General features: G+C 31.9%; 2 protein-coding genes across 13 annotated transcripts; one reads left to right on the forward strand and one right to left on the reverse strand.

Annotated features, from left to right (window-relative positions):
- Window positions 1–18,762: 18,762 nt before the first annotated feature.
- LOC124364420 (vesicular glutamate transporter 2-like) lies at window positions 18,763–59,900 on the forward strand. Of its 2 annotated transcripts, none has more exons than XM_046819908.1 (10): window positions 18,763–18,908; window positions 45,047–45,212; window positions 45,617–45,850; window positions 48,793–48,967; window positions 54,374–54,519; window positions 55,154–55,274; window positions 56,405–56,538; window positions 58,254–58,396; window positions 58,482–58,602; window positions 59,690–59,900. In XM_046819908.1, exons 1-10 carry the CDS (start codon window positions 18,889–18,891, stop codon window positions 59,885–59,887), a joined length of 1,458 nt encoding a protein of 485 aa, XP_046675864.1. In that variant the 5' UTR covers window positions 18,763–18,888; the 3' UTR covers window positions 59,888–59,900. The 2 variants fall into 2 exon arrangements, with proteins under 2 accessions (XP_046675864.1, XP_046675865.1); XM_046819909.1 differs by lacking the exon at window positions 18,763–18,908 and adding an exon at window positions 39,993–40,140.
- LOC124364421 lies at window positions 22,516–39,890 on the reverse strand. 11 transcript variants are annotated; one of them, XR_006922606.1, is made up of 10 exons: window positions 39,696–39,890; window positions 39,448–39,550; window positions 33,304–33,430; window positions 30,051–30,188; window positions 24,825–24,916; window positions 24,703–24,747; window positions 24,326–24,498; window positions 24,032–24,249; window positions 23,731–23,949; window positions 22,516–22,642 (listed from the first exon to the last, which is right to left on the reverse strand). XR_006922606.1 is itself a non-coding variant. In XM_046819910.1 (4 exons), coding segments are annotated over exons 1-3 (324 nt in total). In that variant the 5' UTR covers window positions 24,431–24,696; the 3' UTR covers window positions 22,516–22,642; window positions 23,731–23,948. The 11 variants fall into 11 exon arrangements, 1 of the variants encoding a protein (XP_046675866.1); XR_006922605.1 differs by having other exon boundaries at window positions 39,667–39,890; XR_006922604.1 differs by lacking the exon at window positions 39,696–39,890 and having other exon boundaries at window positions 39,448–39,660.
- Window positions 59,901–72,089: the final 12,189 nt, after the last annotated feature.

A 72,089-nucleotide genomic window follows, 5' to 3' on the forward strand; every position in this document is an offset into this window, starting at 1 on the left:
TGTTTTGTAAAACGACCATTTTTAAATTTAAAAAAGTCTTCAGTGTGTATTATATTCGTTCTATAGTGGGAGTTTTCATACTTTTGTAGAGCAATATCGGTATTAAAAACGGAAATGTACCAAATAAAGTGGGGAACATTTCTTACTCCACTAATGACAAGATAATAATAATAATCATATACGAATAATAAATTAATTTTGTAAAGAACAGAACTTCTTAATATATTATACATTAAATGTTTTCTAAAAATGTAAAGTTCCAATTAAAAATTAATCATCCTCTGCTTTTTTTCTCAAAGTAAACGATGTTTTTCTTACATGGTAGTTTATTAAGACCACAAATTAATTCCACGAAATCTTCTTATAGAGTAATATTTTTCATTAGGAGTGAATATTGATATTCCTAATGAAATCTGTAATCCAATCTGTTCCCCAGAGTGGGCCGGACTGACGGGCTTGACAAGAAAATTCCAGTTAACATTACCCCCTCTCAGGCATCAACCGCTTGTTTTGTTGGCTCAGCCAACATGCTAATGACGACATTGATAACCTCAACATAATGGAATACTTCAAAACGAAATAAGTATATTTTTGGGAATTTAAATCTCGGAAATTTTACTCTACAGTTACGATAGGTTTTCATTCTCACAAGAAGGAATACTATAGTTTGAAATTCACCACTTATGTATTTAATAATTACGTAGTTGACAAATAGAGACACCTAAAAAAGAAAGGGAGATGGGGAAGTTTTAATTTTAAGATAGACTAGTAATATTTTTGTAAATCGTCAAATAAACTTTATATAAAGGTTCGGGTAACTGGATAATAAGAAGGTTTATTCAGGAATATGAAGCAGATAAACAAACACTTACTGGAAAACAGGAGTACTGTCCATTACAAAGGTAAATCAGAAGACAATCCCAGCTGCGCCGTCCTGTTTTATTTTACATTCTACTCGTATAACTGATGATTATTGCATGTCTGATGTACTCGTATACCTAAAAGTGATAATTGCGTATTGATATGTTGTATTATGAAATATTCACTATACATACGTTTGAAAAATGATTATGAACCGGAAAGAGAAGAGTCCAAGAATAATAATGTTTTACAAAGATATGAAATGTTCATGGTAAAGATACGGGTGTTATGCAAATAATCTACGATCGTATGAGATAGTTAAAACTGCAGCAATAAACAATATTCAAAATATTTGCACTATAAAAATATTTTCTGAGATAAATTCGAAAGTAAGGCAAGCGCATATTTTACATTTTAATCAATAATAAACAGTTAATGAAAGTTCCTTTTTATCATAATTATTTCCTGGAGTATGTTGTGTATGAGAGAACGCCTTTTTTAAATATGTCTTCGTGTATTAAATTAAAAAAGAAACACATCTGTATTTTAACATATATACAGTGCTTTATTTCTATAAAATCATGCATGTATCAAATATTTAAATAAACAATCAAGGTAAATTTCATGTTCCATACGATACTAAAGTAGTATCCCGTATTATAATTTTATAAGAGCAATAAATAACTATATGTGACTAAATATGAATAAAATTATACGTTTTCCATAATATGCCTAATATTAAATTAATATTTTATTATAATTAAATCGTATTGAAATACTCATAATTCAAAAAACTAACTACACACTACAATCCTCATTAGCGCAATATTTAATGTTTATATTCACTAATAAACTTACATGAGATTTAAAAGGTATTTGAAAATGCAATCTCATTTCAAAACGTCTATTAATTCACTTACAGAAACTATACTGTAAAGACATACATGACCCTTCACCATTTCAAAAAATATAAATCTTATTAATATGTTTATAGCCAAACGATTCATACTCCAAAACAATCATCATCAAAAAGGAATATATTTCTACATTTAGTATTCGCGAGTCAGCTATTATTTCATTTAAATATTTAATCTTGATATTTTTTCTAGAAAATCACGAAGGATATTTCACTTTTATATGTTTAGTCCTCCCAAATAATATAATTTGCTTGTAATCTCTTGGCAATCCTTTCTGTAATTTAAATTACATTATCTATAAACAAAAGAACCAATAATGTGCTTGCGTTAACACATAAAATTCGAGAAAGGTTTCGTTCGTGTTCATATAATATGTACTAAAATTTCACTTTATTAGCTAAAATACAACTAATTTATATTTCATTTTGATGTTTCAAAATAATTAATAAAACTTTACTTGCATAATGTTGAGTGTAGCCGTTGTTACAAAGCCAATATTATAATAATCATTACTGATCATTAAAACCAATCAATATAAAGTATTTTTGTAAACGGACAGTCGCTTGGCTTTATGATCAGAAGGATGTAAGGTGTTTCACTAACGTGCTAGAGTAGTGGTTTTTAAGCATGTTTAAAATGAATATCTCTGCCCACAGACGCTACAGCGGGCATACAACTTGTAATAAACATAATGCTAGACTCTAATTAGTTTATTTTGGATAGTTTAGTTTAGATTGGTTAACTAATCAGTTAATTAATCATAGACTGGTTGCTAATTAAGGAATTGTAATTTATATATGTTTGTAATTGGCCAAACTACTTGTAAAATTGGCCAGTTTTTTTTCTGTCAATGGTTCAAATGATTGTTTTGTGGAATTTATATATGGGAAATAAATTCATCTATTCATGATTGGGTACGTAAATTCGAGTATTATGGCAACAAAAAGCATACATAAGGATTGCATTACAAAAATATGTTGTGAAATTGCATTTATTATTATTAAATTCAGTATTTTGTCGTACAACAAATACACAGTATAAAAATATTTGTAATCATATACTATTGGATGGTCCATATCTAAGTATGCTGGAAGAAAGCGTCATCCTGTCTCTATATTATTATTTCTGATGCCAGCTCAGAGATGGTTGAGACATCTCAATATCCGAGTAAATGAGTCAATGAAGTCTCTGTTGGAGACAAGTAATTTCTAGGTTTGATACTGCCCTGTGGTGAACGGAATAGGATTTCATCCAACAACCAATATAACCACTCTTAAAAATGGTATGAATTCACAGTTAATATCTAACAGATTTCGTAATTGATAACGGCGGAAATTTTGACGGTGGACCATTTTTATGCTGTCTATCTGTTCACAGGATATTTTACTGTCAGCTATATTGTAATCGAATGCTGCGTGAACCTTTTAAAAGATGGATGTTGATAGTGGTGGATGTCTCTCATTTGGTCAAGTTGGTGTAAATAACACAGTGATAACCTGATAAATGTTAGGCTGCAACAGTTTTTTAGACTACGGGATTAATCGTATCCAACCGAAATTCCGCCTGGAAAACCATCAATGCCTTGAACGCAGCGAAACTTGTTACGTTACGACTGGAGTGTTAACATTATATTAATATATCATTATCATTATATCAACAACAATTTACTTGATTGTAATGCATCAAGTTTTTGTATAACGCCGAAATCTAATACAAAAAGTGCTTTAAACCACGTGTCGCCCCACTTCACTGAGGTTGCTTGAACAATTTCAAGTCTATGGATAATTAAATTTGAGATATGTCCTTCAGAGAGGATTATACGGATGATAAATATTTACTTCCTCAGAAACGAAATAGAAATTGCGCCAGAGTACTAAGTGATAGGCTTCAATAACGCTAAACCATGATTGGACATGAACCTTCATAGAACAATTTCATCTCAGCCAATACATGAAAATATATGTATTCACAGAACATTCTAAATAAACCTTCCAGACCATCACAATACTATCCCCTTCCCCATGTAAATCATTATTTTAAATTACTATTTGACGCAGTGCAGCAATTATTGCAAGATAATCGAATCAAGCAATGTCAGGCGTAGCTGCTGCTTGGATGGATGACCGCTGAGTGACTTTTCCTTGCAAGCAGCTCGCCTGCCCAGCGGTTGCGATGGTTCATGAATCGCCATTAAGGCGTTGGTCCCCGGTTAAGTGTTACATAGGGCTTCTTAGCCTGACTTCGCCTGATAAAATAATACATCCTTTAATTACTTTTTTTGATTTGAGGAAGTATTAAACAAGTATTAAAGTATTAAACAAACTAATTACTTAGAATTGTATTGGATAATTTCTAAGTTGATTTATTAGAGACTACATCAAGAACCATATATTTTTACTGATAAATATAAAGTACTTATAAAGCAGAATAAGTATTCACTATACAAGTCTTTGGGATACAAAAGCGAGATAGTGCTATTCCCATTACAGAATATATGAAAACCAAAGCACACAGTTACACCATATTATACGGAGCATTGCTTTTCAAAGATGTAAACTCGGCTCTTTAGAGATCCGTTAATGGAGTTGAATACGGGTCATTACTGCCTCGCTGCCTATGAATACTTCAATAGTAAGGTTTTAAAAAGAACTTCACTTAATAATATTTAATTTATTCAATTCATAGATATATTATAAATTAATGTATGAGTTTTCAAATGTTTATTTAAAATATTGCTGTTTAAATTGTATTACTTTCATCTCATTCATTCGATTAAATTGAACGGAATTAAATGGAAGCTGTAGTAAGGGTTGTAAATTTTACACTTTGTGAATAATTATATTATGATAAGGAATAAAGAGGTTCAAGTTTTATTTCTGTAACACGTATTTAAAAACAGCCACTCCCCATTTCTGTAAGTCAATTTAAGTGACATAGGGTTACATGTAAACGTAACACTTTTAAGATTCAACATTGTTCTTATGGAATATAAGTTAAATAGTTCTCGGTTCTCGAGGAGCTGTATTCGGGAAACTTTTATTTTATTTCTATGTTAATAGGCAATATCTATCCACTTTTAAGCGTCTTTGCTGGTTAAACTTTTGCTATTTACAAGTGCACAGACATTTTTACGAGTTTAAGTAGGTACAGTTTTGGAGGAAAAAGAATTCTTACCGGACATGTGAGATAAAAACTCAAAATCGGTACGTTTTGAGACCTGCAATCTGTTTCTCAAGTAAATAACTAACCAAACAAATGTCTGCCATCTAGGTTAAAACAAACTAATCATCACAGAGCGTTGTAACATGAAACATTCAAGGACGTAGAAACGTATGTTACTGATTTTCTAACACTGAACTATGGAAAAATTTCCGGTAAATCCTGTTTTCTTCACAATCCTTTCATCTTTAAAAACGAACTTTAAACGAAGTACATACGTCATTCTATTTAGTAAGTCATGAATCGTACTACCTTTTTTGGTGTTTCTGACTGTAAACAAACATACTTGTACATTTTATATGAATTCATGTACAAGTGCTATAAACTTAGGCTGAAATTAGTTTCCAAACTGAACACTGTTGTATACCGATTACATCAAAGTGAATCGATTTCATGTGATGAGTAAAAGCTGTTTACACCAAAACGGAGTATTGATCCTTTGTCTTAAAGTAACATAGCTTAATGGAACAATCTCTTCAAGAGAATACAGCCGTTAATGATTGCAAAACTGAATTATTACTTTCTTAGATTTTGATTTTGGTTTAACGTAAACCATTAAGTTCTTTAGAGTTTTTAATGCAATACGATTTATTTTGTATATATAGTTTATTCTGACAGATAATTTCGCTAAAATGTTTGATATTAATAAGTAAAATACGTACAATAATTATATTAAAGAAGCATATTATATCTCTGGTCATTTTGGGCCCAAGAGAAAAAATAAAATATTACGAGCATTTTCTATTTACAATTTAAATATTAATATGAATTGATGCTATTAAAATGGCAGGTACTTCGGATTTAATGTTTAAGTACTAACATAATTATTGATTTAAACTATTTCAAAAATACTCTTATGAGATTTGTCAGCTTGTAAGCGTTATTGGAATTAGACGAATAAACTCTCTAATTATGAAAATTCTAATTAAGAAAAAAACTCCTTTATCACTTTATATTTCAGCTTAACTATTTAGTTCATCTCTAAATTATAATTGTACGAACATTTTCAGAGTATTAGATGTTTGGTCAGTGCGTCAAATAATTAGTTATTAGATTGTTATGGAGGGGGAGGGATATTGTAGTAAATGATAGACCAAAATTGCATGGTTTTTGTCTTAGTTTATGTTTGCTGATTTCTTTGCATTTTAGGAGAAAATGTATATTTGTCTTAATAAATTATGCGTAATATAAAGTTTCGATTTTTGACTCACATCACTTTCTTATTTATTCCTTATTACTGTTAAGTTATGTTATATCTTTAGCTCTTTTCGTAATATCTCTATTCCATTGTATATTATTTGTAAACTTGTATTATTATTTGAAAATAATTCCTTTTGAGACATAGAACAATTATAATTAAATGATATAGAGATCCTTAAAATATTTAAAAACATAAATTCTATTCTGTGTTTCTGACTACATAATATCTCGAGAAAAACCTGACCCACAGAGTTACAAGTTTGCTTGATGCTTAATATCTATATAAGCAACATCGAGTTCAATGATTGCGCATGTAACTCAATAGCATTTGGCTAAGCAGTATCGAAAGTGTTTGCATTGAACTTATGGACAATTATGATAACAGCGAGAGCACAGAAAAAATAATTTTCAAACAAACTGGGTAAAAGCATGGGACATGTTAATATTTGACATTCTAACATGTGTAGCTAAAGACTTGAAATTCTTTATTGCTCAGCAAAGCCTGCTACGAGAGACGTGATTTAGCGTACTCTTACTTTTTCCAATTAGATCATATTTGAATTTTAATGATTTTACAGGATTATACATCCAATTTTAAAAGATGTAAATCCTCAGGAAACATTCCTATGCAATGTTAGTAATTGCGATCATTGTTGAGTTTAGATAAAAAACCTTCATTCATTGTCAATTGTTTCAGTTTTCCAACTCTTTCAGTTTTACAGCCACAGAGTCAACCAAAGATCGCAGTATACTAAGTTCTATTAATACGCCTGATATATATTATTCAAATAAAATATTACATTTATATTAAAGAAATCGACTGTTATTAGAGGAATTTTTTGTATAAAAGCTGCGTGTACTTAAGATTTTAATAATTATGACTAGTATGTACGGAAGTTTTTATGCTACAACATATCACAAACAAACCTTGACGTAAAGTTAAAATTTACAATTCAGTACTATGACAGTGACTGCGTCTAGACAGTATTACAGCTCTCTCAAGTTGTAAGCTGTCTCACTTGAAGTCGTAAATTTGGATGGTAGAGGATTACTTTTTTGGTTTATTACTGATTACATGCATTGTAACTGTAGACTGAGATTAGTAAATACTAACTATATAATTGTTGTAGGTAAGTCAGTGGAAGATATACAGGCCACAAAGATAACAAAGGATATACCACATGCGGTATAAAAGACTGCAGCCACCAATTCTGTCTCTTAATAACAAACACAAATTTTCAAAAATGTGTTATAATATTTTTTAGGCAACATTTGTTATAAATATTTTAGAAGCTCACAGACTTTAATTTCCGCTCCACATTATGTTTGTACTCTTATACGTTTATGACGAGACTGAACAGTCTTTGTCTTTGAATAGCTGAGCATTACTTCAATTTTTAGAACACGTAAGATGATACACGAATTAGCTTAAAACGTTAAATATCGTAAAAAAGTCATTTTCGTTATTACTCTAATAATGGCTACACAATCATTTCATAGTTTTCAGTTATCTAAATCTAACGTTTTATGTTCTCGGGTTATTATAATGTTTAGGATTTAATGTTTTATTAAGAATGTTGTTTCCTCATGTAGTACTCTGACTAGTGTAATCTGTACTCCTAATGAACCTGAGGAAGAAATGAGATTGCTAATCTTGAAACTTCGTGTTGATTATCTTGAAATTTCGTGTTGCTGATCTCAGAAATACATGTTGCTGATTTCTTGTGCCACTGATTTCAACCTGATTGCCTGAGCGTTAGCAAATCCTATCACTTTAATTGCTGAAAAAATGCATTTCTGTTCATCTATCTGCCTGTCCATACGAGTCTCGAGAGGAAATTACACATGGTGTCAAAATTGTGTATCATGGTATAACGTTATTTACATTGTAAGGGTGGAATGCCTTAGTGATTGTTTTGTTATTCATAGATCCTCATAGTTTAGCTTTATAGTCAATAAAGATGGGTCTGGATGTGTTTTTATATAACAAAAACCACAATATAGTACCATAAATATACAATACATTAATAAATATACAATAAGTGATAGGCAAAGGAGAGAGAGTTTGGGTTGAGTTCAGGTTCAATGGTAGAACTTTTTATCTATCAATTTTTCTTTATATTGTATTAAATTAAGGGAAAACTACATAAAGATGTCCGTATACGCGTGTATATTGGTGTTTGGTCATATGTAATCTAAACTCCATTGAGAAATAGGTTAAAACTATTTTTATGGGTTTCAATGTGTTTAGCAATGAAATCTAATACAATTTTGAAAACACAACTTTTATAACGTTATAAATATAGACTATTTAATCAAATTTATCCATTGGTAATAGCTAACTGTTGAATTCGTTAGCAATTCTATAGAAAATTTACATATCACTTAAAACATTAATATATTTTGTACTGTATTTTCGTTCCATTTGAATACACATTCTGTATCTGGAAATTGTACCCAATTTGGGAAAATATCTCAATAAACTGTTCTCTTGGGAACGATGCGGCTTTACGAAGAGGACGATCGGAATTGAGATCTAAATCAATATAAAAGAAAACGGAACTGCCTAATATCATTCGGAATTGTTATCATAAAACTCCTCCTCATTCGTTTTATGCAATATACCGAAATAGCAATAGATATATTAGATTTCCCAGAATATCACGTACTTCAATATTTAAAAAAACCTTTAGGGTTGAAGTATTTATTAATTGATTATGGGCTGAGCGTTAGTGAAACCAATCACTCATAGGCCTAATAAAATTATCCTTCTATTTGTCTGTCAGCACGCTATCTAGAAAAACGGATATACTATGGTTCATACTCTGTCAGGTTTCCTCAAGAATACCCCCATTTTCTCAAGTATAGTATGGTATTGAACGGTAGAGTTCTTGAATTATAATGACCAGAAGTCATTTACCAGCGTCTGCATGATCGGTTAAGCTTAAATAAGATAGAAACATAAAAACATGTATTACACTTCCAGAAGATAATAACACGTGGGCGCGCGCGTTTATGTGCGTGCGTGCGTGTGTGCGTGCGTGTGTGGAGCTTCTAAACTTTTATTACTGCAAAGACATGTTAGTAATTGAAGGAGCCTGTTAATGTAATGCACTTTTCTGAGTACACAAAACTTTATGACAACACAAACATATGTTTAATTAATTTTGAATTGTCATCAAAACATACAGTTAGCTTGATAGTAACAACATTTTACATTTTCCCTTTTCTGCAACCGCTGTTGAACACAAAATAATAAAATAGAAAAATAAGGCATTTAAAATGATTGGTACAAATGTACTTTTAACCGTAAATGTTACCAAATATTAATTATGCGGTGCTTTGTCAGTACTGAGTGCAGTGAAGTGTCAAATTTCAAGGAAAAAGTTACTATCTAACTTTTACTATACATTTAAAGACTCATCTATAAGTTGTAAAATCCACCATAGTTAAAAACCAACATGGTGGATAATGGTGGATATTATCATTATCTTTTTACAGAAGTAAGGAAAGCAAAATTAACTATGGCACGAAAAATACAAAGACCAGGGTAAATTAAAATGTCTATAAATATACTCTTTCTGTCGAAAAATATAACTCACTGGAACCAAAAGTGGTCACACACATACCAAACCCGCGTGTGAAGTCGCAGGTAACTGATTATAACTTATACGAATGTAACTTGCCAGACATTTTTAGATTAAGTTGCTGTCTATTCCGTTGATTGTTATAAAATTTGAATGGAGGGCGCAAAATCAGTATTTCACATGGTCCAAAATGTTTCTCGTATATTTCGTAAGTAGCCCTTTTTTGAAAATATTTTAATTAAAATACTTCAGGCATAAAATTTGTCAAAATATTTGTACAATATATCAGTCCTTGTAAGAAGCAGATATCTTTCTTTCGTATTGTACACACTTCGGAAAGATGAAATACTGTGGATTAATTTATCTCGTAGATTTCATTATGAAATAAATCCTTGGATGAACAATGCGTCATTTAAATTTAAATCTATAATCATTCAAAGTGCTTTTATGTTACATAAGTAAAATGTTTCAATAATTTAAAACGCATTACACCACTAACAGTCTTGCTGCAATTATTAGGGATGAAGATTTAGTAGCATGAAAATGTATAATTTCCAAAGAATAATAAATTTGTTGTTTCGTAAATTCCCTTATTGAACAAGATGATGTATATCAACATGTATTTTAAAAACTACCACTATATTTCAATGAGCAATAATTAAAAATGTATAGAATTTAATTTTGCATGGTAGCTAACGACATACAATTATTATACTCGTTACTAATGACATATTGAAACCTTTCAACGGATAACAGTTAAAACTAATCCCATAATATTCTATATAATCTGTAATGTTATGGTATTATAAAACACTCGGTATTCTTCAATTTAAGAATGTTTCTCTTATTCTGCTTTTTTCTTGAAGTGGTTCCCTGACACTTGGGATTCTCGGCTAAGGTTTGCTGTTACCTAACTATGAAAAAGCAACTCATAAGACATGTGCAACTGGCAGTCGTCTGCATACATGTGAACGTTGCAGTGACTAACTAAACCATCCGAATCAACTGTGCATAAGGTTCAAGGCACTTTGCTCGAGGGATACCCTTAGGCTTTCCCAGAGGAACGGAGTCTTCTGTACCCAATCTTGTCAACTGAATCCTCTCGCTGAAGTAAGACTTGAACTAGCTTATGGCACTATCCTTCAAACCAAAGAAATGTAGTTTTGCAAGTTGCAAATTATGACTTAACAAGTCGAAAGCTATTTCTTAGTATAATTAAAGTGTCAGCGCGTTTGAACGTTCGTATATTAGATAACAGGAATCTCTCGATTGCTTTTTTTGTAAGCGTTATAGTTTTATAACATAGACCCTTGCGGCGGGGTTGGTTAAGACCCCATCAAGTCAAGAACATTCTCAGTCGTGCATTAAGATGTGATGTAAACAAAGAGAGGAGGGTGCTGAATGAGATAGGTTCAGTGTAACAAGACTAAGCTCCGTGAGAACGGTGACACAAGTCTCGAGGTCTATGTGCTTGTGATGTCGACATTGAGAGCTATTACACTCAGTCTGGTGCTGGCAATTTTAAATTTCCATCAAGAATCTCAATTTTATGTACTAATGTTCTAACTACATAATATGTTGAGAACTTAATAAATATATAGCAGACCTCTTAGTTTGGAATATTTCAATTGTTTTTATTAATAATTTGTATTATATTAAACAATTCAAATCACTAATTGGGATTTTCTTAGTACTTTAAATAATATTTAGTAATTTTAGTAAAACTACGTATTATGTAGTTTTACTAAAATAGAAATAAGTTTGAATATATAGATTTCGTCCTTCCATTGCGCATGCAGCACTAAACAGATGTTTTGAATTTATGTATGAACCTAATTTAAACAGTGAAATACAGACTGATTTAAGTTTCGTAATTAATACGAGTATTAGGTACTAATTCATCTTTCAATTCCAGTTTTGGACATTAATTGCAAATAATTACACTATGTGATGTGAATTTCTATGTAACTCTGTCATAAATATTATTTTAATATTGTTTTAAATGTAACATTGCATGTTGTTTTTAAAACAAAATTTAAAAAAAATCCAGTAACTTGTTAGTTTACAAAACTGATTAAAATATAAACACTTGAAAAAATTTATAAATGCCTAACCATAACGTTTGGTAGAAAGATGGACGTTATATGCTCCTACAATCATTGAATTTAAATTAAGTAAATACTTTAAAGTGATTTTTACACATTAATTCAGTAATATAGCGATTTTTAGTGAACTAATTTCGAAATCAAAAAAGACAACGTGGTTGGTTTTGCTAAAAGACTCAAATTACCTAAGGATTCTCGATGCGTGAAAAATATTAATTTAATAAATAATTAATAGATATTAGTCTCGTTGAACCACATAATTAACAACTGTATAACCTACATTATTAAATAGTTTTCAAACTAGCTCTTAAAAACTTGAAACATTTGCGAAGGAAGATATATAAACGTGTTTTATTACATCGCATTGCTAAACGTTTCAACTGTACGACAAGACAGATGTCACGGAAACTTTCGGCGATCTTTGACAGTGAACTCTCAATTGGCAAAGTTTAGAGGCCGGGTGAAATACATCACTATATATTTTTAATTAGGATATAATTTAACTGGTACGTATTATATTATTTTAATAAAACAGATATATTATACTTGAAAGTTTATTTTTGGTCAGGCAATCGTGCTTCTGTTATAAACTTTAAAAAACATATTTACTAATTATAAAGTACTAGTACATCCCCCGAGAATCATTATTAAGCTACATGTTTACTCTATATAGAAGACCAAATATTTTTAAGAGAGACGACCACTATTAAATAATCTGTCTTAACCTATTTTTTCTAAAACATCGCTCATCGAGTCTTTAGATAAATAGTAGCCCCCTCCTAACCGGCTAACGTTTTAATCGGTATCTGTTTTAAAAACATTGATACGCTGTTATCCCGTCATCAGTACGTTGACTGGAATCCTACCATTAGTAACAGACCTACTATGATTTAGAAGAGGTCTGTGTTCAATGAGAAATTTGTTATATTCTTTATAACGCAAACAGGAGTTAGAAAGCATTAATTTAAGAGCAAGTAATAGTGTAAAATAATCATTGCAGTAGCCTACTATGGAAATTAAAAAATGTTTGTATCACAAACTAATTAATTGTCCTTAACGCAAAATTAAAGTAAACTGGATTGCATTTTTTTAATATACAATTTACATCATTATACAAATTGAAAACCTTAGACACGTCTAAACAAATTGCAATAAAAACAAGATTATCACGAATACAACTGTTAACTATTTATCAACTACTTATCTTATCAACTATTTAATAGATAGCGCCAATGTACTCAAACCACATGACAATATTAGAATTATCAGATCTAAAGCACCCGCAATTAAAATTCTTCGCTTTAATCCAAGACGGTTAATAAATGTACGGACTATTACTCGAGGGGCTGCAAATTTTAATTTCTGTATGTAGGTACTTTATATCATTCCCAGAACGTGTAGTCCTTACTTTAACCATCCTACTTACAGAAGATAATATCAGTCATGTTTCTTAATTAAACAGGCAATATCCTAGGCCAAAACTCTCCGAGAACTCGAATAAATAGGTCTCACGTTTACCTATTTACTAGGCTACAGTATACTTGATTATTTATAACAACTATTAGATTAAATACCACTGAGTAAATTGTATTCTTTGTAGACCAATCCAAAACAATTCTTCCCAATTAACTGCATACCTTTCATTACTATAACTACCAAATACTATAGCTTTGTCAAAATACACTACCAAAGGATTGTTGTTAAAATACATGTTTATACAATATTAGTACACATACATTAGTGAATCAATAAATTAATGAATTAGTTAATTTCCAACAAGAATTTACAATATATACAGAACAGAATATTTTCCTTTACACACCTATTACATATTTCAATGTTTATTATTAAAAAAAAAAACAAATAAAGTAGCTAAAGACGTTTCTTATAATAAATTATTGTCTTATCTGCCTGAGTGAAAGGTTGCTTTAAGGAAATTGTTCTACATAGGCAATAATGGCCTGTGCATTCACCAGAGTTGCTCAAGTTAGAAACAATAATTGCTCAAATATTCAGAAAAGGATAATATGTAACAATTATTGTTTGATCGAATCGATGTAAGCCACAACCCTAAACTATACGTAGCCAATGTCTATGTAATGTCTGGAGTCAATGTGTGTGTGTGTGTGTGTGTGTGTGTGTGTGTGTGTGTGTGTGTGTGTGTGTGTGTGTGTGTGGTGTGTGTGTGTGTGTGTGTGTTGGTGGGGAGGAGTGGGGCAGCGGTCAAAACCGTACTATACTTGTATGCTATCAGTGACTCGGCCTCTGATGCAGTTAAAAAATTATGCTATTTACGCGGTTTTTTAATTGAAAGTTCTAAAAAATATTAATAGTGTTTAAATTTGAAGAAATATTTCGATAAAAAGTTTGCGAGATATAGTAGCAATTAGTAGTTGAGATCTATTTATTCACTCTACAGATCGCATTCCTATACTATTGGAATAACGGGTATTATGTCAGTGTAGACTGGAGGAAAGAGATTATTAGAATTATTTTAAATAAAAAGATTAAGGATATTTTTTATATAAAATAATCTTAATGTAAATATAAGACAACTCACTTACTGTAGTTCTCACTTATTAATTTATATCAACTTAGATACGTTTTACTAACAGTTATATACATGACAATTACACATGCATTATAACATTACGCTGCACGTATTAAACACAAAGTCCTCAAAGTAAGTTGCAGCCTAAACTGCAGAATTTAAATTGAGAACATTTTACGACTCGAGGAAGTCGTAACGCTCGTCTAGTCGCAATCACTTTGCTCTCTGTCGTACCTGTCTGATGCTGATACGCACTCGGTTGTGTGTTACACAATACATGCATACAATATATTACATGTAATCGTTAATATAATACCATTTTATCTACAAAACTTTAAATTATATGTAATACATCGGTTTAAGGCATGAATTGTATTAAAGGAGCACATTTAGACTATGTAAAGTGGCTTGAGGAAATTATAACCGTCAAAAAAAGACCAAACTAGTTTTAACCTGGTAAAATAATTGATCTTATAAATGTGTCAGATAAGTTCATTGAAAATCTTGTTGCATCGTTTAGTTTCAATATAGCTGCCGTTTAATTATTGTAATAAAATTAACAACTACGTTACTATGTAGGCCTAGTATGTACAGTTCTAGCTTGATTAAAAGGTTAACGAACATTTTTTTAATAAAATATACTTTGGCTCCTGGTTTCAAGTTATTTTAGAATATGTAGACTCCTTGACTTAATAATGTTTCAGTCGCAAAACAATTAAATGAGATAAATTTGTATTTTCGGAACTAAAAACCTGACTAAATTTTAAGCAGCGAACATTTTCTTCGTTTTAGCACATTTTATAATATTTTTCCCCTCCTTGGGAATTTTCCTATGTTTTAAAGATATTTATAAACACTTTAACAGGAAAGGGGGTTTATTCGGGTTAAAAGTGTTTAAAATCGTTATAAATGCCTCAATATAAACCTATTTAGCTACTGTATAGTTGTATTTACATATAAGTACTAACACATTTTTACCACTCTACTAACCTTTAAAGATATTATTCCTGGATCAAATACAAACAAACTGTCATATTCGAACTTTCTAGCACTTCATACAACTTCAAACTGATGTCATTTTGTTTTGATTTTTTAATTAGAGAATAGCTATATGTCTCATGTTAAAATGTAGTGTACAGCTAAATTTTTTAAATTAAAAATGTTTTATATTATTTAGGCTATTTAACAGTAAAAGTCTTAAAAACTTCATATGATAAGAAAGTGATCATTATCACATTTCTTTAGAAAATTGAATGCGCGCCCAAAAACCCCTGTTTTAAAAACATCTGTTGAAATACAACAGAGATTATCCTAATAATATTATAAATGCGACATAGCCTTTGTTTGTTTGTTTTGCTCTCACGCGTAAACTATCAACCGATTGTACTGAAATTTTACATGGACGTTCTTACGGTTCATGTAATGAATATATAGATATTCTTATTTCTAAAATCCATCTGTCTACGCCCCACTGGTCTCTAATGCAGCAAAAGATCCCATCTTGATCTCTAAAATTGTTAACATTTTAAGAGTCTGGTTTGTAAAAATTATGACAGCACGACCATATGTTGAATTAATGTAACCAGTATTTTCGATTTGTTTACATTTTTATAGAGTGAAAGCATAACAAAAGTAACAGCACGTTTTGGCAACAAGTCAAACCCATTAATATATTTTGAATTTTACCTATTCTGGTTCTAGGCATTGAAAATTGCAATTGCATATATGTAAGTAATTGAATTTGGTTTCCTTACACATAGTGGGAAGAAGTGGAATTACAAAGCAATACAGTAAATGCAATTTTATTGACAGAAAACCATGGAGAGAACAGGCATTTCTTACTTATGACGTATACAATACTTATTAGAAATATAAATACTGATATTGAACTTACAGACACGTATTTAATTCATATAAAATCTTTTATAAGACAATTACATGGAGACAAAAAAAGTTATTCCAAAACAGTAACAGATGCACAAACATAAGATGTCAGGTTTACTGTGTAGACTAACTATACTTAGTCTACTATATGTGAATGCACTGTCAGTCTATATACAAAGGTTTATAGGTTGGAAGCGTCAAATGTTCTAAAGTTTACGGTTGAATTTAGAGGTTCTAAACTGAGATATCTCAAAGTTTATAGTCCAACTTCTCTCTGTGCTGTGAGTTGTACAAGAATTCATCCATAAAAATAAATGACTAAACCTTGTATTTATAATATACTTACATCTTAATCTTGACCCTACTTTGTAGAATATTTTAAGATACCTAATCAGTAATTTCGTCATGTAAGAGAAACACAACTTTCAAATAAACAATGACATTTGAGTACAGGCATTATTAGTAACTACTCTCATTAAAATTCTAATATCATTTAATTTTTTTATTTACCGTAACACTTATTTTATGAAATGATAAAAAACTTGACTTCAGTAAACGATTTATATTCACTAGCATTTTAAAAATCATTGAGATTCTTAGAATAACTTGGAGTAGTTTTGCTGTTGGGACGTTAAAAAGATTCTAGAACGACATAAATACCTAGACGGGAATAATAAAAAAAATTATATCTTTACATTTAGGCTAATTGTTGTAATGAAATAAATTTATTTCCAAAACTCAATTTTAGAGGATTGTAATATTTTCGAACTAACTAACAATATAGATTTATAAGCCTCCGGGGAATGATTTGCAATGTCACCCACCAACAAACTCTTTCAATAAACCTGCTCTTGTATAGATAAGGAAAATACTGACATAAAGGTGCTCTAGCATTAGATTTTGATAACTGTAATGACTGCTCCACAAACTGAATTAGTTTTTATCTTGTACTTGCCTTTACAATCCCTGTGTTTTTCCCTTCCAATTGAGATAACGGAGAAATTTCGCACTCGGAGGGATGTTGGATTGATATTTTTCACGAAACGTATTATTGCATTGACAGTTCCCAACGTACTGACCTGGAGCAGGTCTCGTTACGGAGGGGAGGAATCAGGATGCACGGCAGATTTTCTTTTGACTAACATGTCGGAAACAATCCATCCTCCCGGCCGCGAGACCCTCAGTTCACTTACTTTTTGGATATACCTCGTATATAGTCCTACAGTGTGTAAATTAAGTCCTGATAAGCCTGGATATATTCAAAACTGATTGAGATATCGATGTACAACCTTTTACCATATTTACTAAAATACTTTTTTGGAATTTTTAGAATGATAAAACATTTTTCTCACTTTTTCAAAGTGGAGTATGAAGTATAACTTTAAAATTTAAAACTGTAAAACCTATCTTGTAACATTTAATTTTAAAGTTCTATTCAATAAATTAATACAAAATGATACTAAGAAAACACCTGTACGCTGTTTCTAGTAAAAGTTATGGGCAAATAACGCAACAAAATAATACGCTGTAGGGTTAATGCACCTAATACACATATGCGTGATATCTTTTAGTAAGACTTTGAGGTGCCTAGCTTAACCCTCTACGAAGTACTAATGTTTCTGTTGCGCACATTTTTGGTTCTTTTGTTCTTGCATGGCTTGATTTTGGTGTCTTTTTTCTGGGTTGCATTACAAAAGTAAGGGGTTGTTTGCCCATAACTTTTGCTAGAAACGCCGTAGAGATGTTTTATCCATAACATTGTGTTTCTATAAAAAAGAACAGCAATTAGGTAAATGTTTTTTATCAATCAAAAAACCCCTAAAGGTATTTTGATACGTATGGGGAAGGATGTACATCGATATCTCAATCCGTTTGGAATATATCTAGGCGTATCAGGACTTAATTTACACCCTGATAAATACGCCCATGACACATCTTGGTAGTGATGTAATAATATGTTGTAAATCAAACAACTTAGCCATAACTTTAAAAGAGGTTATACGAACGATAAAATGCATGTTAGTGAACATTTTTACATTGGTCCTATGGATAACCATGACAACAACGAAAAATTATTGAGTTAATAAATTTTACATGTGACATAGAAATACACGTAGCTATATACTTGAAATTTTGCATGTAGTCTCAGCCGAACCTGTTACCTGACACGCTAGTATGGCTTACTCCGACTTTGTACACAAAGCATTCTCCGCAAGAATATTTTTATATTTGAAATACCTAGGTGGCGTGCATCTTGAGAGATAAATCATTTTGAAAAATTATCTGGGGCATGTATTATTAAAAAACAAAGAACATTAATCTCAAGAAATTGCCAGTGATAAAAAGACAATCAGACTTTATCAGTTGTAAACAATTAGCATTCTGACTTTTATTGCCTACTGTGGTAGTGTCAAGGTGACTGAAAAAAACAAGTGTTAAAGTGTGATAACAGTTAGAGAACTTATTTGCTACAATCATGTGTTGGATAAAAGTTCCTACTAATTTAATTTGTATGTATTATACTATCACGTATTAATTTTATAGTGTCTAGTAACAGCTGTGACATGGATACGTTACAATTCAAGTAAGTCTCCATTGCTTACTTTGCTTATATTTTATCTGATTAATTTACCACATAAGTGTTTATAGATAAATAAATCATCTTTTAGAACATTATGTCTTTGAGTCTGGCCTCCAGGAACCGTTAATATATTGAAAAATCGGACATAGAATTCACTTGGATAGCACGGCCATTTGCATTTATATGATCTTTCTACTACAAGCAAGAGCCGGCTGACTGTTAGGGCTATAGGCCCACGCCTATTTTTTACTAGGGTTGCTGACGGCACGTTTCCATAGGGAGGGACAGTGAGTCGACAACATCCGTGACCTGGATGTGTTATTTAAATTAATGTTTCTAGATTTTACAGAAAATTCTTCACTCCCGATATGCTCCGCTCATTCGTATATTACGATAGCGAATATTAACAACAATTTACTCAAATCAAGTATGAAATTTAATAGTAATTAATCTTGATTATTTTAAAAATAAAACCTCCAACAATATTATTGATAGCACCGACCTCTTGACCCAGCGGTTCTGTGATACTGTAGGCGAGTCTCTAGACGACCCCCGGTCTCTCTGCATACCGGCCAATTAGTGCAAAAATCTAAAATAATTCATAAAAATGCAGAAATACACATATACATCACATAGAATCCAAGTCATCAAAGCGTCCAATGTCCAAAAACAGACACCAGAGACCAGTTAATTGAAGGCCCATTAAAGATTTATAATAAATTAATCAATTATCAAACAAGAAAATGGGTCACTTCTGGTATTTTAAAATCACGAGAAAGACTTAAGTATCATCATTAGATATTTTTGCGGATATCAATAATCATACCAAAGAATGAAAATTATTTTTCTAAATTATAAAAGAATTTCTTGAAAAGTTTTAAGAGCCGTAAAAACTTATGACCTAAATAAAAAATTAAAATACTACGTCCACTTTTCAAAAACAGCCTGGAACATCATAATACTACATACACTACACACAAACACTACATAGAATACAAGTGTCCAATGTCCCGAAATAGAAACCAGTGACAAATTAATTGAAGACCCATTAGAAATTTCTAAAACATTCATCAGTTATTTTTCGTCTATTGCTTTGCCTGATTCGTTATTTAATGAACATCGCACTCAAATTATGGATTTAACTCATCGGCATCTATGACTTTGTCCCCCGAGAGGAGGCAGAGGTGGCTCGCATTGTGCAGAGACTTAATCCTAAAAAGTCATGTGAGATCGATGGGATGTCAGTTGGCCACTAGAAAGATGCTGCAGATATATTTTGATTCCCATTAAGCGTCTCATCCATCTCTGTTTTCTACATGGCACTTTTCCATAACTTTAGAAAACTACCAAACAAACCAGTTTTCTAAAAGGACGGCCCTTCCCAAGTCGGTCACTACTGCCAAATTTCAATTCTACCGATCATCAGCAAGTTGTTTGGAAAAACTTTCTCAGAAAGATTCCAAAGTTCTTAGAATGATTTGCAATGTGTGATGAACCCAATTAGATTTAGAAAAAATAAATCCACAATTGATGCTGTTACAAACCTCTCAGAAACAGCTGCCGTTGACTTAAAAAAAACTATTATGTGTTGAACATATTTCTAGATCTTTCCAAAGCTATTGACAGCATCAGTTAGAAGTATGCGGCATTTGAGGTCTGCTACACTCATAGATTTTAACTTATCTCAGAGATAGAGAGTAGTGTTCAGGTCGCATGTTGTGAAATACAGTCAAAATGATCCTTACAGTCAAGCAGATATCGATTTTGGATCCATTATTTTTATTCTACATGTAAATAGGTGAACTCGTTATTCCAAGATGAAAAGATGGTTCAATACGTGGATGATACGACTCTGCATCAAATCTTTCTCAAACGAAAACTTCGAAGTCAAATCATTCATCGCTCTCAATTTATTCATTCAAAATATTTTCGAGATCAATTTGTAAACAAATAAATCAAAGTACTATGTTATTTATTCTGTCTTCGGCAGTTGAATCAAAATTCTTCTTCTGTCATAGTGGATGAAACTCTTATGAAGGATGTAGATTCCACAAAGTTCCTAGAAATATATCTAGATCGAGGTGTAACTTGGAAGACCATATAAAGTGTTTTTTCTAAAGTTACTTCACTCATCCATGACTTGGCAAATTTTATTCTGGAGTATTGATTATTGGTAGTGTTAGAAATGTAAGTAGACATATCCCCACAATTGTGGACCGGCCGTGGTCGAGAAAGGGTTACGTGATCCAAGATTGTGCCGAGCAGGAAAAATCCCTCATGACACCGGAAATATCATTAAATCACGCTCTTATCCTGTCAAAATATTGGAAATACTTTTAAAAAATATTGATAGCATAGCAACTTGGTGGATTCCCACACTCTTAGCTTTAGAGTGAGGGACAAACTTTTAGCGAGAAACGGAGTGAAGGAAATTTGTTTGGCGGGAACTGGAGAACATAACCTCAATTTTCTTGGCAGAAACCCTATGCAGAGTGGCGGCGCTGATGGTGATGGCGGGCAACGTAACCTCACTTTTCTCCCGTGCAAGATGGCGCCGCACGGTTGGTGGGAGCAGGGGAACATAACCTCAACAGTGCTGGAGGGAGAACGGCACGGCGGTCATTCCGTAGACTCACAACTCAGTAGTGGATTAATACTTCCTCGAGAGGTAATATGATATACATGAGCCTTGGGAGATATGCGGGTAGAGCATAGTAGAATCAAAAATTGCGGCGACAATATGTATATTGTATAGCAAAAGTTAATACGGGTTTTCTAAAATTCCAGCCGTTCATACAAATAATACAATTCATACAAACAATTATACTATCACGCCTCTTTCATTCATCGCCAAAGCAACGCAATTAGTACAGCGGAGTCAGTCTTCTAACTGGGCGGTCTTAAGAAATAGGTAAGAAATGGTCCTTTTAAGACGTGGACCTACAGTCAGTTTACCGTCAGCATCGGCAGACATCGCGGCGGCAACGCTCGGAGACTGCAAAGTCGATGACGGCGGTTCAGCCGAGGATGGATGTGATACATTAGGTGAAGGTTATACCAAACCAGCTAGTTTTCTCTTGTTTCGCTGGACAGATGAATACCGTGCCTCATGAACAGCTTCCGCTTTATCTGGTTAAAATCCGAGAATCGAGCGTCGTGTTTCTACTAGGCCCACCCCTGGAGGTAGACGTTTACGAGGGGCGATTTCTTGATTAGTATCGTCATCTCCAGGCAGATCGTGGCGATATGACAGAGTAGAGATGGTCTGGTAATTATATAATTCTCCAGGTGGCAATTATATTCTGCTGTTTACCTGAAGCCAGATCGTTGGTACCCGCTATCTGTACATCGCAGCGGATACCGGCCACAGGTGGATTTGGCCTCTAGCCGATGATGTAGAGTCTCGCTTCAGGTTTGCAGACTCCCATCATCTCGAAGTTAGTCCGGAGTAGATGCTAGGTCACTAAGGGCTCGCGTGCACCTGACGTGCGATCGGCTGGAACGTTGGCGGTCAGTTGTTTCATGCCAGTGACAGTCAACAATAAGTTCATTACATTATTGTAAAATATAATTCAATGCTTGGAAGTTATCATATTTTGAAATAAAACAGTTTTAGTAAAACACTAATTTAATATGTTCAAACATATTAACAAACATTATATACACTGACATTCTGTGCCAACACCACACAAGTAGCAATAGGTCATGATACCAGCCGCTGGAACCAAGCCGGAAAACTGCAACATAAAATCGACTCAGTGTTAGACAGGTCTGAACAAGAAAACTTCACGCCTCTTATTATACGCCGGAATAAGCGCGTCTAACACTAGTTGTAAATAGCATCACAGCGTTCTGATTAGTGGATGCTTATAAGGCTGGCACATTTTGATCTCTCTCGTTAGATCCGTGCAGATAGGCAAAGAGGCAGGACGAGTGTCACTCTTCATTCTTAAAAATACTTTCTTATTTTGTCGTGACATAAATATTCAATTTAAATTTTTCAACGTTATTCATAATACAATATTATCATTTACTATTAGATATTTTTGCTTTGTAGTCGTAGTAGTAAATAAGTAAAGGTAAAATATTATAACCCTATAATTATTTTACATTACCATAAATACATCATCATAAATATAGCCTTTAATATTACTATAAATATACTCCATATTATTACTCTGCATTATACTTTAAAAAGTTTTTCTTAATCAAATAGCTTAAATAATTTAATTTAAATATTTGACGGTTAAAACTTTCCTATCATGGAGTACGAACCTATTGAAGTGGACCCTGAACCAGTATTCATGGATATGGCAGTAGGCCAGGCAAAATTTCTAGGAAAGAACGAGACATATGTTAGAAATATAGCTGTATTAGCTTGAGTTAATATAAGATGGGCAAGGCATCAGCCGCTTAACTGGCCGATATAGTATGCTTTCACCACATTTTGGCTATATTGTATTTGTTACAACCAGTCTCCAATATATACTGGTATTCACTCAGTTGCTTATAAAAAATAATTAGTTTGTTATCTGACACAACATAATGACATATATACCAAGGTTACTATTTTAATACACCAGATTCTGTCTACATTTCTAGCCTAGAAAAGGTCATTTAAAGGTGACGTCACAGGATGGCGGCCGCGCCAGCCAATAGGAGAGCGGCTAAGCCCCGACCTCTCTGGCTGTGGGAGAAAATCCCTCCTTACACTCTTATCCTATTAAAATATTGGAAATACCTGTTAGAAATATTGAAAATATAGCAATTTGGTGGATTCTCACGCTCCTAATAAGTGATTTGGTGGATTCTCACAGAGGCTCACCGTCAGGTGCGTTCCGCTGCCTAGCTTCCTCCATCCTGGTGGCGGTCGTGAGTAGGACGTCACGCAGAAGGCGTGTGACTACCTTCCAAGCGGACGGGGCGACGGTGAGTAATACGTCACCGGCTCCGAGTGCTTGGTTAGTGGTGTTCACCACATCACTCGCAACGAGACGGACCGTCTCAAGAACCCTCACCGATTCCCTGGAATGCCATTCGGGATCTATATAAAAAAACATAAGTAAAGATATAAGCAAATGGCGTGCTATGGATGCAATGTAGCGAGTGTAGGGAGTGAGACCTACTATAAGTGGTGAGAGCTGAGAGGTATCGGTTCCGCTTCAACGGTGAATTGTGACCCCCTGGATAAGAGGATGGGTGACAGGCCCGAGTGGAAGGAACCAATACTTATGGGAGAGACCGTAGGTTGGGTATCCCCAAGTCGCCTGTAGAAATCCGATAGATCCTCTGTGGATTGTATTTGGGTCAACGGGTTCCGACGGAAATCCCAGGAATTGTTTAGCTGTCAACAAAATAGGGATATTCAGATTCTGTACATAGAGCGAAACCTACGATATGTGCGATCCCTATCTACTAACCGACAACGTGTCCGATGCGCTAAGATGAGCTGCCACTTCCCTGACAGCCCCTACGCTGGAATTCATCTCAGCTATGACTATCGGCAGCCTCGATAAGAGCCTCATCAGTGATGTTGCTAGGAAGGGTGGTGTCAATGACAGGTGTCATTACGACCCGTGTAGCACAACTCCATCTGCAATAAAGTTATATATAGTATAGACTGAACAGGGGGAAAATATTACATTGTCGTTACGATGCGAGTTACCGAGCCGGGGGCCGGCCCAGCCAGCAGTGGATGGTTCAGAATCACTCTGACAAATAAAGCAGGTAAATAATCAGGTTACTGGACTAGTGACATCAAGTGGTTATGGTCGAGTAATTACATGTTCTCACTCACCATATTCTACGTTTGCCGGGTTGCAGTTGACGCCGACCGCGGAATCTGAAAATGACATACACATTAGTAAATAAACCTATGGTCAATACCGCACGAATAGTAAACAGGATCAAAGAAATCACCTCTTAAAGCTGGCGATAATCATTCGTCCGTACCGCGTAAACACCCATGACGCCGACCTAGACATCCTTCGGAACTCGGCATCATACTCGTCCTGTAATAGAGTCCGGCTATAGTGACTGCCGTAGTACATAATCAACACAATACAAGGATAAAAAAGGATAAAAGTCCAACTTGCGAAGAAGGGGAGGGATGGAGGCTTCATCATTTACGTAATCCTGAAAAATAAAACGATATGTAGCCGTCGGTAACCTAAGGAAGCAAATATTAAATAAGATCAAATGAGTATATGGCTAACCATGGTCAGACGAATCACCGCTCCCGTAGCAGTCAGAAAATAGCGGTCCCGTGTTATCGGAAGACGTGGGCCATGGCCCATCCGGACGAGGTGGAGGGTAGTTCCTAAACAAAAGTTTACCAGTGTACAACCTAAGAAATAGTTGAAATAACTCAAAATAAGAACAATATAAATAATAAGTACCTCCGGATCGTTGCCGTAAATCAGCGGTATCAAAGTCATGAGCAAAATGAAGACCTGGCGGGTCCTCATCCAACCGGTGGTGGCCAAAGGAAGTACAACACTTACACTGCTCATGCTGAAGAGAAGAGAAGCGACCGAATGCAGTAGCGAGTGCAGGTGCTGAAAGCGCATGTGCAGTCGATGTTATGCTTATGCAGCCGAAACTTAAGGTAGAGTACCTACCCATTGCAATCGTTAGACTTGGTCAAATTCCACACCACGCTAGAATTCAATTTTTTTAATTGGCATTAAAACTTAAATTAAAATTAGAAACAAGCTCTTCAGACAAAAAAATGAACTTTCAAAATTCTATAAATCTAAAATCAACATTATTGTAATGTTTTAAAAGAAAATTACTATAAAGAACTGATTGAAAAATTATCTGATACTAAATTGAAATGGAATATTCTAAAAATTTTTTTTAATAAATCTAAAAAACCTTGTGGATACACTTGTGATATAAATTAAATTAACAGATATTTTTGCAAACATCGGTTCAGAATATTAGCATCTAAAATTCCAGATTTAGAATACGAAAAACTTAAAACAAATCCGAATTCTATATATCGCTCTGTAATTACCAAACTATAAATTGAGAACAGAATTAAACTTTTGAAATATGACAAAACATCTAGATCAGATATAATCCCAATTTAACCACTTAAAACCCTTGTTTATCTATTAAGTGAACTATTACCATATATTTTTAACCTATCTATTGAAATGGGCATTTTTCCCGATAAACTAAAAATAGACACTTATTCCAATTTATAAAAGTGAAGGCATTTTATCAGATCCATCCAATTTTCGGCCAATCAGTTTATTATCAATAATTGGCAAGATTTTTGAGAAATGTTTATATGAGAGATTATATAGTTTTTTGAAAAATACAACCTGTTATCAAGAAAACAATTTGGTTTTAGAGTTAACAAAAATACTGATGAAGCAATACATTTAGTTGTAAACAGCATTGATCAAGATACATTAATTACATTTCTACACCTTAAGAAAGCCTTTGATACTATAGACTTTAAGATATTACTGTACAAATTATGAATTAGAGGTCAATATCTAGATTAATTTGCTAGTTATCTTGATAACAGGTTCTGTAACGCAAAAATTGAAAACAAAATTTCAAATTTATAAAAAATCACCTGTGGTGTTTCTTAAGGAAGTTGTCTATGCCCTCTTTTGTTTTTAACATACATCAATAGTATCACAAATCTAAATTTTCATAGCAAACTAGTACTCTTTGCATATGATAAAGCATTAGTCAAAGGCAATGAATTATATATAAATAAAAAACAAACGAGGACCTGACAAAAATTAAACATTGGCTTCAACTAAACAAATTAACTTTATACGTACAAAATACAGAATACATATAGTTCTCAGAAACTGATGAACAATTAGATATTAAAAAAGTTGAATCTTATAAACACCTAGGCTGTATCATATACAGTATATATATATATATATCCCGGCGGAGCAAGTACTTTTTGCGATTCAATGTTTATTGAAATTAAATAAGGCAATTGCCATTTATACAATTTAATGTATATATATATATATATATATATATATTTATATATATATATTTAACTTTTTACCAACACTTTCATGTTGAGAGACAAATTAAAAAAGATTTTAAACCTCTATATGTATGTAAAGAAGAACAGTTTATTTATAACAGTATTTTCAGCATTTGTCTTGTCGTTTCTAAATTATGTAATAACCATTTGGAGCAATAAAAATAACTAAAACCTTTCAAATATTCAAAAGAATATTATCACTAGATTTGAGATAAAAAATATTATATCTATAGATTCTTTATATACATATAACAGGATAAAATTAGCCCGTAAAAATAAGTTAGATGTAAGTAGTTTAAGTAACCTAGAATTAGATATTTTCAACAAAAATTTTAGTGGTGTAAAATGTAAAACAAATTTTAGCTCTGAATATGTACCAACCAGAAATTATTTTAATCTGCAATTCAAAATTCTTTGGGTTCAATTGAGTTCACTTGTGTATTATTTTAAAACAGAATTGACTGTAGAAAGTATGATCAAGTGGTCTCGCTGTATGTCTCTTATATCGTTCTTAATTATGTGAAAATTAAAGAAAAAGAATGTAATAGGGGTAATATTGTAGAATAAACATTTTTATTAAACAGCTTAAGAATATTGAAAGCAAACTTTATGCATACACATTTAAGGAACATCTGATTATTTTCATTGAGTAATGAAGATAATGTAATATATAGTTTTTTATGAAAAATTAAAAAACGTGTTTCTAAATAATTTTGAAAGACTTTAAACACTTTTTAAAGTCGAGTTAAGAAATTTTGTAAGAAAAGAATGGAGTAGAACTGGTTGTGTCTGGCCACGTTAGTGGCTGAACAAAGAAGACCAACTTGTAGCACAAAATTTACCGCTCGAGTATTGCCAACGTAAATTCCATGGATAATTACACACTATTTCAATGCTGTATGTTAACACACTGTCCTGAAAAGTTGCTTGAATACAGATTTTCACAGTTATTATTAGAATTAATGTAAATGTTTTATAAATTGTTTTCATCTCATATTTATTGTTAGAATTGCATTGAATACAGTTTTTTTTTCGTACAATTGACATTGTTTTTCACTTGATTTTCAATTTGTCCATTCAGTCACCTGTACATGTATTATATAAATATATATATTTACAGGTGACTGTAGCCTGCTGAGGGTATAATAAACATGTGGGTAAAATTTCACATTTATAGGACAGCGAGAAGTTGTAACCCTAGATATATTGCTTCTAGGATAAACCTATTTCAAGTCCCATGGGTGGTTGAAACTCATACAAAATACTTTGTCTGTTGGAAGCATAAGGTATATATATATATTTTATTTTCTAGTTTTACTTCTAGGCCACCATGAAGTTGAGAAACAAATATATAGTTTGTCTAGGTGTAGAACCCCTATTTAAACCCATATGGGTAATCTTAATGAAAATTATTTTTTTTCTGGTGAGTGCATAAGGCACAAGTGTATCAAATTTTATCATACTGGACCATTGGGAAGTTGAGAAACAAAAATATAATTATTCTAGGATTGCAATTCCATTTTAGCCTGGATTTCAATCCCTCTTTACTCCAGTTCCCGGATTTGCAAAAACAGTTTATTCTAATGTCAGATGCTAGCAGAAAGAGCTGTTTATTAAAGGAAAAAGTGAACAAAAATTGTAGCCTATAGTCTATTACTTAGGAACTTTACTGATGCACGAGTTTATGAATACAGTGTTTGTGAAAAAGAAGCACTAGTAGCCAAATCATGTATATTGAAACCACATGAACTTTCAGAAGTAAACAATTTAAATTATTTATGAATTAAAAGGTTTTTATATTAGGTATCATTAACGCATAGAGGGTAGACTATCACGGTGAATTGAAAGAATTTCAAATTTGCCGTTTGAAGAGGAATTTTAGAGTTCTGCTGATAACGTGCTTGCTGATGCACTTTTAAATATATTTGAAACCGAGCAAAAGGAAATGAGCATGGTTAATATTACAAAATACACAAATAACAGTGAGTATAAATGTCACTTTAGAAGGGACATTTTAAGTTGAGATTGGCTACCATGAAAGTATTGCCTACTAACGACACAATTAATTTTGAGGTAGTGACCTCCTTATCTGAGGCAATGAATACATGTGTAGTATTCCTTGCTTTGAGACTACATCACTGTTAATTCTTAAAGTTATAGGCAAACAATGCAGTTCCATTACATTGAAATTCAGTTGTAAATAAAATTTAACTATCGAAATTATGCAACACTAACAAAATAAACATTGAATGGTAATCTATAATATACTAAATCACATCTACTAACATCTACTGGAATGATTGTACTGAAATATTCCATGGATATTCTCAGGGTCCCTGGTTAAAATAACTCTAATTTCGAAAATTCCCTGAGTACGCATGACTGATCTTGAAACTCATTTTTCGCTTAATCACCAGAGAGTACATGTATTTTTAACAACCAGTCAAGAATAATAAGTACAATAATTTTTGCACATTTAAACAGGGGGTCGTAAATTTTACCATTAAAAATATCAAAAGTTACGGGCAGAAGCAATTCTTTGTCTGGATTTATTTTATTGGAATTTAAATCAACAACAGTGAAGTAGCCTTATTTATTACATCATATGGGTGTTAACTGAAAAGCTAAGGACTTTGACATTAGTCTGGCTTTAGGTTTAAGATTTCTCCACACTGAGCTAAAATAGTTCAGTTGCTACTGAAATCATTGGCGCTATTCAATAAAATATCATAAAATATTGAAGACAAATCCTGAGAAATTTCAGAGGTACATATAAAAACCAGATTCATTCTCCATCTTCAGGACCCCATCTATAAATTCAAATATAAAATGGATCAATAGATTACACTATCTTTAGTGGCTATTACTTATCCCAGGATTAGCAAGACATTCAGCGATTCATTTTTATTTATAAGATTATATTTTGAGCTTATTACTACTACTGTATCTAGGGGCTCAGTCTCCTATCTAGTCAGTAATAAAATATAAATGTTGAAAGGCTACAGTAGTTTATCAAATGTAAATTGAAATATATTTATAGTATGTTTGTCTAGTAAATAAACAACGGTAAACGTATTGTAGGTCCTCATCGTAAAACTGTCAGGGTAATTTCTTACCTTCTTTTTAGGGTGTGAACACTTAGGACCACTGGTTCAGCCTGGAATCCACTGTCTGACTCACGGGTTTCTTTTGACGAGGGGTAGACAAGGGATCATATTATACACACTGCAGTACTTGAACGGATGTTTCTAGATCTAGAGTTGTGAAAGAAAATAGTTTTAATCAAATCCCTATTGTTCAGTACATTACTATAAATAAATGGCATATACTGATTACTGTACATAAATATTTTGTTTACTTCATTCATCAATTGTTATATATACCCCACTCCTTGTTATAAATCAATTTAAATTTCAAATTGTTCAGTAGACTACCCTGTTACTACTAGAATGTTTTTGTCAGTACATTCAGACAGAGTTTATTGATTATTTGATATAATTTTGTCAGTTCTCATGTTGGAAAAATTAAATGCCCATTCATTGGCGATATGTAATATAGTCAGGTATTGGTAATATTTATACAATTTTATCTATAGCAAAGCTTAAAATGTTTCAGTTAACAACACTAAATTTATAATATTAATTATTGGTTTTCAATGGCATAGGACCTCGATAATCTGCTAATATTCTTATTGTTACTAATGTACCGTACATTCGTGTTTTTTGCTTTGGGTTTATCTAAATAAAACTAATAAAATTTAAAATTTTCAATGAAAGGCTCCACATTCTTAAACTATTAATAGAAATATAGAATTTGGACCATACCATTTAATGGTTCTAACTGAGACAAAATCTTTCATTTAATAAATTATTTTTCAATACTACTCATCATGTTTTGGACTGTATTTTCTGAATCACATATGATTGATATCATGTATTACAGAAAAATAATTTATTGATAAACATAAACTAATAATAGAACTATTAATTTATTACTAATGTTTAAATTAAATTACTTAATTTAAATATTATACTAGCATTATCATATCATATTATTATCAGTACCTATGTTTTCTACTACGAAACAGGTTATTTACATTTTATAAATAAGTAATGTAGAGTTATAACGCTAAAGGTTTTCCACAATTAAAAACTAAACAGATTAATACATTAATTTCCGATTTAAATAAGTCATTTAATGAATAAAGTCACTATTCTTGTTGCTATTCTTGTTGTATGATTCTCAACTAAAGTTTGTATTAATATTACAAAAAATTATAACAAAGGTATTAGGTTTGCTAAACTTTAATTTATAGTTCAATCAAAACTTATGAATAAATTTCACATTGAAAATAATATATGTGGGTATGTGTGCAGGTGTATATGTGAGTATGTTTGCATATATGATGTATATGTATATTTTCATATATTGAGTGTAACAAGGATAACATTAGCTTTTTATAGCAACCTGATTCAATCCTAACTAAGATAGTATTAATGTCACAAAAATCATAAGTATCATAATCAATATAGGTATTATAATGCTGTAGGCTACTTGTTTACTTATAAAGGCATACTTTTATTTATTGAACATATTTTTTTATATGTTTTACTATCTTAGGAGTAAGGTTTAATCTCGTACGTCAGTATAGATATTGTAATTGCTGATAAATATACTTTATTTTTAAGAAGTAATGTCAACTGTTTTTTGTTTAGTTGCGGTATATGGTTAAATTATATGGGTACAAAGGATCTCTGTTTCTAGGAGAGAATATATTGTCAATCTTAGCCATCTAATTTACTGAATACTCATATATGGAAAGCCTCATTGTCAGCAGGAAATGTATACATATCAGATAATGTTACTATAAGTAAATAGTTTGCTTGCTTGTTTAATTTTCATTCACTTGACATTTACCAAATTTCTATCACTATGTATATTTAAATTAACGAAAATGATAATCTAATTTATACTCATCTAAAATAAACTTGTTTTATTCTTGTAGAGTGACTAATAAAAATATGTCTATTATATTTCGACAAATATATGATGGCGGTAGAGAAATGGTAAACTACATTGTAACAGTATACAGCAAGGTATCTTAATGTACATAATAAATGCATAGTTAAAATTTGATAGAATGTGTTATTTTGTATTTAAATTGCAAAGTAAATTTTTTTTATGAATCTAAAATTCATGTATCTTTTATACATTTTTCCCTTGATTTTTGTCACTCATGCAGGTTAGCAGATTAGCCATTAGTAAGTTACTAAGAATATAACAACATTGAGTAATTTATTTTTTATTTTGTTGACTCAAATTGTTCACAATTCATGAGCATTGAACAAAATATTAAAAATTATAGAAACAATTTTAATACATTTGTAGTGGCTTTATGTAGTGTAAATATATGAAATGTAATTGTATTACTCTTACTCATGTCTGACTTGGTAACAAGAGCAATCCTGTTCACATCGATGGTTACTGTCTTTAAAGATTGTAAGGTAAAACAGCAGCAACAGTTGTATGTATTGACAAGTTTCCTGGAGGTGTCCTATGGCCAATCCTTTTTGTTCCGGTTGAAAATTTCTGGTTCTTTAATCCATTACTTGCAGATTGTACGTTTAAAACTGTAGTAAGTATGATGACTTACTTTGTCAGTTTTAAACAGACAATCTGCATACACTTAGTTTAGGCAATAAGAAAAGAATAAGACGTTAATATGTTTTATTCAGAAATAATAATTAGAACATTTCTCCACACACAGATGTACAGCTTTGTGAAGGAGTATTATTCTTCTTTGTATTATGTGTATTATAAGTGCATGTAAGTTGTTTTGGAAAATAAATTATTCTTGATTTGATTCCAGTCTAAAATGGAGAATAATTATTTCTACAAAAATTTTGTTTGGGTGGATTTTTTGCTAATACTATATTTTTACATAATGTTTTGTGGGTATTGTGGTTATAGTGATATGTCAATTGATAAAGGTTTCTGCTGTATAAAAGAAATATAAATATATTTCAAAAAAAATTTTCAATTAGTGTCAAGTCAAGTCAAAGCAAACTTTATTCGTGAACGTAGAGTACTACAGAATATGTGTCAATACAAAAAAGTAATTATAAATTAGGTTGACACATTAGGTAGAAGTTCCAGATCAATAAAATGCAATAATAATGCAAATGTGATAAAATACAAACAGTGATAATTTGTTTAACTGAGGCAAAACCCCATTATTTATTTAAATAGTACAATATATTTTTATTTTAAAATATCAGTTATTTACATAAAAAATTTTAAATAAATTGTTAGTAAATTTTGTTTAATAAACATAGTATAATACAAAAATATTATGTATAATCTACTTACAGAATATTGTTTTAAAATCCATAGCCGAATATATTCCTGCCATTTCTGCCGGTCCAACTGTTTTTTAAAGTAATCATCAAATAATGAAGCCTGGAGAATCCTTTTGAAGACATATTCCGCATTAGACCTTCAAGAAAAGGAAGAAAGTTGACTTGTAAACCAATGATCGGATAAAATACAGCTGACCTTAATACTATGCCGTTGGGAAGAGAGGGTAGTGGGTAGTGGGTGGGAGTAGTGGGTTGGCAGTGAATGATGAGAGTGGGATAAGTAGACAAGATTGTGTAGGATTCGGATATATAATATACTTAGGTAGGTAAGATAGTAAGAAATATTAGAAATACAACATGTGAAGAAAATTGATTTCATTAATCTTTAGAAGTTTTGAATGTAAATGGTGGAAAATAAATGATCTTTAATAGCAATGATCAAGGCAACAATAAATAAGAATTCAGATGGTTGAAATGATACCGAGATTACCACTATGTTACGGGTGAACTAAATATAAATAATGAATTATATTATGTCCCACGTAGTAACATTACCAATATGTAATTTTCAAACACATAGGAGAAGAACATTAATTTCTTTATAGTTATATTATATATTTTATTTATCATTGTATTTCTCACTTTTCATTATACCTAATTTTATCTGTAGTAAATACCTATATTATTATAAATATTATAAAATGGGGCTGCAATGGTTTTCTCTTAACTACAACTGGTTTCACACTCAGAACATAGAGTACCACTCTGAAATATTGATTTTTAATATAAACTGTTTGATTGCATTATCTATTAAGTGCTCCTTCTCAAAATATTAATTCTCCACTTTTATTTCTTTATCACAACCTTTATTCTACTCTTCTACAGATATAGATTTCCTTTTTATTATATACAGCTGCATTGTATCTTCAATTTTATTATTTACATTTTATTTTAGCTTGCATGTATTAGTAATCAGACTTTTGGAATTTTATATTTTCCTGATCTCGAGAGATGTTTTCATTCATTACCATCAGCACATGGCCAGAGACGGTGCTGTTCAATTACTAGCATTAGTGACTGCAGAATAGTAAACGGCCACCACAACAATCAAATTAAATCTAAATTAGAAAATGTAAACTATCAAATATAAAAAATTTTGACATTATAGATTTTCATGGTTAATAACTGGCAGCTGTTTTGATTTTACAGAATAACAATATTGTTTAAGGTTGAAGTATAATAAGCGGCCACCGTGACATTTGAATCATAATTATCGATTATAAATATCAATGCTACCTAATGCAACATTTGACGTATAGAGATTCCTAATTAATCATTGCTGTCTTTATTTAATTTATGTACCAATTAGGCTGGCGACGTCATTGTCAGCTGTTCTTATTTCATTAATGTAATGAGTACACTAATGACATCGGCAAGAACATGCAGATATTGGCCCAAAATGTATTTTAAAACATTCAGCAATGTTTTAAATGGTAGCAAAACAAAAAGTTTGCTACATTAGAAATAAACACTAAAGTAGACATTTCCAAAAGGAAGAAAAGGGGTGGTAGATTCCATTCTGGAAATTTGCCCAGAAAATAAACAAAATACTGATTCACTTATCCTACTAATTGTAAAACATGTGAAACCAGGAACAACGATCGATACGGATTTATGGAAAACCTATCTTGGCTTAAAAACAAAAGATCATTTTACTGTAATCCACAGCACAAACTTGGCCGATCCACTAACTTCTGGAAACACACAAACAATAGAATCTAATTAAAGAGCTAAAAAGATATCCTTAAAAACTGGTCACAGGAGTGAATCCATCACCCATCATGTTGCAGAATATATGTATTTATGAGAAGTAATAATTATTAGTGGTAATCCATTCGACAATTTTTAAAAATCCTGTCACACATATTTAACCTGTAGAGTAATCGTAAGTACAGCGGTACTCAAAGGTCGTTTGAATAAAGTTTTGTTATTATATATAATTAGAAGCAAATACATTTCTTTTACATACATAAGTATAGCTCCTGTATAATGCAAGCTTACTGTGATATTAATTTACTGTGATATTATGATTGAAAGTAAAAAAATTGTGTTTGGTTGATGGCAAGAACAATAACAGTGCATGTGTTCTTTGTTTCACAAGGAGTCAGACATGTTTTTCCTTGAAATCAATTAAAGATAAGTAAATGTTATTTTATTGTTTGTAACATTTTATAAATGTTGATTTATGGAGAATATATAAATGTTTAAAATTAAAAAGCAGCAGACATCTATTTTTCTTGAAATATTTATTATTTTATTTGGTGCGACATCTTGTTTTTTGTTTTCAGTATATTAGATGGTCATGAATATCAATGATTAGATAATAATTTATTTTAAACAAAGAAAAACTAATTGCGTAGTGAGTAATGACATGCGCTTGATGTGTCTAAATGCATTTATAAACATTAAACAATGTGTCAAATGGCTACAAAATGATGCTCTTGCTCCTTTAAATCCAGTGTCCAGTTTTTATTGGGGAGATGCTAACTATAATTAAAGGTGGAAATTAAATGGTGTATCTTTCAAAAAAGTCAAAACAAGCTCAACATTAAAAAAGAAAGCCCTTGGGAAAATGTTGTATGAACAATCTATGTTTAGTTTAGTGAATCATGTGTTTCCATTGAAACTAACCCAACTATGACTTTCTAGTAAACTAATGTAGTTTTGACGTCATCATTATATGCATAAATACCACTGCAGATTAGCTATCATTTTGTAGAGAGATTTGTTTTACATGGTTAAAAGTTATATATATATATATATATATATATATATATATATATATATAACCACAAACACATTATTAACAAATTCTCCACATCCTCCTGAACAAAAATGTACATGGTTTTAGGGGGTGGAAATCACAAATAACTTAATTTTTTATTAACTGAAATGTAAATGTAAATGTATGGTTATATTTGTGTATTGTGCATCTATGATTTATGTGTTATCTATGGTTTTCAGTTATCTGCTCCTGGTACCTTATATGAGTGTTTTGTGCTCAGAACAGTTCAGTTATACACCATCTATCTGGTCCGTTATTTATAATAATTATGTTTGTTCTGTATACTATGTAGGCCTATGGTTAAAGTTTGATTAAATGTGTATGCATTATATTCAAATTTATTTTTACCACACCGGAAACGAGACTCGCGTTATTAACTGAATGCTATTATCCTTCTTAACAAAACAATATAAGGTTTTTGGGGTATTGAAATGACAAATAATTAATTTTAAAACATTCAATGTGGAACCACTTTTCTTGCAAGTTAGTAGGAAGTTATGATTTGGTTAATATACAGTATTTGTGTTTTTTTCAAGTTGCGTTTTCTATGGTTACAGTAGTATAATAAGCGTCAAACACTTGAGTGATCGATAATATCGAATCATCTATTAGAACAATTTAAATACCATCAGGCATGTTAACCTTGTTAAGTAATTGTAAAAGTTATTGTACTACACTACTTATAAGCAAAGTTGTATTATTGTCTGTAATCTAATGGGTATATTGTATTTCACATAAAAATATAGCTTCATTATAATAAAATCTTCAAAGCCTATAATCAATTCAGATTATACCGTGCTGCCCTGCGCTGATGACCAGAGGCACTTGTGTCAGTCTGAATGAACTTTTACTCTTAAGTAAACATCTTTTATTTGAGTTAAATTCCCATGATTTCAACATTATTGATATTTTACGTATCCAAAGATTGCATAACAGCTAATGTCAGCAGCAACCAATAGGAGGTTGACTAACGATCATAAAATGACCACGTAAAATATTACTCCCGCGAGAAAAGTAGGCTAGTTCCAATTTTAATGTTCTATAACTTTGTTATTTATTATTTCCATTGAAACCTTATATTGTTTTTAGGGGATACCTTATAAGCAGCCTATACTCTTTATTTGATTATTATTATCGAACAATTCGATATATTAGCCTCTTCAACTTCAATACGTAAATATTGTATACAATAACAGTTATAATAAATTACAATTTTATTATATTTTGTAATAAGAATCTTGTAAATTACAATTTTAGAAACATAAATTTTTATCAATAATATTACAAAACCAACTATGGCCTAGACTTAGATATAAAAGAGAATTCATAATATTTATAACTTGCCAACTTAATATGAACAGCTTGAGTAACCGCTTTTGTGAAATGGGTGAAAGAATCCTCCCCATGGGTTACCAGGGGCCAAATCAGGTAGGGTACGATAAGCAGACCCGTTTTTTTTATCAATATTGACAAATGATATTACTCATTATTAACTTTCGATATACCTTTCCGATACTGATGTTTGAACAATAACGAACTGCTATCAACTATAAACAAAGAAGGAGAGTGAAAAGAGGTTTAAAAATCGGCATATCAGCCGATCTGCTAGCAAAATCATCTCTGAGAGTATTTGTGCAGAAAAGAAGTACGGTTTTCTAGAGAAGACGCTTTACAACAACTTTTCGAAAACAGTTAATCATTGCTACACAGGAGAAAACATATAAATAATTATGCATATTTCGTATTTCCTGTTATTAATATGTTTTATGTTTTCATTTCATTATTATTTATGAGTTTTTTCCTATTTCCAGTACTTGACTAAAATGATCAGTAGAGCTCATTTTTTATTTGTAAGATTATTGCTATGTGTGTTGTATTAGTTATTTAAATTTAAAATATGATTGTGATTATGGCTATAGATATGTTGATATAATTTATAAACATGTATTCGATAAATGAATATTAAGTATACATAATTGTACTAATCAATATAAAAAACCGCGTCCCCTTATCGTACTCTAACCGCCAAATCCACATATTGAGCCACCTAAACAAATCTTATGAAAACATTTTCCTAATATTCATGGCCATTTTCAAAGTCTTAAGATATTAGTTACTTCTTGGTGTTTATTGTTTACGTTAAAATTACTGTAATTAATAAGTTGAAATCATATGCTAAGATTAATAACTTGTAATATAGAATTATTCCTTCGGATAAAAACAATCGAACCATTAGATAAAAACAACCGAATAACGGGTGTAGGCCCCTTATTAACGTCTACCCTTGTTTTGTTCAGGAGGACGATAGCAATAGGTTAATAAAACTTAACTCATATTTTGCCAGGTCGGCCATTGATTAACTACACAACTACCTATAAAAGTTTTTGCCCTTAAAAAATTAAATTTTTATCTGCCAGTTTTTTTATTCGGTAGGGTACAATAAGCGGACCCGTTTTTTTATATCAAAGAATGTAATCTTCGATACCTAAAATTCGCCTCTCAAATCCTAGACTATAAAAGTATCTATAGTCCTTAATAACAAGATATTAAAATATGAATTTAATATTTACAGTGATCAAACAAATTATTATAACAAAAATTAGGAAAACTGAGGATGACCATATTTGCTCCTCTCACAGTTACAGTTGTTTCTTTCCCACAAATTTCACATAATGGGGTTTTCGGTACGAGTTCAACATGTTGAAGCCACAAAAACAATATATTTGATTTATACCTTATCATCTTTCAAAGCAATGCCGTGTAGTTTTCTAATATTGACTAACATTTTTAATAATTAAAATTACTTATGTAAAATTAAAATATCACCCTACATGTAGGCCTATTATTTTAAAGTGTTTACAGCTGTTGATGTAGACTATTTAAGTTAATAATTAAAAATAATTATCAGTATCGATTGATTATATCGATGGGTATGATTAAGTAATATTGTTTGCGAATTTCTATAAAAAAAACCGGGTCCACTTATCGTACCCTACCCTTTTTATTTAATTTTAAAACACTTTCCTTTTGAGAAAAACAACAAATATCATAAAGTGGCTAAAGTACTCATTTAGTATACCCCAAGTCTTAACAATCTGTAAATCATTTTTATGCCTAAAATTGTTTATAGCATTCATTAGTAGGTCTGTATACTAAAATTACACAATAACCTATAACAAGTAAGAAAAACCTAACAGCAATATAGAAATGCATTATACTTTTCTATTTCTCAATTGGTAAATATACTCTTAAGTATAGAATTCTATTAATGTTGTAACAACATTATTTAATAGTTATTACCAAGCTCACCTGCAATTGATTATCATTCCACTTTATTCCCAGTTACAGATCTTGACTTGAATAAGTCTTCCATCCTTCATCTTTCCTTTTCTTAATTTGGTTTACTAATAACCTAAAAGTGAAAAGACAAAAACAGTTATTTCACTATACATATACATTTAGCTAAAATTTACACAGCAAAAAATATATTATGCATTTCAGTTATCAGTACAAAATACTAAAACAAACTTCAAACTATAACAGTCCACAACACCAACTAATGAAAATGTTCTACGGCCGGTTGTCTGCTGTCAATTACAGCCTGTAATGCAAACTTCGCTCTTCGCTACTCGGCTTGTTGTAATGTCACAGTGAATGAATAATGTACATATATATATATATATACATACATACATATATATATATATACTGTCAATGCATCTCAAATACGAGTAGGTTCACACGTTTTGTGATAGAAATAGTGAGCGTCGTAATGATCAATTAATTTACGCTACACCAAAGTCGACTTGTCAACCTTGTTGTGTTGATCTGACGTAACATTCTCCCACCCGAGGTCCGACCCAGAAGAACCTGTACAAAATACAATTTCGTTTTCCTCATTGTAAGAGTGTTATTAAGTCGCAAATGTGCAATAAGTATTTTTGTTCGAGTACAAATCGTCGTATTTACCTTCAGTTCTTATTCATAAATGGATATTTCCAGGTACATATTTAACTTCAATATTTATTGACTAGTAAATAGTTCGAAAGCAAATATGTTTTGTTATTTCACGTGTTATACAAGTACATGAAACAATACCAATGGAAAATGTATTACAATATTTCATCCTCAAAAGTAGAAGGACATCATATTCAATAAAATTTCAACTTTAAAATCTACTCTGCTCATTGCCTTAATCCTATAGCATTGCCTAACAATGTTCATATTATATTGTCATTTTCATGAGAGCTTTCACACAAAAATATAATTTCAAAACATTCGCCATTCCAAAACAGTTATGTCTTAGTTGGTGTAATTCTTCCTATCTGTCTGGAGGATATTTGGAGGACAGATGCCATAGTAGCCTATTCTAGTATCCATGGATACCTATACATTAAGGTACCGTAACCACCATTTATTTCTGAAACTACCGGTATCTTATCTCTGATGGACGGTCAGAGGCAATTGAAAAACAAACCAAAGCATGATTGAGTTTATTTCAGTTCAAAGTGTTTGAGAAGAATAAAATAATTAGGTATTGTTGACATATAAACTTTTCCATGCCATAAATTGCAGATGTAAAGTTTTTAACAAAGCATCAAGAAAAACGCTTAAAATTTCTAAGTTTTGTTACACTTATAAAATGATTAGAAACAATTGTTTTGATCTTATTGACAAAAATATACGCAAAAAATGGAAACAATGGAAGCAAATAAATTTATATACGAATATTTTAGTCAATCGAATTAATTGCAATGATTGCAAAAGATATTGTATATTGGCTAGCCAAGTCAAAATATCAAATTTGAATTTAAAGAACCTTATAATCAAATAATAGAACAACCATCAAATAACATTTTACAGAGCATACTCTACAAACTAGTCTTAATTATACAAGTATAAAAGTTAACATGAAAATTATTGAGAAAAAGATGAAAAATTATATGTAAAAGAAGAACTAGACATGAATATACTTAAATTACAAGGCAAGTCCTAAAATAACATGTAAATTAATATATTAATAAACATTTCCAAACTAAAAATATACTTATCAAATTTGAAAGACTCCCACAAAGGACTCATTGTTTCGTTTCATGTACATTCCATTTTAGAAATTTCAGAAATTTGCCTACTAAAATAACCCTTATGACGAAATGTTCGGGAAATTGTGTGCACTTTCTCTGATCATAATCCCAGAATACGACACAACCTAAATATAAAAATTTATAGGTACATTATAAGTAGTATACAATATATTGGAATTAATTGTGAATAAATATGACAAGAACTGTAGTTCTATTCTTAATAGATTCAGACAAAACCTGCTACAGTATTTCATACATAGCTTGGAGATAGTTAAAATATTCCAAGATAACGGTTATTAGCATTGGAGCAAACTGTGTAACCTAACTAATTCCCAACACAGTCTCAGAACTTATTTATTTTTTTATATAAATGAGGCAATTATAAACAACTTTTATATTTCTTAAGGTTTGAGGATGGCGTCTATTCAAAGTTTGGAAAGGTAATTCTGAAGTCTATCAGTCATTGTGCATTACAGCGCAAAAAATATAATTCTCAGGTCATGTTCATAACGAATAATTGTTAAAATAGTAAGTACCGTAGTTTGAAATAGATTCAGACTAAATTTTATACAGACAGTATTTATATAGGTATACATTAGAGCGTCAAAAATTTAACAGCGGGAGGAGAGGTTCGGATTTCCGTTTTTTCGAACATAACCTAGGAATTCCTAGGTACACTAAAATGGCAGGATAAATAAAAAAATAAACACTTTATGTACTAATTAATAAACATTACCGAAGAATATTTCTCACTACGAATCGTAACACGCAACTAAGACTACATCATTTTTACTTACACTGTTGTAATTTGGTGGGGGGATGGGAGGGTGGATGGTTAAAACAGACACTGGGAGGTTCAAACCACACCAAGGTCATTGTCTTCTCACAGAGCCGGGCAAATTACTGTTCACGTGTTAAAGCGGGCGTCAGGATTTTTTACGTTCGGATTATTGACGCTCTACTGTAGTTTGGTTGGGTGATTAGCTGACTTTTAACTAATACAACGTTTAAAGATGGCAGTCATTCTCATTTTTGCAATTTTATGTCGGGTAATTCGTACAAAATTAGTCAAATTTGACTCTTTTCTGAAAACTGCCAAGCAATTTCAAACAACTTTTTAATCTTGAATGTTTTTTTATAACTTATAAGGTTTCACCATGGTCACCGTTTAAATTTATAGAAATGTACAACTGAACCATTATATAGTGAATATATTATAAAAAAACATTTCTGATTAACTGTGTGTAATTAACTCCACGGTTGTAAAATAAAATTGAATTATTACAATATTTATTTATTACATATTTATAATAAATATTTATTATATTAGGTAATCATAATATAATTATAACAAATTTTGTCTTGTAAAGCTTGAAGATTATGGATTTTCTAAATGTTTGAAAGTTTTACGATTAAATTTAAATGCCAACATTAAGATTTACAGTGTTATCAGTTATATTATCAATGTAACTTCAGTTTAACATTTCTATATGACCACAAATAAAATATACCTTTTTTGCACTGAGCCTAAAGTGATATTGTAATTATTGAAGTATTATTTACTGTGCATAGTTACGCGAGGTTAACTACTGCTATCTTAGCATAAATTCTGAAACACGTGTTGGTAAAAATGTCTAAAGGGTACTTAGTATATAAATAGGGTGGATGCAATACAGCTCGACTTAAAAAAAATCTTTTACCTTTTAATCCATGACTTACTTAGGATATCACTTAAGGTAAGTGGAACTACAGGTGAGGTAATTTTTGGCCACATATGTGAGGGAAACTACAAGGTCTCAGAAGAGAGCCTTATTTTTAATCGGATACACACGATTTTTGTATCATTGTACTTGGCCAAACCTCGCTCCTGCACTCGAGTTACAGGTGATCTACGCCACGACAGCAGTAGTGTAGGGTCTAATAATCAAGGGTATTCAACCGTCAGAAATTTCCTTTGATAACCACGGACTACGTTTACATGATGTGATTTGAATACACAGTTTTTATATAAATATAGGTACCAAAAAGTAATCAACACGCCAAATGAATGGAAAGAACAGTATCTTGTAGAATGGATTGTGCTGAATGAATTCGGAATTTTGCAAGCAAACAAATTGATCAATTATTATTATGTATTATGCTTAACTGATTACTAAAATTTAGTTTATAAAAACTCAAAATCGTGTACAGTAAAAAATTATATGATATTTTTTTAATGAATAGGTAGAGCCATTGGAGCATCAAACCACATGTAGATTTATCGATCTTATTTTGAAAAAAAAATATATCTAGGTCTCAAACCATTATAAGTTTTAATATGAAATGTGTTATTTATAAAATAATTGCATTGAATTATTGCAGCATGAGTTAGCCTGTAAAACAGTATATTGTATAAACGTTTTTAATAAAAACAAGTAAATAAATTACAAATTAATAACTTTAATATACTCCGTTTACAAATTCCAAACAAATGTAAGAACGACTAATAAAACTAATTCCAATAAGTTTATAGTTATTTTTTTGAAAAGCTAATAAGTTTTGTTGACCAACCGGCTCACTACTGAACAGTTTGGTTTCAGGAAGTGTAAATTGACAGTTGTCGCTGTAGTAAAATTAATCGAGATGGTTTTAGAGGGCTAGATGGTCGAATCGTTCAACTGTGTTAATCACAAAACATTCTTGACAAGTTGCACTGTCACGGAATTCGAGAGCTGCCACTTCATAGTTTTAGTATTTTTTAGTAGGATAACAGATCTTAAATCGTACACATTTAAAACAAGCTTTCAAAATCAGCATGTTACCACATAAATCCCCATAGGGATCCTTATTAAACCTAAATTTGTGTTTTGTGTGCGTCAACTGGTTCGTTATTACAGATCGGGAAACTGTCGAAATATGTAGACGAAACTCCGTGTTACTATATGTAATTAAATTTTCCTAAAATACTGTCTATGGAAAAATCCAATTGTCTCAAAACTATTAAAATTACACTTATATCCCTAGTTATCACAAGGCTTCACTTAGGCCAATGATGTAAAGTAAAATTCTTCTTCTTTAAAAAAGAGCAATTAGAGTCATATTAGGACTAAAAATTAAAGATTCTGTTAAAAGGCCATTTTAAAAATCTAGGCAACTTTGTCCATATATGTGCTCCATGTTATTCAATCGGTAATGTTTGTGAAAGAGCACATGCGGGGAATAATAAAAACAAACAGTCACACATACAACACAAGGGGAAGGACCTTAGAAGAAAGCAATCACTACAATGTATAGCTTGCTGAGAAAAAGACAAGTAAAACAGGACTTAAATGTTTACGAATGTTACCAAATAATTTCAAGAAATAGAATAAAATTAAAAATTAAAACTAGAGCTAAAAAGACCTTATTAATAAACGTACTATTGTTAACTAGGTAGGCTACAATTTTTATCTGTAATCCTCCCTAATTAGAGAGGGGATCTTTCTAAATTAATTTTAATTTCTAAATAACTTATTTATTTACACAAGTCTAATTGATTCTTGGAGTCTTTGTTACCTTGAACTGTATGTCTCATGTATGACATTTTGTAATACTAAAATTTTATATGTGACACTATTCCTTGTTCATTGTACATAAAAGTGAATAAAAAAATGAAAATGAAAACAGGTTATTAATGTAAATTGCATTGGGCATTTGGTTATTTTGACATTCAAGTGTACCGACCAATAAGTTCAATTAATAAATTGTGACTTTAAAAATGTGATAATATTTTTAACTTCATAAGTCTCTTTCTGCGTAAATACTTGTTAATTACATAAGACAAACAACTTGTTTTTGGTTTGCAGGACCCCGCCAAGATGGATGATCTGGAAGAGAAGACGGCATATCGTCACGATCCTGATGTGCCTAGGATTCGCAAACATTTACATACTGAGGGTGAACATCAGTATTGGAATCGTGGCTATGAATTCCCCTTACAACGTTACTCTGAGTAATGGCACAGTTGTTGAAGTAAGATTGTAGTTATATGACAGCCCTTAAACATATTTGCCTTTTCGTTTTGAGAACATTACATGAGAACATAGGTGTGTTTTGATATTTCACTCTTCATAGAACATTTTAATATAGAGAATTTTCAACATTATTTAATAAATTTACAACCTATTTATGCAGTACTTGGCCACTACATTTAAAACATACATTTACCAGGTTTGTTCGTTATTTCAGAGTTATTTGCTAATTATTCAGGCCACTTTAAAATCAAATGGAATGAGCAGAAATGTATATTATAATTTGTGGTGATTTAAAAGTATGTCATACATAATTAATACATAGTTAATTTAGAGCATTTCCTTTACTTTTTTAGGATACGCCTATTTTGTTTCCATTAGTAAAGTCTAGTTTTATAATTCCAGAGGCAAGATTTCAATTGGGATACTAAGATGCAAGGCTTGGTTCTCAGTTCCTTCTTCTATGGTTACTTGTGCACACAACTGCCAGGAGGATGGTTGGGGGCCAGATTTGGAGGTAGAACTATCTTCGGGGTAGGAGTGCTGGTCACCGCGCTCCTTACCATATTTACTCCCCTTGCTGCCTTTACCAGCGTCTACGCACTGGTCGCCGTCAGGGTCATTGAGGGGTTCTTTGAGGTTTGTGACAAACATTTTGACCACAAAGGATTTGAAAAATTTGTTAGTATTAATACAAACATGTAACATATTGATTTGATAGTTGGATTATAATTCATAATGCTCATGAGGATACTGAAACACAAGAGTGTACTGATACCACACCTTGTCACCGACCTTAAACCTCGACTGTCCATTTTATTATGTTTTAGTTTTACTGTATAAATGAACTACATGTGGTAATATGTCACATTTTAAAGTCTTATATTGTTTTACTCAGCTTGTTTACAAATTTATTTATTCTGCTATCTTCTCAATGTAAGAATATTTACTCACGCTCGACCAAATTTTATGGAAGTGACGCGCCGTCATCGAACTCAGTGTTGCCTATATAGAAATGAAGCTAATGTATTTCAAGTCTGTACTCTACTTCTGATTCGAGACATCGGGCGGACAGACAGACAAAAACGAAGTTATTTAGCCCCAAGAGTGATAGGCTTCGCTAACTCTCGACCAATAAAGTATAATCAAATGGGCATCTTATTGTCGCCTATCTTGTTATGTATTCCATATCCACTTTAGATTTGTTCTTCTTTTTCAACCCTAGACACCCTTATTGCATAATGTTTGAAACTCATTTCATCGTTATAGATTTTAACTAAAAAGCCACCTATATTAGGTAAACATGTATAATACCATTGTCTACTATAATAAAAACCACAAACAATTCACAAATCTCGTGCAAAATGTCTGCTACTCTTCACAGAACGGAAGACTTCTTGAAAAGTTCGTCACCTAAGATGTATTATTGAATGTCAAATGTGAATGTTTTTTAACAAAGCAATTAATTCTTTTATACCTCTTGGATAATATTAATACACGTGCAACGTTAAATGTTGCATTTGTTATTTACCTGTCTACATGTAACTTGTGCAAAAGGGAGTGCATTATGTATAACATCCCTTATATACAAAATCTAACATCTCTACTGTAACAAAAACTCTAACGCCATTCTTAACAAAAATATCCTTGATGAGAATGTGTTTTTTAATAATCCATTCTCAGCAGACGTAAATTATTGAATAAATAATGTACAATAACTAAATCACAAATATATAGATTCCTCTACAATGTAAACAAAACAACAAACAACGATAGTTCTCTGCCCTATTAAAAACAAAGGTGAACTTTTATTATAATTTCTTATTTGTTATAACAATTAAATAAAACCTACAAATTAGTAAAAAATAAAATAAAAAAAAATATTTCTCAGAGGTTTTGGATATCAGAAAAAATGTATATCGGTCTAAGGACCATACTACAAAAAACCCGATATTCAAAATAACAAAATTTATTACCAAAACCAATGAAGGCTACATTTCAGTTTACTCAACACTTAGAACATAAACATATAGAAGAAAAATCCTATATATTTATTAATTGATATTGTTATAGATTTTGAATTGACCAAATTATATATTTTAAGTGTATACTTTATAGAGAATAAATTTTACGATAACTTCCACCACGTGCTAGCAGCAGGTCAGAGACCGAAAAGTTCTTCGTCTCCTCGACCATGAAGAGCTCTTCGATATGAACCACACTGCCGTGACGTGTGGCAGTATCAATCTTTCGGAGGATTACCAATGAATTGTCTTGTGATCCGAGGTATATTATGACCACTCAGTGGATTTCATTATTTGCCCATTATCACGCCCATATACTGAGTTATGTTTTAAGTCTGCCTATTCGCTTGTTAACTGAATCAGTACAACATTTTGACAAATGTTACATCTGCTGTGCTTGATAATCAATCACATTGTTATTAATAAAATTATGAAAGTTTCTTAAATGTACTCAGTTCTATACAACGTTATTTGTAATGTCGTTATTTGTAACACCCAAGACAGTAATTTTCAACCAAAGAATTATATTTCAGGAAGTAATGTAATTTATCACCAGATCCGTTACACCTGCCTCAATTTGTAATGTAGAATGACAATATAAACAGTGAAACTTTATTTAAACTGTTAGGTAAACGATAGGTTGGGCAGAATATGACACTTAGCAAGGTATGCTGACGTTCGAGGTACGGCCGTTATCTTAACGACCATGGTTGTATATGGCTCATCCATTGGCCGAAAAGCCGTCTTGACCGAACTACAGCCAAGAATTTTAAAAAATTACTTGAACCAATGCCGGAGGTTTACCTTCCCCCGGGAACCTCCCGCTGTTTATAGGTAATGGGCGTAACATGGACGTCATAAGGAGAAATGAGGAACATTTACTAAAGGAAAATCGAAATTGCTTATGTGTAAAAAAGTAACAGACCTCATTAACGTTCAGCCAATTCACATAGAGGGACATTAAAAATTACGGAACTCGAACTTGTCTATATAGAAATAAAGTTTCATCTGAAATCTCAAATCTACAGGTTAATCCGTTTGTCCAGTTATTTCTCTACGTTATAGGCTTCCCTAACACTCAGCCTGACCTAATAAGCGAATATGCACCATAGTCAAACCGGATTTTTCCCCTGTAAAAATGAAGCTTCATACATAATTTGAGGTATACAGCTCATTTCATATTCTACATATCCTGTGGAAGACACTCAGATATACATAGGACGAATTTTACTGAGTTGTAGCAAATGTAAAAAACTACAGGTCTGTAACTAAATCCTTTCCTAAAATATTCTGCAGAAAGTTTAACCTCGCTAACTTCAAGTTATGCTTCGCGAACGCTCAAGAAAATCCCATGGAAGGTCGCGCAGTATCATAGAACTCGATGTTTCATAAATTTAAAGTTTCTTTCTCAGATACAAGTGAACATTCCTCCATTATAGTTTAAATTGTGTGTGACACAAAAAGTAATCGTATTTATAAATAATAACTGGTTTAAATATATTTGTGAGGAACTTCAAATTAAATACAAATGTAATAAATCTTTGTTCTACTGTTTAGGGAGGAACATTCCCATGCACTCAAGCTATTTACGCACAGTGGGCTCCACCTCAAGAACGATCACGGGTGATAGGGTTTACATTCATGGGTTCTGCCCTGGGCACAGTGCTGGGTCTGCAGATGTCCGGTCTCATCGGCGATGTATTGGGCTGGGCATCCATATTTTACATCACTGGTATGTACACGTCATGGTGTAACGTACTCCTGTCCTTCAACTAATTATTCCCAGCCGTTTCCTCTCCAGATAACGTATAATTAGGTTTAAATAGCACTTACATGGGTAAGTGGTGGGATTATTGCAATTGAGGTTATCACAAGATGGTTTCTAAGCACTTTGTTCCAATAAGCACTACTTCACGAATGTTACCGATGACCTAATTAATGGAAATATCCTTGGATTTGTGGTAGGTTTTTAGCTGGTAGTATTTATTCGTACACTAGTTCACCAGTCAGCTTATTATACTACATGACAAGGTAGGAGTACGTTAAGACCACGACGAGAGTACGTCTCGTAACTATAATCGCTGAGGCTGTATGCAATATGTATATATGCAAAGTAAAAATGTTCTTTGACACTCAGCTAAACTCCATGGAGTGACAAGCGCATCATCGAACTTGATGATGCTTTTATAGAAATGAAGCTACGTGCAGAATTTAAAGTCTGTAGGTCACTTAAGATATCCTGCGCGCAGACAGATAGACAGAAATGAAAGTTTTCCAGTTATTTGATATATAGGCTTTTGTAAGGCTAATATCAAAAATACATAGTGATACTTTAGGTAATAATTTCCAACAGAAAATGGTCCAAAATAATGAATAGATTCAGAAGTCACAGTTCCTAGACTCAGTTACTAATCCTGGTAATACTACTGTTCAGTTCCAAAATTTAAAAGAGCATTAGTAACTGAATTCTAGGAGGTTTAACCGGAGAACTTGCATCTACATCTTGGAGATGGTTATTGTCTTCGTCCGTGTAGAAATGAGAGCTTCCGCGATGCACAGTAAAGTCAGCAACACGTTTCCTCAAAACCGCCTTTCTAGACCGGATGTAGTGAAGTCCATGGTTTGTAAAGTGCGACCTTCTTTGATCAGCATTAACGTCTCCATAAATCACAATCAGGCCACCTTTGCAGTCAGAGATCATCTTAGAAATAATGAGATTTGCGAAGAAATTGCTGTCATTTAAGAATCTGTTGTCACAACGATAGGGGGGACTGCAGACCAATGTAATTATCTTATTGTTAAGTGAAAAAAGAGTATTCAGTTTTTGGATGATTATCAGTTGGACAGGTTCGTCTTTGCCAGTGTAATTTGATCCTGCAAGTAAAACAAAGTACCCCTGATCCAAAAGATCCCTAATAAAACATAATCGCTTTTGAACTACAGTTTTAATCTTAGCTTCAGGTAAGCAGTAAACAAAAAATTCGAAATGTTTTCTTAGTTAAATCAAATGCTCTACAAACTCTCTTCCCTGACTGTCTGGCTATACAATGATCTCCTCATTTATTTAGCCGCCTAATGAGAATATTTTTGTCTTTCAATGGAATGCCTGCCTTTAGCTGAGGAAGGTGTCGTTTGTCTTTGTACGTCAGCTCACTCCTGGAATGATTTCACAGTCATAAGAGGGTGGTGAGTCATTAAAGAGATAGGCAAAACGATTTACAGTCTCTATTGGAACAGTGAGTGGTACACATTTCTGCTTACAACAAAGTTTTAGAGTTGCTTTTCAATACGAACTTATTGTATGTGACAGCTCCTTGGAAACTTTTTCGTAATCGAATCTCAGTTGATTGATAATTTCCACTGTTGTTTTTATTTCTTCCTTTAAAACGGTCACTTTATGTTGCAACGTTTTGTTGTGGTCTTGTAGATTTTTAAATTAATCTTCTAATGCAGGTTTTTCTTCACGTTGTAAAGAATCCTCAAGCTCTTGTTTTTACTATTTTTTTCTAAATGATTTGCTAGCAAACTGTTTTCTTGTGCTTGTTCTGAAAGAGTCTGTTTAATGTCAATATTTACATTGAACGTTGCATCAAGTCTGCTCAGAAGTGAGGCAATTTCTGGTAATAACGCAACTATAGCGTCACTGGTATATTTTTCTGATACACTCGAAAGAACGCAATGAAAATTTATCGCTAGGTCAGCTACCTCAGAATTGATAAGTTCATCCTTTAAGCTCGTAAAAATATTTTCAGCTTCAAGAAGCAAGTATCCACGTTTGTTACGAGTCATAATCTTCCTATTAATTTTGATTGAGTAAAAAGTCAATAACAACAAAGCGTGCTCTATTTCAGCGGTTATTTATTTGTACAGGGAATTTCACTAAGTTTCTAACTAATTGAAGGCGCCACAGAAAAAAAGCGAGCGAGACCATAGTTGATTGATAGTGGCAAGTTAAAAATCAGAAATGGTAAACCTAGAGATTAAAATTATTAAACATTGGAAGCCTTAATATTAAAGAAAAATACAAACAATTTACAGAAATATATTAAAATACAAGATGTTTCGCGAGAGACTGGCACAACTTTAGATATGATAGTAGACACCAAAAGAAGCAAAAGGTGTATATGAACATAATATGTCCTATCTCGCTTCGTGTAGTGCCTGTCTGTCCATATGGGTTTATATTTAAAATATCGTATCTAAGAACCCATTGGAGGAAATAACATAAAACTTGGTAGTTATGTTATGGTAATTAAAGGTAAAATTTAAAACATTAAATAGCCTATCTATAATTATCACTTTCCAATTCAAAATGGTGGTGTTTAAAATATGCGAAACTTTGATATACAAAAATTCTTAATCCCTCGTAAAAATAGAAAGAATAACTATTTATCACAAATTTAATGAAAAACTAACAATAGTAAATTTGTTAATACCGGTTGAGATATAATATATTGACATAAATTTTATTTAGTGAGTGTTTGCGCTTTATTACAGTTGGAAAGTATATTATTAAGCACACCTCCAAAGTGTTTGTCATTTATGTTCATATTAACCCTTGCTTGTTTTTGTGTTTACTATCATATCCTGAAGTTATAATAGCGAAACTCGTAAAATCAATTAACACAGATACATGAATAAATCAGCGCACAAAGAAATCAATGCAGGTATTCGAGTCAATTTACAATATATTAATTAATTTAAAATATTGATTAAAGAAAATTAGTAATGAACAGTAAAACTCAAAATTAAATAATTGATATAATTAAAATATATAGAAACCTTTAAAATATAGTTCAACAAAAGGAAATGTTAAGGAAGAGGTTTTGAACCCGCAACGTAACAAAAAGATATGTGTTGTATTCGATCCTTTGACGCAGTTAGAGTTCCTCGGTGAGGTTGCACCTTGAGCCACCACGCCAGTTGGTGCTGTTGTCAGTACGTATATCAGCCGCGTCACAGCGTGGGCCTTGAGTAATGTGCATGGCACGTGTTAAGAGAACTACTTGATAGTCACAAGGTTATGTTCACCTTCACCACACTCACCAGTTTACCCACGATGGTAAATAAAAGAACCTAAAGAACTCAGTTGAGTCTCACGAAATGTTGCACGGATTAAAGGTTAATACATTTTGACGTATTGGTTTCCAAAAAAATAAAAATACAATTTGAAATAATTAAAATAATTGGAGACGTGAAATACCCTCGCGTTTAGAGCACGTCTGAGGTGTGCCAACACTGTATACTTGTGAATATTTAAATCAATGATGTTGTAGATAATTAATTATTTCACACCAATAGTGTGGGGGGGGGGGTAATATTCTAACAGAGTATTAGAATTTTTGGAAGATTCCAGATTTTTAGAACTTTTAGAACCAACTTATGTTATGACAGAATCAATCGTACTGACGGAGGCCGTGGCTACGGGAAGGCTGTGATGGCAACAGTCGTTATCGAAGTCCAACTGTTGCTGGGCCAGTGCGGCGAAAGTTGGCACTCGAATATGGATATGTCTAATTTACCTACGACCAATATTCAGGTCAATTAGTTTTCAGTTATGACCGGTTTCAGTTAGGTCCTTTTTTGTTTAACAGGACCTTTTATAACTGAATGGTGTAACGCGTTTTTATTTGTCGGGCGTAGCGGTAACGAACCGCCTCGCCTCACCCTTTGAAGCTACGTCTGCTCTTCCGTTGGTTCTGGAAGCTAATCTCTTATTCTAGTACCCTATAGATGTTCTTAGTCTAGCAGGTGTTCTTGTAAATGGCTCAATTAGATTCTAAGACTTGTTCAGAGAGTTCGTATTGTCTTTAAATTCGTGTTGGCAGAGGTCTGGCAAAGCGCAATACAGCTGGCTGGCTCGCTATATGCACGTCCCAGGACGTTGAACGGTTTTAATAGCCTAAGTATACTTCCATGTACATATGTGAATAACTATTAGGCCCAGTACGTCTTCCAAATTCTGTACATGACTACAAATTCTGTTCATCTGGTGGCAGATCTTAGTTGCGATTGTTAGGTTTCTAGGCCTAGCACCCTTCCACTGAGCCAATCTGCATTTAGCAATGTTCAAGATGTGCCATAAATCGAACCGAAGGTGGCTGACTCCTAGAACCCTATATGTTTAATGTTAACATGCTATGAATGTGTTGTGATTGGGTTCATTAAAAATTGCATGAACATTATATGGGATACATGTTAATCGATCTGGTTATCTGCACTCTTTGAGACCAGCTATAGGATCACAAACTTGTGAAGAAAAATATCTCGTACAGGTTTTGAATAATACTTGTACAATCTTTAGTGAGATATATAATGATTTGGTAACAATACAATCAATATAACGTGATACTTCATACTAGTATATAAAAAGTTATTTCTTGAAGCAAAAGCTGGCACGGTTGTAATTTACCACACCATTAATGAAATTTTAAGCCAGTTCAATAAAGTTTGAATTTGGTATGTGTGTGTATTTGAAAAGTAACTCGTGGAATATCGTTTCCTTGTTACTTCACAATATCGGTTATTCAACTATCTTCATGAATGGAAATGTATAATCATATATTAAAATATCAAAACAATGTACAGATTACGACTCAATATAGAGAATCATAACGCTTATAGTTATACTATTCTAACCACTCATATAAATATATTGTTAGGTTTCAACATACGAAAGTTTCACATTTTGTAAATAAGATCTTCCATAGTAACAAAGTGAAAATTGACACAATTATTAATACATCTTTAATTTCCTACCGTCATATTACAGCTAAACATGAAATAAATTTTCTACAGATCTGTGCATCATGAGATGTTTTTAGTTTTCAATCATTGCAGGATATTTGTCTATTGCCATGTACCTAGGCCATTCCCATAGGGATCGTGCTCATAACTACTGGTTCACTTTTTTAAGCTTAGTGCATTTTATCATGGACTAATTATAAATTTCCGATGTTTAGAAACAATACTTTCACATTCTCTTCTGCTAATTTCACATTTTTTATTACTCCTCTTACTATTCCGTGTCCATATCCATTATGTCTCAGCCTCCTCGTAGATCAACTGAATAGTCCGAATCACCACTAGAGGTTGTATCTGTGCCATCGTTTAGTAACTCTTGTATTTAACTATGCAGGAGCAGCGGGATTAGTGTGGTCAGCAGTCTGGTTCCTCGTGGTCAAGAACTGTCCGGACGATGACCCACACATATCTGTTGAAGAGCTCACGTATATCAAGAATTCTCTCGGGAATAGCCACCACGATTTAAACAAGCCAGAAAAGGTAAGCAGTGACATTATTTATTTGATAGATCACACAAAGTAAAAAACAACATTCATAATTAATTATAGAAAGAGCTGATGGCCGTTCGGTATAAAAAGTCAGACTTTCGATCTGAGTTATATCGTAGATAATAAAAAATCCTGTCTGTGACCGTAGTAATTTCTATTAGTACTATTAACCTTGTATTGTGTCTCTTACTTATTCTTTTTTAAAGAACCATGCCCAGGCTAGAGACCCGTAAGGATGAAAGAAGTAAGGCTTAAAATAGGATCGGCCACTTCATAATATATTAAAAACATATTTCTCTTGAATATACATATGGCTTTGTTTTCTGATAATGTTCTTAAAACATTAAAAACGAAGTCTCTTATTTAGAGAATCCATTTATATCTTACATGCCTTACGTTATGGATCTAAAGGAGAAGGCCAATTAAAAATGTAATTTTAAAATTTTTGCCAACAAGAATATTTTCTTAAGAAAAATTATTCGTGTAAATCCAATCATTTAAACCTTTCGAACAAAATCTGTACCTTGTGTGTTAAGTAATTAAATTCAGAGAGTTTAAACATTTCTTCGTATACCTCCAATATTTCAGATTGTGAGTATTATAACAAGACTTTAGTGGTTTTTCAGATAACGCATCCCTGGGGAAAGATTGTTACGTCACTTCCTCTCTGGGCAGTCACGATCGCCAACTTCAGTATCGTTTGGGGACATTACACCACACTTACTCTGTTGCCGATGTTCATGAAAGGTAAATTTTAAAAACATTTAAAATAATAGTTGTTATAAACGAACTTTAAAGGTCAAGATTAATACCGCGGCGTAATTTATTTGTAGGCCAGCTATGCGTTCCCGTAATCCTGCTCTTAAGTATTGTAAGATGTTTCCACAGACAATCCACATGACAGCACGGGGTATTGCTGGTCATACAGTTAATTGCTGGTCATACAGTCAAGTCGACAGAGAAATGTTTCGCTCTCTTTGTTTTCATCTGCTAGACCATATCAGTAAATTGATCCTGGAATCGATACCCTCTTCTTATCTTTGACCTTAGAGGAGGTATGTTATTTACAGTAAATAAAAAATTAAATATTTGTTTTTATATATATTTTGTTTAAAGGTTAAATTATATGTTTCTCTATGATTCTATTGCATTTTATTCTTGTCCTAATATAATTTTAAGCATAAAGTTGTTTACCAATTAGACGTGTTGTAATTAGTAAGAAATCAAATTTATCTGACTAAGCAAGTAAATTTTTAGTGAGTTTTTTTTTCATTTTGAGCGTCTCATGAATAAATGAATGAAAAGAATAAAAAATATCTCTTTACTTAACGTGTTTTTTAGTACAACTGGTTTACATATCAACACATTTCTTATTATAATTAAATAACGAGTTAATATTAAATAAATAATTAAAATTAGACCAACTAAATTGACAAGGGTTAGTTCATGATATTGTTGTGATCAAAATTAATACTGATAGAAACTTGATGTTTAGAACAAAACTTAGAGTCATATTAGAACTACAATATTGGTCTTACATAAAGTGATAAAAATGCATATATTCCGCACTCCAATTCCAATTTCAATCAATTTTCACCATGCTATCTCTTGACACCAACGAAAGAATATGCAGTGTTATTTGGGCTTTATAAGAAACACAAAAGGTCGTGTTCAAGCCAGTAGTTAGCAAAACGTTGTGTAGCACACCAACTTGAGCAAAAATACTTTCATTGAGAAGCGTAGCGACTTTTATTGTGAGCTACAAATTTACAAATATTTACCTATTTTTAACATGAAGTGACAGATTTTTCAATACTGTAGTTTCTTTGTAGCATCATATGTTGTGGGTATTTAAACGCACATTTTGCCATTTTCAGATGTATTCCACTATCAGCTGGCCAAGGCTGGTTTTATCACTTCGGTGCCTTATGTTGTAATGGGCATCACTATGCAGTTTTCTGGTAGTATTGGAGACTGGTTGGCGAACAAGAATATTATGTCAACTACTATGGTATACATCACATGGTAGTAGTACAATAATTTAGGTTCGAGTTTATGGTGTATTGGTACTGAACAGTTACTGATTTTTTAAGAAATGTATTTCAATGTAAGGAACGCAACAAATAGATAGGGAGAATTCATGTGCAAGTGATATATACTAGTAACATTTAAGTTTATCGAATTGAAGTAAAATTAATATTAAGTGATTGCATCATTACTGTGAAGTCCACAATTGTACTAGTATTTGGTTTCTTCTGCCAATATCACAAGCCAAGAACGTAGCCAGGAACAAAATTTCTGGGGGAGAATGATCTTTCAGCGGTACATGTCAGTAATACTGAATTATTTTTATACTGTATATACCCAGTACCGGTGGAGTCCCACACTACAGGCTGGCCACCTGCGTGCGTAATTGCATTTTTACTGTTTTCCCTCAAAAAAGAAAAAGAACAGAATGATAATATAACAATATTAATTTAATAAACAAATTAATTAAAACAATTGAAAATATGGGGGGGGGCGGTCCGGACCCCTTGGACCTCCTCGCTGGCTACGTCCAAGGCGCAACCCTTATAAACGTTAAATATTAATAATATGTTGTGATTGTTGCCGGTAAGAACAGAACGACTATACTCTAGGGGATCTATTCAGTAAAAAGCCGCAGGGTAATTCAGTGCAGGGTGACAAATAATTTGAACCACTTCCCCTCTCCACATGTAATCGAGTGTTGTAAGTGCCGGAAAAATCCTTTTTACACCTACGGACATCCCTAACCAACCATAAAAATACCAGACACATCCTAGCTCAGCAACCTTTACCACGCGCTTTTAAGAGTGACATATGATGAAAATTATCTATCTCGAAGGGGACTGACACACGGGGTTGTTGAAGAAGTATAAAAATTCTCCAAAAACAGAGTCTCTTTAATTTTTAATAAAAAAAGTTTTGAGTTTTAAGACCTCATGAATGTGTTCTAACTTAAAACTTTGTGTTTTGTAATCTCAATGATCACTCAGGACACTCACAATGGTTTAAATAACGAATTTCTTCTCAATGAAATAATAATAATCTTCAATTGTATGCAGTTTTTTATATCAATCTACGACACCAATCTTTTCATAAATTGAAACAAAAAGAATTTACGTATTTTTTATTGTAAGAAGGAATATGTTTAATATCTATAAGTAATGATTTTTTTTAATTATTACAAGAATGATTTATTGCTGAGTTAATGTAATTAATATTAATGTAGGTGTATTTATGTAAAATACGTTTAAATTAAAATCAAAACACTTTTTAATTCTCATTTTCTCTCTCGATCAGCAATGCCAGAGGGTTAGATATGGTTATATGTATACTGCACTGTAATCAATGCTTTTCTAAAAATAAATAAATTTTGAATTTGAAAAAATACATATTACTGTTAAGCTTAGTTCGGATGCATTAACGGTACATTTATAAGAAACGAAATAGATCTTTGAACCATTGTTGGGCAGTAGATTCAAATCAGATATAAAAATTGGTACATAATGTAATGTATTATAAATAGAAATTTGGGATTTCACAATGAGTTTCATTAACAAGATTATGACTTTCTATCATATCTAGCCTATATAACAGATCGGCTTTTTATCTTATTTGATCACTTAAATACGAGATTTTATTACAAAAGCAATGTCTATGATTTGTGTTAAATAATAATTTCGTATACCATGTTGTCTATAGGTTCGGAAGGTGCTCGTCTGCGGACCTTGCCTGGTCCAAGCCGCATGTCTGTCGCTGGTAGGCCATCTGACATCCATACAGAGTGTACTAATCTGCCTCATGTTAGACCTTGGCATGGAATCGTTCACCTTAACCGCGGCGTTGTGAGTCTTTGTCTCTTTAGTAATGTGAATGTGTTTAATAATAATCGTTGCTAACTTTGCCATTCAATGATTCCAAATGTTTCAGCGTGAACTGTCTGGAGCTTGCTCCTCAACATGCCAGTATCGTGTATGGACTGTCCAACACGTTTGTCACCATAGCCGGCTGCCTAACCCCTCTCATCTCTGGGTTTATTGTTACAGACCACGTACGTATTCCACACAAATACTACTACAATTCTATAATATTATTGGTATGCTTACAGTTTCCTTACTACTAATTAAAATAAGCGATTGGTTTGAGCGTACTGAGTTTATTCCATTTAATTATTACATGATAATCTATTAAAGTAACAAAGAAGGCTAAAACTTTAGTGTTAGACCATGAGTCGAGAACCAATTTGCGTTGTTTACACACAACCTAGTTGTTTGTGAAATCTATAGAGTAATGCCCACTAAGAAAGAAACTTATCATCAGTAACGGTAAATTTGGTGAGGATCAAATCGTAGGATAACAAACAGGCTCAATGTGTCAAAATTTGGAACGTTAATCATATTTCTAAAATTAATTGTGTTAGTAAGTACCGAAGCGATGTGAACGGACAAGCTTAGATGTTAGTAATAGACCTGGACGTGTTATGTACTAAAAACCTTGCATGCCTAAGTACAAATATAATTGCACTTAAAAGTATATATTTGTATGTATATGTTAATATTTGTTTTATTTACATATAATATTTTTAGAATTACAATACAGTTTCATCTAAAAAGCATGCATCTGAATATAACGGTTTTAATATGAAATCATCCACTTTTAATTCCTTTATTACGTAATTATTAAAAACGACTTTGCAAATGTTTTAAGAGATTTATTGATAAAAGTCAGTTAAAACTATAATATAAACAATGAGGATTTTATGACATACGACATATAAATATACAAAACCCTTTGTTGTTAAACGAACAAATAATTGAAATCGCCATATACATCGAATTACCATTCAAAAAACTTTATTTTATGTGAATATTACATCTACTTAAGGGTGAAAAATAATGTAATAATTGTGAAAAATAATTTTACTATCCATCGTAATGATAGTTTTGTTAGTGACATATGTAACACATCCTTTAGTAGAGAAAGGCTTGTTATATTTGGACTAATATAATTTAATTCATATCTTATTGTTTTCCATGTTATAATAACTAATTTTCAGTCTTCATTTACAATATTTTATAGTGTTATTAATTTTTATTATATCTTATTTCTCGTACTCTATGTTTTGTTCGTGTTGGCAGAGTGAGGATCAGTGGCAGATAGTATTTTATATCGCCGCCGGTGTAGTACTTGCGGGGGCACTGTTCTACGGCACGTTTGGTTATGGAGAGAAACTTCCCTGGGTCACGGCAGAGGAAAAGATGGAGGCTGATGGCAACGTCAAGACCAACAAGAACTCTTACAATAACAAATCTTACGTGGAAGAAGCAATATCGTGATATTGTAATATGTGTACTGTATTATTATTCATGCCCTAGTAATCCTTCACAGAAAAGTAAGGGATGTCATATTTAAGTGACGTATGCAGTGGCCAGTTGAATAATTTCAAATACCAATTAACGAAAACCTCTATGTTTCTTGAAAGGACCTTCAATATAACAGTTTTTCTAAAATAATTAGTGAGACGTTTATAAAACAGTACTAAAGAATACACAGAAACATGCATTTCTAAGAACGTTTACTTCAGTATGATTGCTATGTAACAGTGCAATAATAATATTATATTTTGTAGCTTGGTGAATCACAATAAAACTTATTAAAATCTTACAGTATAAAAACAAATAAGTACTGTAAGTATCCTACAGCTGAAAATTACGTTTTAAAATAAAAAAAAATATAAAACTATAAACATGAATTGTTTATTTACTAATTCAATCTTTAACAATGATATAATAATCTATAATATAACTGAAAACTCTTGGAACAATTGGAATTTTTTTAAATATTACTAAAATTTTAATAAAAACAATACTTTTAACAATTTGGAAAGGTATTGCTTTTATTAAAAGTTAGTCATATTTAATACCATAACTGGTGAATAATCAAATCAGCCGTTTAAAATACAAATCGACATGTAACGTAAAAGTTTTTATAATGACAATAATATTGTCTGGACAGGTGGATCCAGGATTCAATCGTAGGTGGTTGGTCGACGAATGTAGACATATTGTGACATGTATCCTGTAATTTAGTTTTAATAATTAGTGTTGTGTTTAGTTTTTAGAATTGCATATTTTGGAATGAGTGAAGTTTACACACAACATGGTGGTTGTGATTTCTGACTTACGTGTGTCACAGCGCTCTGGTATGATTTGTTTCATTAAATCCAGTTTGTAATTATATGTTAGGTTAGTTATTTACCTGAAGAAGAGATGAGATTGCAAATCTCGAAACGCAGTGTTACTCATTTTATGTATCACTGATGGCAAATGTATGGAGAAATCCTGTTTCCTTCACAATCCTTCCATCGTAAAAAACAAACTTCAAATATGATATTAGTATTTAACACATACATCCACATATATACCAGGTTGTTGGGTAAAAATGTTGGATGGTGAGTAACAAGGAAGTAACCAGTAACCCGAGGACCCAATCATGAAACAGATCTTAGAGTTCACAAAATATAAATGTAGTATCAACTTAACATTTGTAATCCTGACATCTTCATCTACAAATAAGGGAATGATGAAATGCAAATTAGAAATATCTTGATAATGTGTGAAAAAACCAGCTACTCTTTAGCCGATAGTAATAATGTGGTAGATGTTACCACCATAAAAACCTAGACACAACGTGATTGGATTGCAGATCTCTGATTTTTATATCACTGAACGATGGCAATTGTACGGGAAAATGCTATTTCCTTCACAATCCTTCTATCGTCAAAAACAAACTTCAAACATCACATTATTATTTATCACATAGAAACATTAAAAAATAAATACAACTGCTCTGAGTTAGTGTTTAAAACGTAACTCATGGGACTAAGAAGCCTGAACACACCAAGGATTGAGGATAACGATGGATTTGAAATTAATATCAGAAATACTATAACACGATTCCATATAGGAACCACTTCACTCCTGAAAAAAGTTAAGCAAAAGAAAAAAAATAAAGAAATAAAAGTTAAGACAACAAATTATGGAGAAGGTCTGGAGTCCTCCAATACTTACCTTCCATTATTTAACTGTTAAATTCAAATAATTATATAAATTATTTCTCAACACAAATACAATCTTAAAAGTAATCGTTATTTCTTATTTTCAAGAAACTTTAATTTGACTTCTGTTTTGTGAAGGGATAATTGTTATTTTTTATAAATCAAGATTATTTTTAATGAAAAAATTGGGATATTTCGAGAAGAACAATTAAATATTACAGTAATGTACCCACTCGTATATTTTTAAAATAAATAATTAAAAATTTTATAACTCGAAAAAAAAACATTAACCGTTCTGTCGAATTAAGCGAACTAAAGGCTTAGGCAAATATTGACACGCCTAAAGTAATCCGTAATCAAATCTTCATTTTCCAGAGTGGACCACGGTAAAGGCTGAGGATGACGAAAGTCCTGTCAATATTGATCATTCTTCTCCTTCACCTGCTTGTTTTCCTCTTTCAGTCAGGAAAGGCTACCATATACTGATGAATTAAACAAACCTAGACTTTAAACATTAAAGATATTTATTGTAATGTTTTTACGGCTATGAAAATATTACAGTATTACTCATTCTGATGAAATTTTATGAAGAAGTATTATGCTTTATACTTTATGCTACAAATATTCACTACAAGTAATTCATTAATAGAAAATATTCATACAAATTGATTCATTGTATCTCATAATCTTATAAATATAATATTTAGAATGCATTATTATATGAGACTTTAATTTGCGTAAAGGTATGTCTAAATTTAATTCACATATGCTACAAAAAGAGTGAACTGAGGAATCTTGACTTAAATACAACATGTTTCGGTTAGTTTATGTTTGATCGAAGACAAAGAATGCATAGTTTAATGACCTATCCGGTGTAAATTAACTAAAGGTGTGTAAATCGTTGTAAACGTATGTTGGATAACAGTAAAGTGCTTTGGAATATATTTCGTAAAAACATCACCGCATTTTTAATGAACTTTGTTTAAGGTTTGTCAAAGAATATCCTTGTTAAAAAAAAAAATTTAGGTACCAGTGCAAAACATAGGTATGAAGCTATACTTTAATCATAAGTGTATAATATGTGTAATAGAGTAAGTTTTATCCTTATTACTTAGAATAAGATTCTTTGCTATCATTTGAAATAGTTCGGTGCTATCTACTATAAATATCAATGAACTGGCTTATGGGCTTTGGCTTTATCATCCGATGAAGCTGTCGTTTATTATTGGTGGGCTGATATATCGCAGTATTTGGTCTGTCTGCCTGTCGGGATAGACGTTATCCCCAGGCAGTGCGGCTCTGAACCTAGCGTCTCGATAGGACCATAAGATGGTTACTCGTCAAAGTATGGATTCCACTGCCCTCTTTGAACCCGTTGAGAGTAGTACCTATCCAGTGTAGTCTAGACGAAGAGCTATTCTGCTGGGTAACCAGACTGAGCGCCTTGGTAGATGTCGAAACTAGTTGTTTGTTATCCTCACCGACTTTTTATGGATCTCAGGCAGACGTGGACTCCAAATTCCAGGAGTAAATCTGTACCAGTGTATTTCACCTGCACAAAGCGTGAAATAGATCTGAACCCAATTTTCAAATTAAATCAGCCCTTATGACCACAGCTAATATACCCTGGTTTGAAATAGAAATTACTTAGTAAATTAAAAGATACACATGCAAGATAACGACTTTTAATAAAAGCTAGCAAGTCCTGAAAGGACGATTCAATTTCACACATGTCACTTAGTGTCGTAAACGTAACAAAACACCCTATTTAAAAGTACTACGTATATCATATCTTATTTAATTACATACCTTAATGAAGAGAACACAAGTAAAGTACATGAAAGATATAAAGTACTGAATGTAAGTAACCACTTTGTTTATGAACATAAATCCATATAGAACCTTTTCAATTGACTTATTTACCCGCCATTTCAGTGACAATGCTTAAAATCCCTTCTCATCTCGTAACGGAAACTATATATTCGGAGTGTACCAGAATTACACGAAAAGGGAACATGTATCCTATAGAGGAGTAACTTTCAGGAAAAACTTCATCATGGACATTAACTTTTACTATCTATAATACAAACAAAATAAGTGAAGGTCTTTCTTCTATTGCTAATGAAATTCTACCTTACCTAACCGTCTACTTTATAAACAAACCATGTTGTAAATATTTACTCTTTGTACATATTGATCCATTGTAAAAAAAAACACCCAAACAATTTGCTAGCGCATTATCTATTTATGATCACGTTGTTACTTACATGCACAGTTATGGTACAAATTTAAATAAGGAGACTATAAGAAACAAAGTTAGACCCTTGAGGCAATGTGCCACCACCACTTAAGGCAGAACTTAGCTTCATTATGAATTTGAGGGTACGCATTATGCAGAATATAGTATTCTACAGAATGAAAACGTCTTTAAGGGGTTCTATTAATAAATTAAATTCACAAACTCAATGTGGTTAATTATTACTTGAGAAGACTTAAAAATACGAAGTGAGTAGTTGTGTTTTTCAGAGGTTAGGTAGATGTATATAAATCTGCCTCTTACAATCACTCTTATTACGGAGAATGGTACCATATTCCGAAAATGTATACATGTATATACACATAAAACTCGGTATTTTATAGCAATTTAAAGAAATGTAGGGAAACAGACAAATTGTTAATCGATAATAAGTAATCTTTAGAACTGTACCTGGCATTACAATATTTACTACAGTTAATATATTTTGAGTTGAAAATAAAAATAAAAATAAAAAACTGAGACGTGTAAATAGAGGAGTAAACCTAATAGTACCTCAATGTAAGATTCTGTAGATTGTAAGAACAAAACCTTGAGGTATAACAATGTATTATTTGTCATAAGTTTAAAAATTAAAAATGTTGAAATTAGTTCCCAAAACATTCAGTTTTGACATTGAAATTTAATGACCATATTTATAATAGTAATATATTAACATGACAGCCACATGTAGACCATGACTTTTCCGACTGAGAAAGATTGAATATTTGTGTTTAACTCTAAATCTAGGTTTAATATATTAATTAACATTGAGTATCGATAAAGGTATCGAGTATCAGCAAGATTAACGAATCGAATCATCTCTTTGAATTCACGTATAGGTACACCTTGTTCAGGAATAATTATGACCATTTTGATGAATATAAGAAGTAAGAGAAGAACAAATACTTTATTGAGCATACTTTTGCATTAACTAAAAGCTGTATTATTGGTTAGTGATTGAAATAAATGGAACATTACAAACTGATTACCTGAGTATTAGTCATGTATGGTGTTCATTTGTATCATATTATAAGCAAAATGTTTTGTTTTATGTTAAACAGTTTCTGTGAATTAAAATTCACTGCAATACTAACAAAAAATACTAAACAGTAACCTATTAATTTATACTTGCAAATATTGTATCCATTTGCATATTCTAATAACAGAAAAATAGAAATTATTTACATTTTCAATAATTTACCATTAAAATTTTATGGAAATGATTGCATTTACGGGATTGAAAAAATGTTTAAAAATTGGTTTAATGCATTGTTCAAAGGAATTATCCAATGTGTCTGCATAAAAAAATATGTTTCACTAAAAAACATTTTTTCGTGTTAATATTTTTATTTTTATTGTATAGTTTTAGTGAAAATTATAAATAATTTACTACTGCCATAAAAATCTGTGACTAAATATAATAGTAAGTGTTAAAAAATTAAACTTCTTTTTTTGGATTTGAATCCATCCCTGTATTGCTGTGTAAAAGCAAGTAAGACAAACCTTAGTAAAGCAAACCAATAATTGATACCGGTGATAACGTCTCTAAGATCAAACTTGGCAACAGAAAAGTACGTCAAAAACTTAAGCATATACCTGAGATTTCAGAGAAAAACTATAATGAGTGAACAATACAGTCGCGCAACATAATCAATCAATTTTGGAACGTCTCTATTTGGAACATAAGGCACGTCATTTGAAACAAAACAGGATGGTGGTGGTTTGAAGGAAGACTTCTATGTCCAAAATCCTTTTATCCTTAAAAATCATCCATCATAAATAATTAAAAAAGATGTAAAGTATTGATATAAATATTCCTTTGTATGAGAGGGTTGGAAATACAAAAAAGTAATATATTGACATAATACTCGTAGTTATATATTCAATAGTATTTGTAATTGAAAATTTATTCATATCACGGCTCGCTTAGTCACAATGCACATCATTTCGTGATGGTTTATGGACAATTTACATAACAAGTCCATTCTTCACAACAATCAAGGACCGGACCTTTGAGACTCCCGTGGAGAAAGTGCTTGAGTACAGCGGGAAACATTGTTATTCAAACAAACCAGTATTGTCCGGCTTCAATTCAGAAAAACCCAAGCATAAAAAGTAAATTGGGTAATCCTACAACCTTATCGTATGCTTGCACGATGTTCCATACCTTATTACACATTATTAAAAAGTCAGTACTGTGGATATGTTTTATTGGTATATGGGTGGGGAAAAATAATCAAAGAATGAATAAATATATGTTTTTTCAAGGGCGTCTTTAAGATTATTTTTAAGAGATAAATGGAAAAGGGCTGTTTTTTAAATAAAAGGACATCAAATTATAGACTTTAGATCCTATTTTCTATTGCTTTTCGGAACACGTTATTATTATGATAGGGAAAAATCAAACTGTTTTTATTTCTGGTAGAATTTATATTTATTTGTGTAGGAAATTCTTGAATATTTTTAAAAGTGTAAACAGATGCAGAATAGATAAAAATGGAGTGAAGGTTACAATACGTTGTCGGAGAAACACCTGCCCACAGGTCTCCCCGCTTCCCAGGCCAAATACACATACGAATATCCCTTTTTTTCACATTGAAAGGCCCTTTGTAACAAAGAAGATGAAGCTGTTCCTTATGATATTATGTCTTTCGACATCACAAAGGAAAAGTAGCCATGGTATGCCAATTTTTAGTGCACTAAATTTCGAGAGGTTAGAAAGACACCTTAAGAAAAACTTTCAGTTCAGCTTAGAGGAAAGAGCTTCGACATGCTGACGTCAAGAAAAACTAGCATTAAAATGAATACTCAAGAAACATACTGAATCAACCTCAGTGAATCGACCTCGTCCAGAGTAACAACGCCTTTATAATCAGTCCGAGATCGAAAGTGAAGAATAGAGACTTGTCAACATTGACGAAGAAGGCGTTAATATTGAAGTACAAATTGATTTAGTGTATTGTAGAGTTTAATCAAAAGTTAGTGTTATTGAAAAGTCTGCCTGAACAATGATTGTAATATCATCAGTATATTGAGTAAGATAAGTTGTTCACATATAATACAAAGAGAAGAGGTCCCAAAATAGAACCATGGGGAACACCCATTAACACCTCAACGAATTCTGATTTTACCGTTCCAAAAGAGTTAGTAACGTGAACACTCTGGAAACCATACAAAAGATAAGAATTAAATATCTGTAGGGGACAGCCTCTAATGCCATAGAGTTCCAGCTAATTATGAAGATTCAGATGGTTAACTGAGTCGAATGCTCAACTAAGGTCCCTAAAACACCAGGAACGTTATTTTGATTGCTAAAAAGGAATCACCAACCAAGACACATACTCCGCCTATGACTCTGCCGGACCTGACTGAGACACCCGCTAACCAATAGCTCTGGACATTCGGCACAGAAATGTAGTTTTGTGTAAGCTATTTCTCGGTCACACAAGCAATGTCGACATTATTAACGTATAATAGAGCTTCTTAAGGACCAGTTTTGTTTGAAATTGACTGCATGTTTTGGTGCTAAATCTTAATAGGTGTTGCATTACATCTATGATAAAGAGTTGTCAGTATCTAAAACCATTGGAGAAGCCGACGGAAAGCCATAGATTTACCCTGTACCGAGTCAATACAAACATTGGATGTAATGGTAGGGAAGACAGTAGAAAACAGGGAACATTGAGGATATGATGTGTCAGGTGGAGAGCCGGGGAAGGTGTTAGAACTGGGAGCAGTTTGATAGTTCTTTCTATCGGATGTGAAACAGGGAATAGAGTGGTTCCTAAACCGTTACTGAGGAAAAATTGGATCCAGCCAATTAAATAGTTTAACACTAAACTAAGAAATAAAAATAAAAACTCTTTGGTCAAGAGGTGGAAAAGCCAGAGGGTTTTAGTTGTTACTGACAGAAATTTACATATTACTAAGATAGGCTATTTCAAAGGTTTTTGCAGAATATAGTCTCAGCAGCTGAAATAATTCAATGAGAACTAATTTACATAAGAAAGTACTAATTATATGTAACAGCATTTCTTTAAACTGTTAAGCAGTGGACAGAGGCTTCTATTGTTAGTACCTCCAACAATTATCACAATGTAATTGTCAATAAAAACTTGCTTACACCTTGTACGATAATATTATTACTTGTACTTCTATATAAGTATTTTAGAATAAAACTAGTTATAACCTCTTCTATGACTGAAAACTCTTTACATGGTCTAAGAGGAATTATAAGAAAAACTGTATTGTTTACCTAAAAATTTTAATTATAATCAGCTAATTTAAGTGAGTGGTAGCAGAAATATTTTATTCCATGAAGTAGATGAGGGTTTTAATATCTCAAAGTGTACATAAATAGTTGGTTGTTTATGAACAGATGTTTTAACTTAAAACTTATTTTATAGTTTCATAAAAGTTTTACAACGTACAAACACTTTATAACATAAAAAAATTGTATCAATGTTTTTTCGCTTGATAAAATAAATATTTATAAAAGAAATTGTGTAATAGAATTTAGCTTATATTAATATTATAATTAAAACAGTCAGATTAAAACTCATTTAAGTGATTAAGGCAACCAACAAACAAATATCGCAAGGATTTAAGTGACATGATCAAACAGTTAAACTACCACAAACTACGCTCACTCCTGATTACTGGGAGAGGTGCAAACATCTCGGTCTTGGGTATCTTTACTCTACAACTTAGGGGCTACTCTTACTGCAATTGTCTAAGCCGTATTAAAAGATTAATATGGAAGTAACGAACATGTAGCTATGAACTTTAAATAGTTCGTACAACGTAAGCATTACATGGAATGCGACACGTGGTGGCAAGCATGATTTTTTAGAATGAATGATTTTAAAAAATAATTATTTCGATATAACCAACTCTTTGTCTTGTCAGATGAGAAAGAGGACCTAGCCACTCTATGCACTAACTGCACCTAAATGAAAATTAACGAAAGCCAAAATTCACACATAGCTAGCCACTTTAAAATGAACTCTTCTTTAAAAGTTTATCTAAAAACAAATTCCATAAACAATAATAGCTAAAATCGACTGCAACTTGCATGTTACCTGTTCATTGCAAATGCCCGTAGTAATTGTTGTTTAACTTGCTTTACAAAATAAGGATCAATGCCGGGTTTCTGTTGTTCTCTAACCAGGAAAACAACAATACCCAAGTGAGACCTATGGCACGTTAAGTGCAAGCTTATAAATTGAAGTGCATGCTTTCCTGGGATTGAACTAATGAACCGCAAGTGCACTTATTATTTTATGTAGTGAAAGTCTTATTCATACTTTCCTAGTACAGTGATAGTACTTCAAATGGTTCTGTAGTATATTAAACATTGGTTTTGGAAGTGTATTGAATGGTAATTAATGTTTGTAGGTGTTTCTATTTTAATCTTCAATGAAAAATATGCGTAAATTATAAGAAAAAACTATATTTATTAAATTCTGTATACGATAATAACTTTTCTTTTTTTTTAAAAACTTCACAAGATAAACTAGCCCATCTAACACTGATATTTATTTATTTAAAAATACTCCGTAATGGAAAATTAAAAATAGTATCACCTCTCGAATTAATTAACATAAACATATTTTAAAAACAACTCGAGATCTTTGCTTACAAGAAGTACGGTAAAAATCATTTCATTGGACTGTTAAGGACTATGACTTAACTCACGTGTACTAGGAAATACACTGTCGCACATACATACTAATGTTTGAGTGGCACGTCTATTAATCTCAGTGTGTAATAAGTATTAAAGTAGTAATATTACAGTAAAGAATCTAGTGGTTTCAAATAAACATAGCTTACCTCAAAGACACATGCACAATATTTCTACTTGTGTCTGAATTATATATCTATAATAACATATACATTTATTATGCACTGCAGGAAGCAGTATATCTTTAAATAAGATGCACACAAATATGGATGAAAATAACGATATCCATTTTTACATTGTGCGCGCGCGCGCGTGTGTGTAATATGACGGAATGAAAAAAGTAGGGTTTGTACAAAATTTAAAATAGTAATTAATAGAAAAATTAAACTTTTTATAATTTACATTGCATATAATTTTTAAAAGTTTAAACAATACTGTCAGGAAACTTAAAAGTTAAAAATATTCACTAACCTTTTTAAACATTGAGCCTGAGGATTTCATGTTCCTGGTATAAAGCAATACGTTTACCATAACGATGCCTTAACTTGTAGTGACAGAAGAGTAATATCTTCTGTAAAAGGCTATGAATTAGTGACAAATTACAATTGCAACTTCATTTTATCCTTTGCTTTCAAGCACTAAATATGATACTTTATATTATACTTGTTTCAGATCAATTTATAAACCCTATGTAAGAGTGTTATTGTTTACTACAATAATGGCGAAAGACTAGGGGAACATTAAAGTAAGATACCAGAAGGGAAACCATACAATAAGAAGTTTAATAGATTACATTAAATAAAAAAATAATAATATCATTACTGATAGCGTAAGGAATAAGACAAAACACTGTTGAAAACAGACACATTATAACCTACTAAGAGTTCTCCACGAGGTCTCTCATACCCGTTACATAAAATAATTATAGAACTCTCGAATAATCTCACTATTAGATAATTAACTTCTCTCATAGTTTATTAATAGCCATTACAAAGGTACCGAGTCCCTGGAGAACATTTATTATAACACATAGACTTTAACAAGCAAAGTTGGACTATAAGCGTCTCTCAGGGGCTGTTACCTTATTAAGTATTCTTCATAAGTTCTCTCATAGATCGTTAAAATGTAATTATAGAATTCTAGAATATTCTCACTATTAGATAATTAACTTCTATCATACATTCTATTCATAGCCATTACAATGGTAGCGAGTCCCTGGAAAACATTTATTATAACACATCCCACTCTAACTAGCAAAGTTGGACTATAAGCGTCTCTCAGGAGCTGTTAAATTGTTAAGTACTCTCCATGAGTTCTCTCATAGATCGTTAAAATGTAATTATAGAATTCTAGAATATTCTCACTATTAGATAATTAACTTCTATCATACATTCTATTCATAGCCATTACAATGGTAGCGAGTCCCTGGAAAACATTTATTATAACACATCCCACTCTAACTAGCAAAGTTGGACTATAAGCGTCTCTCAGGAGCTGTTAACTTGTTAAGTGCTCTCCATGACGTCTCTCTTACTCCGGTAAAATGTAATTATAGAATTTAAATACTATCAATATTAGATAATTAACTTCTCTCATAGATTCTATTAATAGCCATTCCAAAGACGCGATTCTCGAGAGAACATTTTATAACACATATACTTTAAAAATAAAAGTTGAACTGTAAGCGTCTCTTAGACGCTGTTAACTTGTTAAGTGCTCTCTTTGAGGTCTGTTATACAACATTAAAATATAACTATAGAACTCTCAAACACTTTCACTGTTATATATTAGACTTCTCTTATAGTTTATTAACATTAAGCCATTACGTGGCGTAGATGTTCTTAGACAACATTTTTATAACAAATCTTCTTTAAAAAAGAAAATTGGAATGTAAGCGTCTTTCAGAGAACATTTTTTCTTTGTTATTGCTCTAAATTTTCTCCTAATATACGGCTAAGACACGTTAGTTAACCCACCCTGTGCAAAATGGACTTGTCCCTTGGACTACAACTATTGTTTGCAAGTGTGTTCAACAAATTGAGAGAACAGTTCCATTGATTCAAATTCATCTGGGATATCTTAAAATGTCTAACGTAGGTGGGTAAGATATTTCTAGCAGTGGAACCTTACCCCTTTGGTCCGATTAAGCGGTGGACTATATTTGTCAACCTATTTACTTGATACATTTCCGTCAAAATTTTCTATCCTATTTTTAAGAATTAAAGGCATAAACATTTTTAGTTTTTAGACATAAACTTATTTACTTACACATAATTAATTTATATTTAAAGTAGAAATATATCTAAAATAAATAAAATTTATTAAGAATGAAGTTGTATTAGATCTGTTAAAACAGTCACGAGGCACATTTACTAAGCCGTTGGTGTACTTTTCTCATTAAATATACGAGTATTTATGTACAAAACTTTTCATTACATCCCTTTATTATTTTCTGTCAATTAAGATGGTTATTATTTTATGTTAAACGCATAGCCCTTTGAC

This window comes from Homalodisca vitripennis, chromosome 6 (genome assembly GCF_021130785.1).
Source record: "Homalodisca vitripennis isolate AUS2020 chromosome 6, UT_GWSS_2.1, whole genome shotgun sequence".
Taxonomy (NCBI): domain Eukaryota; kingdom Metazoa; phylum Arthropoda; class Insecta; order Hemiptera; family Cicadellidae; genus Homalodisca; species Homalodisca vitripennis.

Coding starts and splice junctions, on each gene's coding strand:
- LOC124364421 (XM_046819910.1), bottom strand. CDS start 24,430: ATGAGGCTCTTATCGAGGCTGCCGATAGTCATAGCTGAGATGAATTCC. Junction 24,250..24,325: donor GCGCATCGGACACGTTGTCG/GTTAGTAGATAG, acceptor TTTTGTTGACAG/CTAAACAATTCCTGGGATTT.
- LOC124364420 (XM_046819908.1), top strand. CDS start 18,889: ATGGATACGTTACAATTCAA. Junction 55,275..56,404: donor GTTGCCGATGTTCATGAAAG/GTAAATTTTAAA, acceptor TGCCATTTTCAG/ATGTATTCCACTATCAGCTG. Junction 58,397..58,481: donor TTCACCTTAACCGCGGCGTT/GTGAGTCTTTGT, acceptor CAAATGTTTCAG/CGTGAACTGTCTGGAGCTTG.